Below are 72,089 nucleotides of genomic sequence, written 5' to 3' on the forward strand. Positions count from 1 at the left end.
ATCTTTCCAAAGAACTTTGCAAGAAAAACTGAGACAGAGATGCTTGACCCTGAAGGTGAAGGGATTTCCTTGGAGAGAGGTGTGAAGTTTCACACAGACCCAGAGGAAAAAGAACACTGAATTGCAGAACAGTCATGAAGTCCGAAGAGAAAGCAAACATGAGAAGGATGCTAGAGATAAGGAGCGGCAGAGTCACTCAGAGGAGGAGGTAGAGTTCTTAGCTATGCTTTTCGGGTTGCCTCCATTTTCAGGAAGAGTCAAAAGAGGATGGGGAATGGAACATTGGAGTACCAGCCAAACAAGTCACAGTTGGATTGCCAATACTAATATTCGGTGCTCCTCACAAACAATCTCTCAACACGGAGTGCAAAGGACTCCCCAGTCCTGCAATTGAAGGCAACATTTATCTGTATGCAAAAATTACCCAAGAGTTATTTGAAAAGTTCTGCAATATTATTTAGAGGAATTGCGACCACTGGAAACATCCAACTTCCAAGACTAGCATCCAGCCCATGCAAAAGCCTCAACATTGAAATTGCGGCATAGTGAATTTTTATAGTTATGTAAAAATCCTTCAACCTTTATACATACACATACATGTGTGTACACGTTCAAGTATCTTACCATACGACCATATTATATTTTCAATTGAAACTCCTGATCAATGCTGATTATTCTGTATTTTCTCCACAATTATCATAGAAATTCCAAATTCCTTCTTGGCGGCATTCCATGATTGATAAGCAAAGGGAAATAGACACGAGAGACAGTGTGTCATGCACATAACTTGTAGCCTTCCAAGATATCATCGAGGACTTATGCATGTCGAATGCCCCTTTCATCCCTAAGGTGATGACAAATTCCTCTCACAATCTTAAAAAAGAATGCAACATATAATAGATGAAAGCACCAAAGTGCAAAAGAAACATAATGAAACATTAATTTCAGGAATGTGAGGTTTGCGCCAATATCTTAGTCTTCTATCCATTTTGATTACAATATCAGCATTTCTCAAAACAGCATCAAGGATGATAAACTTTTGGTCCCCATCCAGTAGGAGATATTTTACATACTCATAAGTGTAGTGCCAGGCAAATAGATAGATGAGTCCTTGATATTTCCATACTTAATACGAGATTGCCTGTCCATGGTATTTCTGGAAAGAGCTTTTCGAGATTCCAAACTGATTGCTGCCACTGATTGGTTGGTCCATTCAAGAAGAAAAAGCCATAAGGCAAGCAATCCTCATTGCCATTGCTAAACCTTTTCCCCTGAATTTAAAGCATGAAGAGATTCACAAGAACATGAAACTTTTAAGAAACTCTCTTTCACTTCCAAAGTTTGTCCACGAACCCAAGTATTCAAGAAAACAGAACCAATCAAGCCAAAAGGGGCAGAGCAAACAATCTTGGACATTCCAGTGACCATTTCATCTACCATCTTTCTTGCCTGCTACCCCATGATAACCCTCGCATTTCTGGATCCTGACGTTTTGTAGTCTGTTACGAGCCTGGTGTGATTGTTGACTGTGGAATGACAAGCGGGCTAGATCATCAAGATCCAACAATGGTGTTAAGCCCTTCACCACATCATCCATTGAAGGCCGAGATTTGGGATCCCTGCTTAGGCAATAGTATGCTAACTGTGCAACCCTTTGCACTCCTTTGATTGAGTAATTCAGTTCCAAACGAGGGTCTACTAGTTGGCGAAGCTTCCTCTTGTCTGCCAAACGGGGGCGGGCCCAAGCTACCAAATTTTGCTCCCCACCAGGACGATTCTTATCTATGGATCGTCGACCTGTTAGAATCTCTAGTAACACAACACCGAAGCTATACACATCACTTTTAGAGGTCAGGTGCCCTATAAAAGAACAAATTCAGAAAAGGATAGATCAGCTTTGATCAATGATAGATAAAGTTACTCAAAATTTCAACAAGATGTTCTTTTCCCATTCATAAGTAATATTCTATTTTAGTGAGCATATGAAATGTGAGAGTTACCCAGAAACAATAGAATGACTTCATTCATCCCCACTATTTTTAATACAGTCATAATTGGTGGGGTGTATTTCTCACTAAGAAAGCAAAAAGACAGAAGCATGCTCTTACAGAAAAAAAAAAAAGGAAAACAAAGAGACATCAGCATGAACTGGGTTCACTCTCAACCTTCTCCAAATAAAGCAAATCAAGGAACCAAAACTACAATAATAAATAATCAGTAAAGAATAAGGGCCCAGATGATGCAATTCCGACACATTCATTACATAAAATACTTGTAATGAAAGCATAGAATGAGTATTAAAGGGTGTGGAACTTTAACAAGTGTTAATGGCTATATTGAGCATGGATCATGATACAAATAAAGTATAGTGATGTAGCCCAGAATACTGCTCTCGAGTATCCAGGTAAGAGAGACAAGCTTAAAGTTTACAAGAGGAACCGCAGAGGGGCAAAATAATCATTGAATATATCTTTTTATGTCTTTTTCTTATTTCTTGAGTCATTTTATTTACTTAGGGGCATAAGTAGTAATTTTTAGAGTCTTTTATGTCTTTTATTCACTTTAGAGTCTTTTATAACAAATGGCTATGATTAGATTAGATGGATGACCAAGATTAAGTCCTGCTTAGGGCTTTCTTATATAAAAGGTGTACTAAAGCATAATGAAGCAGCTAGTGCTCTTTCTTTTATCTCTGTTTTTTGCATCTTTCTCTAATTTTGGATCTTCCCTGTCATCTTGTTTACTAAAACTAGCTCCAAGCTACTTGGTCAGTGCCAGGTTGGTATAAGAGCCCCACGATCTCTACGGTACACTAGCACTGTATGATAAATAGTATAGCACAGTACATCATTGTAGCACATACTGTAGCACGGTACAGTATCACTGTACGAACGGTAATATGGCATCTACTTTTATGCCCTGGATTAACAACCATGCCTCCACATAGAGAAAAATGAGGAAAAGCAACAATTGTAGATGCCTTTGATACTTAGTTCATGAGATGGGATTGCAGATTTTACGGAGATTAGTCGAAATCGTAGCTCTACATTTGGAGGAAATGGATGCCCCATCTCAGGAGGATGAGATCAAGGCAGATGAGTTGGTGACCGAGTTGGTGTCAGACGAGTCAGTTCATGGTGTGATCATAGTCGGTGCACAGTGTCATCGATCTAGGCACGAAATCAATTATGATTTGAACAGGTGTTATGGAAACTCTATCAAGGACAAGAATGGAGAAAATTTGTTCTCACCAAATGGTTCTCAAGATCAGCACGTTATGGACTAGGACTATCGGTCTTTGAAAAGTACCTGGATGAAGATTTGGCTGTTGAGAAACAAGTGGGTGTTCATAGCCTTGATAGTCATCCAATCCTTAAAGAGGACCAACAAGAAGATCCTACCATTGGAGAATTTTGTGGACGCTCCTATTCTTGATGAAGAACATGGTGGATGTCAAGGAGTTGTTTCCAAATATTGGAGGAAACTGGTTTCTTGGTCTCCAGAGAAAGTAGTGAGGAGAAGGATGTTGACGGAGGTAATGATGATGATGTTGTTCTTCTTCGAGTTTTACCTAGGTTATCACATAAGGCTCACAACAAAGAGTTAAAGCTACTTTCTCCTGAATTCTCAGCTGGTGAGTTTGACATAAGAGATTCTCTCCAAAGGGTTGCTAAAGTCATTCTCTATGAAAGAACTCAGGAGGGTTGCTGCTCTACTTTGATGGAAGAACCAAATCTAGTCCTTATCATCTTCCCCCGAAACCTAAACCTAAGGAACCTAATATTTGCATCACGACCTCACAAAAATCAGCAAACAAGCCTCAAAGTTCAAAGTTTTTCTTACATCCTAAGAGAAGATTTTTCCTTAGGTATGTTTATGATTCATAGTGTTGCACACTTACATGGCAGGAGTGTTAGTTTTCAATTTGCACAAAACATGAAGAATAAGATGCATATGAGATGCGCACAACGTTGATCTCTAGTTATTTTGTACTTCTTTAACGTTGAGTTAGAATATTTCCAAGAGATGAAAAGTTCTGGGTTTTGGTCTTCTCAATATACCCTTGCTGGTGTTGTTAAATCAAAATGGAGTAGTGGACGATTGGAGAGTATGGAAGAAGTTAAGAAAGCCTATGCTAAAGCAGAGAAACGTGGGTTTGGCTATAATCTTTGCACCAGCATTGCACTCTCATCAATTCATTGCAAGAATGGCATTCCCCTTTTGGCGGATTCAATGCTCAATCTTACAAGTCATAAAGGTGAGATTCCCTACAAAGTTATTTTGAATGGATATCTCCGAGGACGTATGATTAGAAGTGATTCAAGACTCTTCCCTCCTATGCTTGTTCATGGTTCTAGACCAAGTTGTTCTGAATATCATAAGTTGAGCAAGAACAAGATTGGACCGTGCGAAGTGGTGCAGAAGATTAATGATAATGCCTGTAAATCGAAGCTTCCCAGCCATATTTGCACTTCCGATGTTTTATTGTCAAGCATCTCATTCCATATTGTGGTGAAACTTCTAAGGACAAGTCATCGAATTCGAGGGCAAATTCTTTCGAGAAAGGGGGGGACTGATGCAGCCCAGGATACTGCTCTCAAGTATCTAGGTACGAGAGACAAACTTAAAGTTTACAAGAGGAACCTTGAACGGCAAAATAGTCATTGAATCTATCCTTTTATGTATTTTATTTCTTGAGTCATTTTATTTACTTCGGGGCATAAGTAGTAATTCTTAGAGTATTTTGTCTTTTCTTCACCTAAAAATCTTTTATAATAAATGACCATGATTATATTAGATGGATGGTCAGGAATAAGTCACGTTTAGGGCTTTCCTATATAAGAGGTGCTTTATTCACTCAAGCATAATGAAGCATTTTGTTATGGATGTTAGTCAAACCCTTAGAGCAGTTAATGTGCCTTCTTCTATATCTGGCTTTTGCATCTTTCTTTAATTTTGGATCTTCCCTATCTTCTTTTTTGCTAAACCCTAGCTCCAAGCTACTAGGTTTGCACCATATGGTGTCCCACAAGCTGGGCACTGTATTTTCCATACTCCAAAAATCTCTTATGAAAACATTATAACAATACGAGGCTCAAAAGGGTGCCCAAAAAGTCCTGGTCACAATTCCTAAGATTTCTCCATTTTTGGTCCAAAAATCAGATTCAAAGCTCACCTCATGCCACATGCTGAAAGAAGATGTGCATAGACCTGCATAAGTCAAAAATATCGTCGAAAATGTGATTTACTCTCCATGGTCACAGTGAAGTTTTTTAAGCATAAGAGATGACACTCTTGGAATCCCCCTCTATGACAAAAAAAGGGCTCCAATCAGGATTAAAACTTTTGATGCCCTCTAGGAGGGCGATGGCCTCAGCTATAGTGGAGTCAACATGATTAATAGATTTCAAGAATGAAAATAGGGTATTTCTGTCTTTGTCTAAAAAATTCCACCTATACCTACCGGGCAGCGATTATAGAGGGAGCAACCACAAAGATTGTATTCAACATGACCTTGTTCCATTGGTCGCCAAAGCGACGAGCAAAGAATTTGTGAGGGCTTTAAGTTTAACAAAGCTTGCCAGTTTTGAAGGAAATCTGTGGTGGCTTGATGTTTGGACAGTTTGCAGTTCTTTTTCCAAAAAATAACCAGTGATTTGATACAGTCCTTTAAGGTATTGTGGTGCATCACTTTCCATTGAATATTCTATGTTCTTTTTTTCTTTTTTTTTGGGAAAATGATTAACTTTGCTATAGATACATAAATATACTACCGTGGAGCTCTCCAATCAATTCTCTGATCAAGACATGGGGAGAAAATGAAACAGTTTTCTGACGAGAAACTTTTGACATTCTGGTGTTATAGAAAGTCTTTCCATTCCCGCTTCCAGCTATTGCGAAAGTGCTTCATGCCCACTCCTATCTACCCTATGCTAACTGGGGGCACTTTAGTTGAACTCCCAGGTCTTGTTTTTTTGCAATGCTTCAATTGATTCCTACATTGCCTCCTGCCAACACTTTTTAGTTTATGCTTCTGCGGTTCTTTGATAGACAAAAGAGAAGTGACACGATGATTTCTGGAAAAAGACTCATAAGAGACAAAACGCTCTATTGGAACTTTGGTACGAGATGAACAAAAAATTAAGAGAGAAGGATTTGATACCTGTTTAGACTGATCGGCTGATGTAGAGAGATGAGGAGGCTCTGTGCTGCTGGAGAGGTTGCAGCCCTCTTCCTTTTGGTAAGCTGTGTAATATGCTGTAATCGTGGATGTCGGGGTTCTCATTTGATGCTGTTTCGTTTGCTGTTGTTGCTCCTGTTCATTGTGACTGTCTAAGGCCCGTCGCAATTCACAGCTTGTTGCTCTACTTGATTGATGGTGGCTCATGCAGTGGTCGGCCTTCTTACCAGAGTGCCTCCTACTCCTAGAAGCGAGCACAAAAGCGACGAGTAGTCGCTACCCAGCCCAGGAAGGAGGCATTCGAAAGGCCGACCACTATATAGGCATTCTAGGGAATGCCAACTACAAGACTACGATTGATTGATTATTATTTGTTTAGTTGTTTCATATTTCATATGGCGAAGGCATAGTCTTCTTTTTCTACCAAATATAGATAATATAAAGAAAAACTCATTGGCGCCAAGCGTGAAGGACTGCTAGACATCCCTTTTATTTCCTCCAAACAACCAGCGGAGGCCCTTGTTTTTTTATTCCGCCTAGCATCCATCACGGTAACAGTCCTCGAAAAGTCAGTGTCTTCCCTAATCTCTCTCTCATATGGGAAGAGCCAATTAAGAACTCCTCAGTATTGAGCTAGTTCCTAAAGGCAAATGATAAGAGGAATTGGGGCTCTATCCATCTTCTTGGGCTGTGGATTCACCTACTCTATCTTGCATAGATTCCCCAATCTAGCTCAATTATCCAATATAGGAACAATCATTTACTAAGCAAAAACTACTTGTGCAGTGTCATAGTATGGATAGAATACTTAGACTAAGGCTGGGCTGCCTCAGCCTTTTAGGCATTAGGCGTGAGCAGGGGTATTGTTCCCGGCCGATGGCATTGGCGTTGGTTGAGTTCTTTTCTTAGACCATATATATTGGTATAATATATCATTCTTCTTCTCTTTCTCTCATTCTCCTTTCCGAACTCAACTAGATGGGGGGAGTTGACTGTACTATTCAACTGATCAATCAATCTTTGTTTGAGAAGGGACAAGGTAGGGGGGGGCGAGGACGGCATGCACAACATTGACCAGGCGGGCTAGCTTGAATAGTGGAGGGATGGGGCAAGTCGCGGGGCAAGTCGCCGTCCGGTAGAACGAGCTTGGCCCCGATATCTACCTTTTTGCTCGAGAAGTTGCGAAACTACACCGCAAGGGTGGTTTTCTGTTTCTCGCTCTCTATCTTAAGCAGTGCTTCTATTCTTCAGACTGTTTATGGTGGTGAGTGAGACTAGAGGACCACTCTTCCTGTGTCAGTTTCCTTCACATGAAGGGGCCTACCACGAATCATCCCTTCTTTTCATAGACGTATGAGACTATTGCAGGATAATAAGGAAGACTATAAGTAACTTTCATATAATATAAGTATAAGGCTTGTGCTTGAATTTAAGTAGCGCTTTTTTAATATGAGTAAGTGTTCGCTGACATGGTTCAATCTTCCCAAATGCCGACCAATCGAATTTCCCCTCTCAGTTCTCTTATGCTCGTATAGTTCTGGTAGTCATTCTTGCACTATAAACTAGCGGTGAACAACGGAGCGCTCTGCCAACGAGTTCAGTCGTTAAGCATAACAAGTCTAAAGGTTCCTTCGACCCCTGAACCTCACCTCTTGAAAAAAAAAGGCGGAATGAAAACTTGGACCAAGCGGAGATAGAACCAAAATCACCCACTGGCCATTCCTCCCTTACAGAAAGGAGGTCGCCTAACTGTCTGGTCTAGTGACGACAGTGTAGGCAACGAGCAAAGCCATTGGCTTGTGTAGCTTGGCTACACATCAAAGCACTCGCTCCTATGGCCACCTATAGGTGGTAGGGTAGGTGGGTGGTGTCGCTCACATTGCGGCCAATCTTCCTAAAAAAGAGCCCCGTAGGAACCCATAAGAGACGACAAAAAAGAGCCCCGTAGGAACCCATAAGAGGCGATAAAAAAGAGCCCCGTAGGAACCCATAAGAGACGATGCTTTATTACAAAATTGGGTTACGAAAAGAAAAAATAAAAATAAAATTAATTCTATAAGAAATAGACCATTACAAAATCAATACGAAAAGACAAGTCCGAGAGAGACAAAAGCATTGTAATTTAGTAGAGAAGAGATAGCGAGACACAAGATGAGAGGTGGTGAGATGAAGAGAGAGAATGAGAGAGAGAGAGAGAGAAAGAGGGAGAGAATGAGAGAGATGAGGATGATGATAGGAAGAGAGGGGAGAAATTTTTAGGTTGTTGCTGCTGTTGTTGGCAATGGTGGTGCGCTCCGTAATATTCTATGGGTCTTTTCTTTCCAAATCACCCACAGGTTGGCTGGCATTGCCGCACGCCAACAAAAGAGACCTGACCTAGGCAATGGTGGGGATTTGAAAGATTAGAATAGGTGAGGGACAGATTTGGATGTCACCCATGTCCATTTGAAAAGTTGTAGTAATTCTGCGCACAAGCCCCAAGCCACGGCACAATGGAGGAAGAGATGTTCATTAGTTTCTTCTGCAATTTTGCTCATGGCGGAGCTGTTTGGGTTTGGGATACCTCTCTTTTGCAACTGATCCACTGTGAGGGCCCTCACGGAAATAGCGATCAAGCTGGAAACTTGGATTTTTGAAGGACTGAAGCAATCCCAAGATCTATTAGCAAGGGAGGGAGGACATACATGGGTACATACATTATACTCATAGTGGGCTAACTCATGAATTGAATAAAATGGGCCCTTTTAACTCAGTGGTAGAGTAATGCCATGGTAAGGTGTAAGTCATCGTTTCAAGTCTGATGAAGGGCTTCGCACGAAGCTCCAGTCTTCAACTTGTTAGTAGAGGATCAAGCGAGGTTAGTTGATATTTGTGATAAGAAAGGGGAACCAACTGAACTGTCATAACATAAACAAAGAAGGTGTAGGTCGGTGGCTATTACAGCTTGCAATAGAATGAAGAAACTGTGCATCTACCTGAGGGGAGGGCATCCAAAGGAATTTGTCATTGCGCACAACAGGAAGAAAGATTTATTGCAGAAGGGAAGAGAGGGATTCAAAGTCAGAAAGTTCATGGTCTAGTAGTGTCCTTCTGAAGTTCGGGCACCAAATTCTCAATGGCCCAAGAGTTCGAACTGGTCAGTCATTGTTGCCTCTTGCCCAGAGCCAAGAGGGGCATGTAGTAGAAGTGATATTGTAAAGTGGAAGTACCAATCCATGGGTCAGTCCAGAATTTGACTCTGTTGCCTGCCCTGGCCATGAAGCAAATGTTTGCCCAGAATTGGTGGGAGTTAGTAAGCATAGAGTGTCCTACCCAGAGGACTGACCATTTGAGGTTCCACTCAGCCAGGCCAGTGCTTCACAGTGGTATTTTTGTTGAATTACTTCTTGCCATAGGAGGTTTTCTTAAATAGCAAAACACCACCACCATTTTCCGATGAGGGCCAAGTTACATCTTCTAATACTTCGAAGGTCCAGACCTCCCTCACTCTGGACCATAGAAAATTCCTTTCTGACCTCTCAAGTTGAGCCACAATAAAAGTGGGCATCTCAAAAGGCAACATCTGGTGAACTAGGACATTTGTGAGGGCTGCCTTAATTAGAGTATGTCGACCAGCCAGTGAAAGGAATCTGCCTTTCCACACAGCTACTCAATCAAAATTTTTTGATAATGGATCCAAGAGCTTCTTCTTCGGTTTGCCAATGCAGAAGGGCAAACAGAGGTATTTGGTGGGCAGCTGCTCTACCCCACACCCGAAACAATTTGCATGGTCAAGGACCAGCAGGGGATCAGTTGCTACACACATCATTTTGGGTTTGACCATGCCAATCTTAAGCACAAAGGCTAATTACACATTTTAAGTAAGGATACAATGTGTCAGCTTGTTGTTCAGTAGCATCACAAAAGACCAAGGTGACGTCAATTAATTGGAGGTGCGAGATCATTGGGCCTTGGTTGCTAATTCTAAAGCCTTTCCAAGAGCCCTTGCTGGTCAATCGAGATCTACTGAAGACTTTGGTCACTACAGAAAATAGAAAAGGTGAGAGGGGATCGCTTTGCTGTAAGCCTCTTGAAGAGAGGAAGTAGCCTTTGGGGGAGCCATAATGAGGATGGAGAAATGGGTTAAAGATGCAACCTCACATCCGAGTTCTATGTTTGGCTTCAAAGCCCATTTTTAGAAGGGTCCCGTCTAGAAGAGCCAAATCAACATGGTTTTAGGCTTTTTCATAGTTGAGTTTGATGACAACCCCAGGGCTCAGCGAGTGTCCCATTATGTATCCACCTATCTTTGACAAAGGCTCCTTGCTTCAGTGAGACAACCCAACAGAGGACCTCTTTGAGGTGAGAGGCTAGAACTTTAAACTTTAAAGAGGATCTTATAGGAGCTATTAAACAGGAAGGTCCTTAGCATATTCAACATTTGGAACAAGAGCAATGAAAGCTGTGTTCATGGCCTTATGGATTATTCCTCTATGGTAGAATTCATGGAAGAACCAGAGGGTGTATGGGCTCATTGAGTCCAAGAAAAGATTAAACAGGGTCGCAAGGTAACCACCAGGCCAAGGTCCTTGATGGTCCAAATGATCTCATCTTCTGAGAAAGGGGTTTTCAACCACACAACCTTGTCATTTGGGATGAAGACAAAGAGTCGTCATTCTTAGCCAGGGCCCTTAGTAGGTTGAGAATAGGTTCTGAAAAGAGAAAAAAAAACTATGATAGCATTTTCCACATCTTGTGGCTGGTCATGTGGCCCCCACCTTGATTTGGGTAATGGTGTTATCTCGCCTTATACATTTTGCAAATTTGAGGAAAAAGCTAGTTTTTGATCCCCTGGTTTCAAGCATTTGACTCTAGATCATTGGCAATGAAATATCTCTTCTTTTTTAAGAAGAAACCAGTACTCATGTTTAGCTTAGATTATGTGTTTCCTTCTGGTTCAGGTTTCTAGTTTCCTTAATGGAGTCCCAAACTTCTATGGTTTCAAGAAGGATTTCTTTTGTGCTTTAAAAGTTTCCAAGAAGTCACTTACTCTATCATTTCAAAGAAATTTTGAGCACATGTAGCTTTCCTTATAGCCGGTAGCCAGCCCAGCCCTGAACTGACAGAGGTTTGGTTATTCCACCACTCCGAGACACACAGACAGAGGTTTGGTTATTCATGCCAAAAAAAAACCCAAATCTGAAAAGTCTCTCACTTACCACGGTAGATTGTGTGTCTAGAAGGATGGGTCTATGGTCAGAAGTGGGTTTTGGGAGGACTAGGGAAAATGGCATCTCCATTTGTATTTGTGAGAAATCTATCCAGTTTGGAGAGGGAGGGGATTGTGGAGTAATTGCCTAAAATAAATGAGGGGATTGTGGAGTACTTCGACAAGGGGTAGTCAGAACCATTTAGAGGGACATCTACAAGGCTATTTTTGAAAATAAACTCCTAGAAGTTAGACATGCTAGCAGTAATATTCTAATTTCGTTTCTCTCAAAAGACCATTTATTGACATTTATGTAATTGCCCACACACCACAAGGAAGGTGGCAGAGACGCAATGGTACCAAGTACATCCCAAAATTGGTCTCTAAAAGCAGGGGAATTGGGCCATAAAACACAGAACTTCCAGACAAGACCAATTGAGATTCTTGTAAAAAAGATGGAGATCGCGAAAGAGGCTATGTGTGAACTGCTGTTTGCATGGAAGGGAAGAAAGGAGAGGGGGGGGGAGACATCCCATATGACCCAGATCCCTCGTAAAGCGCCTTGGGATTCTAAAGCCTCCCATTGACAGGGCCTCCATCCCCAGATTTGTCAGATCATGGGCAAAGGGGGTGGGTTTGTTTTGTTTCAATAACTGCTAGGGCCTCAGGGTTATGTTTCTCAAGAGGGCCCGAATGGCCAGAGCGTCCAGGATTCTAGCTGGATAGGCCGACAGAGGGACTGAGCGAGGAAAGAGACAAGGAAGGGCCCCGATCTTCCTTATCATATCTGTCCACAAAAGAGAGATTGATAATCTCTCTCTTGCCTTTTTTATTTACTTTGGGGCTTGTTGATGCAACGGCTTTGAGGAAGTTTCTAATCCCCAACTAAGACCCATCATACTGAAAGCCCATCATCTTTAGGACCTTTGTTGATGGCTCCCTGGGCACTTTCTATCCTCTCAATGTCACCCAAATCCACCAAGTGAAAAGACTCTGCCTCTGACTCTTCTGAGGAACCAAAGTCTGTGCAGGATGAAATGGGTGAGCATCAGGGTCATCTCCAAATCTCGGGTTGGAAGCCAGCACGATTGGGCTTGGGTGAGCATTGTTTGGGAGATTGAGCCTTGGTTTGGCATGGGGATGGGTTGGGCAGGGGCTAAAAGCAAGTGCCACAAGGATTTGGTGGGATTGGGGACCTCCAGAGTCTGTGTTGGGAGTGGCACTATTGGTGTTGCAGGTGGGGGTTATTGGTTCCAAAATGACAGGGAGGGGGAAGACAAGACCCAACATCGTCAATATGCAGTTGGAGTAGGAGTACACGAGTGACGCAAGGGGATGAGCCCGAGGTGTGTTATTGTTGTGGCGTCTTGGGGCATAAGAAAGGTGGTGGAGGACGGGGGTTTAGAGGCAGTATGGGAATAGGATGGGGTTTCCTCATTGGCCAAGGGGATCCTAGGAGGCTCTGAAGTGGCAGCTGTGGCTGGGGATGTGGGAACTCACCCATTACGGTAATATGTGGTGGGAAAGACCACAGTTGTGGAGGGCCAAATATTGGGGGTTGGGGTTGGTTGGGGTTGTGAGTGGTTGTCCCGAGGCTATGAGGTTTTTTGTTAGGGTAATGGTGGAGGATTGTGTAGGCAGATGTAGGTGAGATGGGTTGAGTACCCAGCGGCAAAAAAGTGAAGAGGATACGAGGGGTGGATTTTACCAGAAGTGGCGAGAGGCTGGGCAGGGGTGAGAGAGGAGGATTAGGGTTGGGGTGTGGTTGCATTGGAATAATGGGGACAGTAAGGGATAAGGGGGTTTTGGTTAATGGAATTAGGGTTGCTCAAGTGATTCAGGGGTATTCATGGGGATTGGTAGGCGCATAGTTAAGAGAGTAGCTGTCTCTAAGTCGGTGATGGAGGACTGACATGGAAGTGAGAGGTACGTGTGGAGTGATGTAGCTATAGTCATTGTTGTTATGCACGTGTGGGACAAGGTGCATGTGTGGGATGGTTGGGCTGAGGCCAGTGCTGGTAGGCATGTGTGCAGCGAAGGGCATTTGTGGTGGTGGCATGTCATCGATGATGAGGGAGGCGCCAACCAACTGGGCCTCTTTTTCTGCAATTGGGTCCAGGTGGCTAGGGACAGCGGTTTGTGACAATCGATGGCGTTCGAATATGTGGGAAGTGGGGACTTGGTGTGAGGGCAGGCGGGCGCAAGGCTCTTTGGATGGGAAGTTGGGCAGTCGTGATTGAGGCTCAAGATTGAGGCAGCCAGCTGTGGTTGAATTCATATTTGGGGAAGGCTAGCATATCACGTGGTTCAAATATGAAAATGCGGAAGTCTTACAAGTCAAGTGGGGTGGGGAACCAATTGCTGATCTCATGTGGAGGCTACAGTTGTGGAGGTGGTTGCCGGGGGTGGGAAATTTTGGGTCCGGATAGATTTAGCAGCTTCTTGAGAGAAGGGAAGGGTTGAGATGCATTTTTACACACTGTATCGTTTTTATTTCCCCATGCTTGTTACACAATCAAGCCCCCTCGTTCGTCCACTCTATCGTAGAGATGTTCCTTCCCTTTGAGCCTAGGGACTGCTATGATTCATCCCTCTTGCGAAACATGTTTCCTGGTCTGGTTCATAGTTATGGGGAATGGAAGCAATAAGGGCTCCGGGATCGGGAGCGAGTGCGTGAAGCGAGGTAGGCTTGAAGATCCGTGGTCAGAGGAACAAGGTCCATACTTGGTTAGGTACAGGGATCAAGATCCCTAACTGTTAGGGAGCGCGTTCCATATATGCAAAAGAGCGAATTTCTTACTGGACGGGATTGCACACTGCAGTGTTTAAGATTGAGTTTCTTGAAGTTCACTTATCCACTGTATTGCAATTTGGGAATTCTATTGAACAACAAGAAAAAAGGGAAAGAGATTGCCCTATATAATTTCCAATAGCTCTCCTCAATCGAGAATTGCTAGGGGCTCAATGACATATACACAAGAGAGACCTCATATTTTCAAGTATACACGATATCCATCACCCACAAGGCAACCCCATGATTGGCTTGATTTGGTTGACCAATACTCAAGCAATAGAAGTCCTTCTGGAGGTGAACAAGACCTAATGAACTATACCCAACGAAGCTAAACGTATTGATCATGACCTCATTCCTCACTAGAACCGCAATGCGACTAACTTTTATATCTCCTTCTAACTACTTCCTCCTCTCTCCTTGCTCACTCTTCTTGCCTTTCTTTGAAACTAGATACAAGTAACAATTCACAAGGCGTGTGAAGTTGTGATTGCAAAATAAATAAGAAATTATAATATTTATAAAGTTTATAGGTCATAAGAAATTAAAGATCCACACTCCTTTACGAGCCAAAAAATGTGCTAGTGAAACTCGATCCCAAAGTTGAGGATACTCAATTCCAAGTTGGTGGAAATGCGGCTCCGCTTAATCATAGAACCTTGATTTTGGGCATAGGGATCTGGATCCCATTACATGAGATCGAGTTCCCTAATTTCCCGAATCAAGATCCCAAATATCGAGTAATTGGCTGGGATCGAGATCCCGTGTTTCGGAGCACAGGATCGAGCTTTGGGAGCGGAAGCACCCCCTCCAAGGAAGATCATAGTAACTAAGGTCTGGTCTCTATAATCCAAACCATGCTCCCTCTCATGGGCTCCAGTGAATGGTGATGAAGAGTTCCAGGAAAGATGAGTGCATAGAAGACATTACATTTGATCGAAAGCCATAATCTAGGAGAGATTAGGCTGTGATACAAGGTTTCAACTAGAATTTGGATTGCGCCCAAAGGGAGGCGTTCAATGGATTTCCAATGGACTGTTTGGACTTACCCATAGGAGTCACCTATTTGGTTGAAGGTTTCATATGCCAAGTGTTGAGAGGGATATTTGTAGCCATGAGCCAGACTTTCTACTTGTTGATGGACCTCATATTTTGCCTCCATGGGAGAAGATTTAAAGAAGCCCCTTTGAAGTGCAGGTTCTTGGATAGGACTCTTGGTGTTCCCCTCCATTGGAAAGAAGAAGAGGAAAGCACCTCTTGACAGTCTACGGCAACATAGATCGATCGGGCTCCTTCCAAAGTTCCTGTCCCCGTTTCTCAATTCCTCTTAGGTCACCTCTCTGGGGTTTGAAGTGGCCAACTAGTGACTCTGCAATTGGCATACCTGTGTTTCTATGTAATGGCCTTCCAATCTAAGTAGGTTAGGGTTAAGCACCTTGTGTGTATTGAGGGTTGGTGGCGTTGCTTTAGGGTTATTGGCAGCTTGGACAAATGGGAACCAGACTTGGTGCTTTTAGTTGGTATAGGGGATCATTCGTTGGTGGTCATATCAGATGACTGTAGGTTCAATAGAGAGGGGGGAAGGAAGTAGTGGGACTTGCCTATGGGTTCGAGAAAAGGGGTATTGGAGGACATAGGTCATCTTTTTTATGGGTGCTTATTTTGTTTGATTCTTTCCTATGCTACTCAATAGCTTCACCTAGGATATTCATCATCTGTCTAGGGAAGCAAATAGAGTAGTTGCTAACTCATTGGTTAACTTGGAAGTAGAAGGTTCAGAGTTAGGTTTTTGATGCCCGAATGTAACTGAGCTATACCACATATGAGGATTGAGGCCTTCACTTTAGCTCACTTAACAGGTCTATCCTTTCATTGATAATGTGATAAGGAGAGGAGTAAGGAGATTCTTGCATAGGGATGGATGTGATTTTGTCTTATACCCATTTCCTTTTTCTTGTTATAATTTTACATAAACAATTGAATTTCCTGTCTTTTTCATAAGCACATAAACAGTTCAACTGTTTAATTCAATGGTCAAATTAACACTAAAATTTCAAGATCGCAGAATTAGCTGACTCACCACATTTCAGAAGTTGGGTATATCATACATGATTAAAGACGAACTCCTATATTGTCAGGCATATTAAAAAAAAAAGAGCAACTATTTGACACAACCACATACACACACACGCGTACACACCCACGCATGCATACCCTCGCACACACACACACACATGCACACACAAACAAGCATGTGTGCATGCATCTGCATATATCAAACTTAGGGACCCTTTGCATCTTCGATCAGTAAGTTTGGAAGGGATGATATGAATAGGCAAACAGGTGAAGAATAACCATGCTGAAGGTGGTAGTGGAGGAGCATGGCCTATCACTCAAATGATTATTGGTGTTAGTTAAGGCAAGAGGCCAGCAGGTAGGATAAAGGACTAATAGCTTAGGATTCAAGGAAACAAAGAGGACTTGCATGTCACATATTTGGAGCAAGACATTGATATAGGGATCAGTGTTGGAATCGGGTACAGAATTTCAGATTTCACAAGCCCTATGACCAGGATTCAGTGACACGCATGTGTGTGATAATCAGCTGTGGAAAAAGCATGGAAGCATTGAGCTATATTTCAAATGGATCAATTCATAATCACCTTTGCTCACAAAGTGAAGTTGGACAAGTTGATCTAGAATGGTGTATATAGTTTTTAGTTTTTACTTTTCTCACTGACTAGAACACTTACAAATGTCCAAGTACAATAAAACTTACTTGAAATAAACAAATAGATAACCAAATTTCTAAATACATTGAAGGTGAAAAGAGTAAAACAATTTCAAAACAAAAGGACATAACAGAATTAAAGACAGGGGTCCTTGTTTCTTATAATACTATTGACACTGAATAGAGGATGAAGCGGGGGAAGAAGAGGTAGCTATGGTTGCTACTCAGAGCTCTAAGACCAAGAGAGTTTTTGGGCCTAAGAAGCCTTGTATGAGAGGGCCTATATATAGTTTTTTATACCTAGCCCTGAGACAGTAATTGAAAAAGGCAAGGGAGGAAAGGGAAAAAAACAAGTGATAATTGAAAATAGATTTAAGAAGGAAGATAGAAGCAGGGTGATTCAGTATATTGTTGGATAGTTTTACCATGCGGGCATTTCTTTCAACACCACTCGCTTGAATAGCTTCCATACAATGTTGGAAGCAATTGGGCAATTTGAGCCAAATTTGAAAGGTTCAATTCCTTATGAGATTGGAGAGCCACTACTGAAAAAAGAAGTTGAGTATACTAACGAATATCTCAAGACCGATAAGGAGGGCTGGGCTAAATTTGGGCTAAGGAGGGCTGGGCTAAATTTGAGGTTTCTTTAATGATAGATATGTGTAATGATAGGAGGAGGAGTAACATGAATTTGTTGGTAAATTCTCCCTTGGGTACAGTTTTTTTGCGATCAATTGATGCTTCCAATGATATTCATGATGCTCATTATATATTTTATTTCATTGATAAGGGCCATGAAGAGGTTGGGAGGAACTTCTAATTCAAGTGGTCACAGATAATGCTGCTCCCAATCTAGCTATAGGTCATTTGCTTCGACAGAAGAGGCCTCGCATATTTTGGACTCCTTGTGCTGCACATTGAGTAGATCTTATGCTTGAGGCTATTGGTGATTTACCTACTATTAAAGGAATTTTTTAAGGCTAAAGAGATTACAATCTTCATATACAGTCACATACTTACCCTTAGCATGATGTGCAAGTTACAAAGAAGAGAGAGCTATGGAGGCTTGGAGTCATTAGATTTGCCACTGTCTACCTTAATCTACAGAGCATGTATAGGAGGGAGATCGCATTAAGGTATATATTTGCTTCAGAGGAGTGGAGTATGGGTAAGTAGTCTAGAGATGTCAAGGGAAAAAAAGCACGAGCTATTGTTCTTTCGAAATATTTTTGGCGTGGAGTGAAGCATGCAATATTAGTATTTCTTCCCTTGGTGAAGGTCTTGCGCTTGGTTAATGCTGATAAGCCCTCCATGGGCTTTATATGTGATGCAATTGAAAGGGCTAAGAATGAGATTGCAGAGAATTTGGGTAATGATGCAGCCAAGTACAGCCCAATTTGGGAGATTATAAATGACAAATGGGATAGGCAGCTCCATAGGCCATTGCATTCAACAGGGTACAAGTTGAACCCCAAATTATTTTATGCAGATGCGCATATTGAGTCAAAAGGGATAATTATGGAAGGTTTTAATGAGTGCCTTGAGCAATTAGTTCCCGAACCACATATCCAATATAAGATATCAACTGAAGAGCTTATTTTGTACAAGTGTTCTTTGATGCCATTTGGGAAAGATATGGCATTAAGACAGAAACAAAGATGAGCCAGGTAATATACTTTTTACTTTTGTTTTATAAATTATAATTTTCTTTCAAGTTTCAAGTTCCTAAAATTATGTGTGATAATATTAAATACCTAAATTAATTATAAAGGTCGCCCACATATTGCAGCCTAATGGTGGAGATAACATGGGAGTAGCACTCTAAACCCCAAAAGATGGCTATACGGATCTTGAGTTTGATAACTACCTCTTCTGGTTGTGAGCACAATTGGAGTTCGTTTGAGATGGTATTTTACTATTTTATAATTTTATATGCTTTTCTTGTTCACAAGTTTATTTTTCTAATATAGATTCATAAAAGGTAAGAAGATCATAGACTCATAGTAGTTATGCATTTTTCCTTATAGGTGCATACAAAGAGAAGAAATAGGCTTGAGCAAAAGAAGCTCAATGACTTGGTTTTTGTTAGAGTGAATCAAAGGCTCAACGAGAAGAAACACCAACCAAAGAAGGATTCCATCTCTTCGAAAAACATAGAGAGTGCTTCAGATTGCCCAGTTGGTGACCCTGGTACTGAGGAGGTCTTCCCTGGGGAGGGTTTGACGTGGGAAATGGTCGAAGAGGCTTCGGGACAAGCTTCTGATCCTAGGAGGGCCACTCGAGCAACGACTTCTGCTGCTACTTCACACTCACAGAGGGAAATAGAAGAAGAGGAGGCAAATTCATAAGAATCTTTGGAAGAAGAGGAATATGTTGAAGAAGGTGATGATTCTGATGATGACGGCCTCAATTCTGATGTAGATGGAAGCAATGAAGATGATGATTCTGATTCTTATTGATGTTTTCTCTTCTTTTGTATTAACTTTATTGCATCATCTTGGTTTGGGCTTTAGACATTTGGACTATGCAGTTTATACTTTTTTTGCCTTTTTGGACTATTTTGTTGCGTGGTTTAATGGTTTTTTATAGTTTTAGTATTGGAAGTCAATTTGTTGAAGACTTGGAGACTTGGATGTAATTATGGTTTATTTTATGGATATGGAATATGGGGAATATCAGAGTTGGAGACCTTAAAATAGACTATTAGATTTGTAAATGTTTTGTTACTTTTGTATGGTTTGAAATTTTGAACAAGTTTATTCTCAACCTGAGATATGTGATATGTTTGTATATAAAAACTTATCTTGCGAACTTGCGAATTTTCAAATGAAATAAATTACAAATTTGACACAAATATATGCATATATGTGCATTTGGATAGCAAATATATGAAAAAATGCTAAGAATTTGCACTACAAGGAGCCCGCCTAAGCGCTGGGCGCTAAGCAAGCCGCCTAGTGTTTTTTGAAACCTTGAGTGGTTCTCACTTGCAACCACTAATTACAAATTCTTTTATTCAATGAATAAAACCAACACAATGTTTATGTGAATAAGAAAAGCATAAGAAATAAAATATTGAAAACCACAAAGCAAGATGTCTGAAGATTACCTCAATCGGACTTAATACACCCCATTATCAGATCTCCTCCTCCAATGGCACACGGGATCAATGGTCTATCTTAGGTCTTTGAAGCATGGGAAAGCCTTAGCTACCACCCTTAATCCATATGAGAGCAGCATGGAACATCACATAAACCACAAGGCCTTAATACCTAGTATGTGTGGGGTGTGCCCCCTCTTTACTCCTAGCTTAGGGTGGGCCCCTGTTTCTAACTCAAGAAATATTTTTCTAAGGGAGAGAGAGCACATAGAGAGAAGAGAGAGAAATGAGAGGTGTAGAAATTTATGGGAGAGAAGGCCCTTATTTATAGAGTTTCCAAGGTTTAGAGTTAGCCATCCTTATGGAGATTAGAACCAGATTATTGATCATAGAAGACATGTTGGGTAAGATATCTGAGTCATTTAATCTTTAGATCAGTCATCATGTTTCGAAGGATGATGTAGAACTTTATCCTTCAGCCTCCTAAACCTTTATCCGATCAAATATTAAATGTGAGAAACAACAGATAATATTTATTTTTGCATAAATCTCTTTTTTTATACATATCCTTTTTAGATATCCTATTTTCTTATATATCTATAGATTCCATAATACATATTTTATTTAATTATCTTGGTCGACAAGATATGATCACTAAAGAATATATCCAATAGGGGTAGCGTGATCATCTAGAGGCTCCAAGTGGGCCCCACACGCACATCCCATAAGGATCTATGGTGGGCTCCCATATTAAATATGATTTTTAAAATTATAAAATTGATCTTTAGAATGTGAGAAATAAACTTTATTTTCCCCTGAATATTTAAATACGAATGTCTTTTAATTTATAAATTCGTTTTGTAAAAATAAAACATCCAGAGACTCATAAAAATTCAAATAATCAATCGAAAAATCATATAACATTAAAATAATTAAAACAAATAGTTTTGATGGGAATCGGATCCGTCTAAGTCTAAGAATTTATAATATCGTTGAAGCACTCCATCTTCTACTATGGACTAATCCATACTTGCTTTTTCAAACTAGCCCAGCAGTTCCCATGACCCCCAAACCACTAATGGTGCTAAATCTTGCCATGACTAACTCCTACTTTTCCAAGTAACTAGCACACCAGCCAAGACACCAGGATACTTTTATAAGCTCAATGTACAGGGGTTGACAAGATACCACACCATTACCAATACTGGATACTCCTATGATATTTACAAATATAGAAAGATAGAAGTATCAAAATACAATTTGAATGAAATATAAATTTGTGCATTATGATTTGATTTAGCTAAATGTATGACGCCTAGTACAATATGTAATGTATGACAAACCTAGGGGATTGTACCTGCATGTAAGCTACATGTATTCTCAATGTTTTTTGCCAACTACATAAGGTTATGAACCACTCCTCTGGTCAAGTCCGTTAAAGTGGAGGAGCCAGTCAACTATACTTCTGTAGGTGACAATCAGTTGCAAAAATGTGTAGCTTACTGTTTGTATGCGACATGCATTATTTGTGCACTTTCCCTTAAATACACATTAAAAAAAACAATATGACATATGTAATATGATCATCCTATTGATATGACAATTACACATGCCATATCACTACACCTTGTACTTAATAATTTATATCCTACATAAGTTATACTATGCATCAATGACATACAAATTCAAATCCATGTCCTATATAATGAGAATTGTTGAGTCTTTGTGAAATATAAGTGAATATTTTTTTATATTTTGAATAATCAAGGGAACGTTTTTTGGCGTATATCAAAAGAGGAAAACATGTCATGAATTCTAGTATACAGTCGTGTATAAACCCTTCAAGGTTTACATATAAATCTAATAAGAAGCTTCCCAACATTCTCCTTTCAGCCACTCACTTTAATGAGATGGTATTAGAGCCAACCAAAACACTAGTCGCTTAACTGAAGATCAGGGACTATAAGGGTGCAACCAATGCTGAGGTTTTAACAAACATAATAGATCAAGAAACGTAGTTCAGTGACCCATCAGGATCATTATTTCAGAATCTAACCAGAGCTGCACCGTCACATGGGTGGGAGATACACTCACATATGTGAGCTCGGCAAGATTTTACCACGTCCAAAGCCTCCCTGGCCCCAAACAGAGACAGAATGGTTCCTTTTAGTATATCCAGGTCACCTTTTGGCTGAGGCACCATTTGCTTCAAGATAACACAATCTTGGTGATCCACAGAAGGCCCATCAATTCCCATTTTGTGGAGCTTCAATCAGGCTATAACTTAACATCATGTTGCTTTTCTGTAATCAACACCTGGAAGAAGTGAGGTTGAGGACCAACCAGAGTTTGGTAGCAAACAAATTTTTGTGTTGGCGGATATAAACTTTTGGCATAATCCTCCGAATGTTTATGTATATTAGTGATTTCTCAAGGAGACCTATGCAGGGTTGGGTCAATCCGACGGCTTGAGAGAAAACTGCTGCATAGTGAGACATACCAAGTAACTGCATCAAGATAAGGATCCTTAATTCTCTTGAAGAAGGGATTGGAGCAAATTTCAATCAGTTTTCTATTATATTTGGAATTACTTCAAAGTGCATATATCCTAGGTTTAAGAAGATGAACTCCATCGAGGATTCAAGAAATTACAATGCTCTCTATCATCTAGAATGAATTGTCTATAATTAATAGAACTCAAATTCCAAAACGTAGATAAGATCTATAGCAAGGTAAGAGATAAAACTAGACTATTCATTTTCTGATGAATCGACAATCAGAATTTGATGCTATTTGCATAACCATCTTGTATGGCACTTCCTCTTCCATCCTTAGATGAGGTCATATATCGGTTTCAGTCAAGGAAAAATTAATTTATGACATAGATGTCTTCGATCGACCCCTGGTGTCGTAGAGGAGCCAGTTCTGGCAGTGATACCTAAGACAAGGACATTCAGTTGCAGTGTGATATCTTCAAGTTTAAGGGACAACTATTTCTAGGTCCAGGAACATGGCAGTTTGAAACTACAACAAGATGCCAGGACAAACCAATAATATTTGCCGATAACAACCTCAGGCTAGAGGCCTTTAACCTATGTGAACATCAGTCACTTGGCAGTTTTCATTCATAATGATGAGATACATATTAACAATCATGATTGTGAGACTCCTTCCTCCTCCTCCTTCATAACGACAATCTCCTCCATTCCTAGTCGATCTCACATGTCTCACTGAGACCCTTCAACACTAGCTGAAGTCTTGGCGACAGTGGTTCATCAAGTAACAATACATCTTCTCATCCTACTTGCAGATTAACCTTGGTCCTTACTGTTTATAACTAAAATGCTGTACACTGTCAAATGTCCACTTTCACAACCTAATCAAGGTAATATCTATTTTTTTACTGTTGATGATTTATCCTTAGTTGTTGCACATACTAATAAGACAGCTGCCCATCCAAGTTAAAGATCATGCTCCATATCTTCTAGGTCTTAAATTCAACCAGATCAGTTCTTCCTCTTGCTTGTCCTTTGCCTTTCTTGATCAAAACCTACTTCATCTTCCCAAGCCTCTTCCCAAGAACATCAGCAATAAGTATTGGATGAGGAGATAGCTGAACTTGACATGAATTGTGTTGGGTTTTTGTGGCCATTTAAAGGCCTTACGACAGCATGTAATGAATTATATGATAGTGGAACAATGAACTCCAGTGGGAGTATGGGTCCAGAGGGACCAAAGTTGGCAATTTTGATGTCGGGACTTGAACACGTCTTGACGAGCTAGGCCGAGTTGAGTTGTAAAACCTACTTCATCCCTAGGGGAACCTGCAGTCCATAGACTAGAATTGTGTTCTCATCACCTATTGGCTGGCTTTGGAAATCCAATCATGAACCGCTGTGATGGATTGTGGGTCATGAGAACTGCTGAGTCATTTTGAGAAAATGAGTGTGGGACATGGTCACTAGTAGAGATGGAGTGCTTCAGTATTTTTGTATTTTCCTTAATGAAGTTGGATTCGATTCCCATCAAATTAATTTGATTATAAATGATTTTTAGAATATTAAAATTATTTTTTTAGAAGTCTCTGGACATTTTGTTTTACAAAAAATGATTTTTAAACAAGATTAAACTGTATTTTCAGGTATTTGATTATTCAAAGACAAAATAAAAATATTTATTGTTTTCTAAAGATCACTTTATAGATTTTAAAATTACTAAAACATATGGGGGCCCATTAAAATTCATGGGCCCCACCAATCTAATCCATCTTGTTGAGGATGTGAGGCCCACTAGTGCCCATAAAGTGGAACGCCCCACTTTTCTCCCTCTCTTTACTATTATGTTGGCTTGTGTGATAAGCCACTTAATTGATTGAAATGAAATAGGAAGGCTTTGGAATAAAGGCTAGTTTTGTTTTGAAAGACGAATGTGTAGAGATTGATTTGAAAATAAAAGGCAAGTATAACATAATTTCTTTACACTTAATATTTTATAGGATTAGATTAAAGAAGCTGAGGAATAAGGTTCGTATACCTTCCATTAGATCATGATGGCTGATCTATGGATTGTATGGCTAAGATCTCTTACCCCATAGGTCACCTTTCATCAATGTTCTAGATCAAAGCTCCACAAAGGATGGCTAAAACCTAGAAACCCTAGTCACAAGTCTATAATATCTCTCATTGGGGGTCTTATTTGCACCCATGACCTAAAGCTCTCTCTCTCCTCAAGGTGGCATGCCACCCTCTCTCACATCGTCTTTTTCTCTCCCAAACTCTCATACTCTCTCTAAACCCTAGAAAGGGGCATGCCCCTACACTTGATATATTGTTAGACAGAGGCATGCCCCACTTAGAGATAAGAAGAGAAAAGGCATATGCTTGTTCCACTTGCTCTCATATTTCTTGAAGGGTTTCTAGCCAAAGCTTCCCATCTTTGTGAGATATAAGAAAGACCTTGATCCCGTGGACCATCGACAGAGGAGACCCAATGTGTGGTGTATCAAGTCCAATTGAGGTAATTTTTTGTCATCTCACTCATTTTACTGCTAATTATGTTTCTTGTTCGCAAGTTCCAGTTGATATAATTTTTTATTATAAAATAAAGAGTTGTTAAAGTGACAGCAATTGAGAAACCATTTTTGAAGTTTTATTTGTTTATTTGAGTTATTATCGTAATCTTTGGACTTATATAAGTATCCCAGCCAGTTTGCAAAAAGAAAAATCTTAAATTACATAAATGTGCTAGTTCACATTATCCACTTTCAAATCGCACATAGTAACTAGCGCATCAACCCTCAAGTAAGCAGTGTTACCCGAGTACTTCACTTCTCTATTCTGTCTTGTTATGACATGTGTTGAAACCTTGACATCTATTGACACTTCTAGACATGGCCTGAACACCTTGGCCATACATGTCGAGTGATTTCATTTTAAGTACGTGTGGACACTTCTATAAGAAGTGTCTTGCATATTGTTAGCCGCAAAGGCCATTGGCTAACCTAGATATACTTTAACCCGGTGAAATGTTGGGGTCAAATCTCGCAGTGAGCAGATCTTTTTGTAGGGCTTAATTTTTAAATATAAATTCAGGTTTTTAAAAGTAAATACGTCATAGTGAGCCCCAAAAGTTTAGAACCCATGGATTCTTGAAAGAGGTGGTGAGGTCTACCACTGCACAAGTGGCATCAATGTGAACAAGATTTGTGAACATTTTATTATATCGTACATAAAAGCATTATTTAACATCATCATCGTCATTAGAGTCTTTCCTAAGTATTTCGGGTCTATTAGACGAATCTAGTTCGCCATTCTACTCTATCAAGGGCCATACCCTCAGTGAGGCCATAAGTCCCCATATCTTTTCTCATTACTTCCAACCATATCTTTTTTGAGCCGATTCCTTACCCTTTTTTAGCCTTCCACTTAACCAACTCACATCTCCTAACAAGTGTTTTACTGGGTTTGTGCTGCACATAGCCAGCCCACCTAAGTCTACTTTCTCTCATCTTATTGCCTATTGGAGCCACACCTAAGTTCTTCCGAATGTATTCATTTCGAATTATATCCCTTCTTGTCTAGCCACTCATCCATCTCAACACCCTTTTGTTGATCTACACTATTTTTGAAGCTTTAAACTTTATAAATAAAGATGAAAATATATTTTAAGGCTATCACAAAGATTTCCAGTATTGAAACCATATTTCTCGACACTATTTGAAGGTAGGCTCTAATTTGATTATTTAGAGCCTAGGCTCTATACAAACCGCACCCTTATATTATTTCATCAAAGATTATGTACCCTCAAGTTCAAGGGGACTCGAGCAAGGCAACCTACCCAACTCAAGTTGTAAAACATTGGCTTGAAAAATATCTCAATTTTATTAAAAAAACCTAAGTTCTACTTCTAGTATATTATTATATGGACATGTCTTGCCACATCAGGTTTTTCAAATTAGAAACCCGTAGTACGTCTAGACACCAAAACGAGTATCGGTGTCCACATAATACCGCAGGTAAGCATGCTATTAGGCACCAAACAAGTAGGTATATAAGAAGTTGAGGTCAATGGAACCTCAGACCAGTAGAGCATAATCAAGAATATGAGACTTATCTTATGGAGAAGTTAACTCCAATAGCCAAAATGATAACAGTGAGAACCCTTGTCATTATAGTTGCTATTCAGTGGTGAGGTGTTTTACAGATGGCTATGGAAATGTGTTCATTAAAAGAACTCTGTAGAAAAATATATATATATGAAGCAGAACCCTGATTATCAATTAAAAAGTTCATCTTTTATTTGTAAGCTCAAGAAGGCCTTACCACATCGGTAATTTTTAGTCTATTGTGCTAGACACTGACATCCGCTGAGACTCATTGAAAGGCCTAGAAAAAAACTGAATAAAAAACCAACTGCCAAGTAATGACAGATCAAATATATATTCATAACAGAACACAAGAAGCTACCCCTAACCTGATCAGCTATAAGCATTTTTAAGATACAATTCTGCATCAATCACAAAATTACAATGATTATTTCAGTGACCATGAGGATTTTATAAAATATGCACAAACAAGCTTTATAGACATTCCAGATTAAATGTAGCATATGAGTGGTAGCATCTCACAATATAAATTAAAGACTACAATACAAATCAATATGAGCCTGCAAAGTGAATTGCAACATGTCAGAGTATCGAACACAGATATATTCTTGCTATCCATTGTAATCATGAGCTATTGAATTGAACCCAATTTGTCATCAGTAGGCACTGAAACTTGACTTGCCATATCGCACAGCTGAAGCATCATACATCATGTTCACATGTAATCATGATAATTTTGGCACTAGGATAAAAAGGAAAACATTGGTTAAAAGAATATCTTATTCATAAGAGAAAAATGTTTCCGTAAAAGTATCCGTCATAGTGAAATTTCATCTTTAGACAGGGTTTGACAATTCCAGACAAATATTTTTCATTCCCTTGGTCAAGCACATGAACCTCCAAAAAACAATCACAATAATTTAGTAGAAGATGGTCATTATAATGCGCATAACCTTCATAGTTGTCAAGATTTAAATTTCGAAATGAGTTCGGACAGGCTCGATTGTAATTCCAATGATATAGGAAATCTGGAAAGATGATTCAGAACGCTATATGAAAAAGGACATGCCCTAAATCCTAAATAGTAGTGCCAAGATTATGACAATTACATGTGAACATAATGCATATGATCTCAAGTATTACCATTGGGCTCCTAGATGATAATCTTGCTACCTATAGAAGGCCCATCGTAGAGAAACTGCCTACCAGTCATCACATACTCTGGTGCTGCATAACCATAGGTTCCAACAACCCTAGTAGAAACATGAGTGTTGTCGCCTTGGGGTCCTGCTTTTGCCAAACCAAAGTCTGACAGTTTTGCATTGTATTCCTGCATAGGATATACATTGATAGAAATTAAAATATGCACACATGTGCCACATACATAAATGAAATAAATACAGACATGCATACACATACATAAACCAAAATTACATATGGTTGTTGTTATAGATAGACAGAAGCACGCACATGCACATTCAACCTCAAGAGCATGCATTTGCAAACTTGCATGCACACTCATACACTCGTAGATGCTTACACATACATACCACATCTCCACTTGCATGATGAGGTTCACATACAAAACTGCAAATTACGTGAGGTTGTATTACCAACCGAGTCTAGCAGGATGTTTGATGTCTTAAAATCTCGATAGATGACCGGCTCAGCACTTCCATGAAGAAAAGCCAAACCTTTAGCTGCTCCAAGAGCAACCTTTAACCTGTCAGTCCACGGAAGAGGGAGAGTTCCTACCAGACAAACAGGAAAATATAGATGTGTCATCAGATGAAATAATCATCCATGTAGCACACCTTTTTCAGAACCTATAAGTCATGTAAAAGGATAAAAATTACATGCACTAACCATCATAAAGGTCAGGAAGCCAAACATCACTAAAAAACACATATACTTACAATGTTCAGTTGAGGACATCAGAAAAGAACTGTTATATAACTTCATGTAATTATAAATATCTAACGAATAAAATGTGAAACTAAAGGAATACTTGGGTCTAACAATTATGTAGGCACAACACTTATTGGTTATCTATGCCAAGCTCTGAATAAGATAAATTACTCGAGTGAGTAATGAGTTCTGTTGCAGTAAACCACATATTGTCTTCTACAATGGATGAAATGGCAACAATAAAACAGGGGTAACATGCCTTCTTATCAAATCAACTTTTGTTACATTCCATGCAACGTTTGGAATAATTGGACAAGATGTCAGCTTTTGAACTCATGATGCACATTAAAATCTCTATTGGCCATTTACAGCTGATGGTCTAAACAAATGAAGTAATTGTAAGAGCATCACACAGAATATTACATTGATGGGCAATAAATGATGAGCCCCAAGTTTTTCCTCGGAAATCCTTCATTTTAAAATGAAGCAAAGAAGAATATCTCACCCAACAAATGCAAACTAGCCATTACAACCAATACAAGACACACTACCACAATCAACTAGTCCCGCATGTCGCTGGCCTTCCCACAAACACAATGGACCCCCACAGATACAACTGTAGCATATATTGTTCATTTCAATGAGCACATTTGTTAGACACCATTGCTTTTCTGGTAGCTTGTTAAATTCTTCCATTTCTCCCAAAAACAAAGAAAAACTGATATTAAAAAAATCACCAATATAAACCCTACCGATGCCAGTTCGAGTTCTTCTGACTACACACTACATCCCATTTCTCTATGCTTTAGGTATGCACACCCCAATTGAAGCTAATGAGAACACTCTTATCTATGTACAGGCAAGTGTAAGGCAGGACTATTAACCAAGGCAATCATTAAGCCCTCAAAAATCTCTCTCTAAAAACTCTGCAATCATCCATATTTCCAATTCCTAACTCCAGCCCAGGCCCCAACAGCTATGATTTGGAGAAGCTTTAACGTGAAGTTTAACCCAAACCATTTAACTGTCATCCCATTTTCCACGAAATTTCCTTTTCATCTACTTTTATGAACATTTCGAAGTAATGCAAAGAATTCCATTTGACATCAAGAAAATCTTCCAAAGAGGGATCTGCATTCCAAGGTTTACAAAAAGGAGAACTTCGTTGGAAGATGGCAATATCAACATACAACGAAGCACAACAAACTGGATGAATGTGGGGTCAAAAGAAATAATCAAATGAATTGGATATGCATCACTACCGCAATTATATCCAGATATGCAAAATCAGAAAATTGAAAACACCGAAGTTTATCATTGAATGAAGTAACTATTTGTATTCCATTTTAAGACATTTTTCAAATTTCAGTGTCCACCTATATTAATGTGTCCCACTAGTAGTCTACCACATGAAAACTAAGAAAAAAAAATATGGACAAAAAAAACCAATAATAGTAAATATGTGGAAGTTCACATGTAAAGAATGGTAGAAAGGCAAACAAAATTGACCCTTTTATTCGCGACACTAATGACCCTGGAGCCTTTCTTTGATAAATGGTACTTTGGGTGGAAATACATTACGCATTTTTGTCACTTTGAGGAAGATTATGCGGGCTTCATAAACCAGGCAACTTAGTTCTTCACGAGAGAGAGAGAGAGCGAGAGAGAGCGAGAGAGGTGAAAAAAGTTCATGGCGTGTATGAAAAGATTTCTTTTCTAGTGTCAAATTGCAGGTCAACAAAATTATGGGTACAGCATCATAAATGGAGAACTGGGTGGAAGATATAAGAAAACAAAGAATCAATTACTCACTTCTGAAGAGATGGTTCTCAAGGCTTCCTCGAGTCATGAATTCATACACGAGCAACCTCTGATCATCTTCGATACAGTACCCGATAAGCTTAACAAGATTGAGGTGATGTAGTTGTCCAAGGAAATTGACCTCTGCCTGCAAATTCAAGAAATCGAACGCATTTCACATCATCACCAACACCACCATCATCAACACATCTCTCTCTCTCTCTCTCTCTCTCTCTCTCTCTCTCTCTCTCTCTCTCTCTCTCTCTCTCTCTCTCTCTCTCTCTCTCTCTCTCTCTCTCTCTCTCTCTCTCTCTCTCTCTCTCTCTCTCTCTCTCTCTCTCTCTCTCTCTCTCTCTCTCTCGATACCCACCACCCATTCTCGGTGGCCTTGAAGACCATCGGGCTTGAGGCTTTTAACAGCCACAGTGACACCAGTGCCTGGTTTTGCAGGTGCGGTGCCGTTCTCTTCAATCCATCCTTTGAAAACATATCCAAACCCACCTTCCCCAAGAATACTATCAGGCCTAAAGTTACCAGTGGCTAATTTCAGCTCCTGAAAAGTGAATTGAAGCATTTGATGTTTCCCGTCTCTAGGTTGAGCAGGAGGAGGAGCAGGTACTGCATCAGTCGATGATTGAGGCTCATCGGGTGCACACATTTCTCGATTGCTCGCATTCAAGTATCTTGTCTCTGTCGCTGAAATTTTCAACCCATGTCAAGTACTCATATTTTACAGTAAATGGTTGATGAGAGGATCATCAAAAGATTAAAGAAGAAGAAGAAGAAGAAGTGGTGGTGGTGGTGAGCGAGAAGGAGGTGATTAATTTATTACCTGCATCATAAACCAGACTGGTTTTGGGGATTGCGTGGGCTGGATCCTTTGAAGGAGAGGATTTGCAGGCCCCTTTGAGCCCATACTTGAACACAGCCCAACAACCACACCTGTTTTTCTCCATAGCTCCCTCTCTCTCTCTCTCTAACGTCCACTCTCTCTCTCTAAACAAAACACCCACAACTCTTCTCTTCCATTAATCTCTCTCTCTACAAAACCCATCTCTGACAATTCTTCTTTTCTCTCTCTTTCTCAACTGATTCATTTCCAGACCCGTTTGACCAGCCCAAAGCAGAAGCCTGCTCCAATACGAAACCCAAAAGAAGCCAAATTCCGATGCTTTCGGTTTTGGAAAGTTGGTAAGGGGAAAAGGCAAGTGGTCTGATTGGAGAGATGGCAAAGGCGTGGGGGACTCCCCTTTTGGTGTAGAGAGAGAAATGCATGATCATAATCATCAGAGAGGTGTGGCCAAAAAGAATGCAAGAGAACTTTACCCATCTTGTCTACCCCTGGGTTTGTGTGCTACTCCACTTTTCTGCCTGGTTTTTAGTTTTTTCGGTTGTCCCTCTCTAACTCTCTTTTTCTCTCTAGGTAGAGCTCTTTCTCTCTGTAGAGAGAGATACAGAGAGATAGAGAGCCGGATGGGGGAATCTCTCTCTGGTTTCCTTCTCAATCTCTCTAGTCCCTGCCCAATTGGGAAGGAGTTTGGTGTTAGGTAAAAACTCGAAACTGTTCTCTCTCTCTCTAATGGTGGTCTTGGGTCAAAAGAAAGGGACACCGATAAAGGGGGTCAGCGCATATTTGAGTGCATTTCCCATCATGGTTGGTGCGTGCCTGGTGTGTCATCAACTACCAAATCTCTCTATCATGTGCTTTCCGGAAAAAGAGTGGCCATGCCCCTCCTTTCACTATCTTAATTTTAATTTTGAAGCACTATATATATATATATATATATATATATACACACTGCCTGCCGCCCATACCATCAGGAGATGACAAGCATTCCCCACCCACAAAAGCCAAGCGCCCTCTCTTCCAATTGGCCCACTTGCACCACAAATTCATTCTTACCATTGTTGCTATTGTTATATCCACTAATAATTGGTTCAGGTTTATATAAGTAAGGCATACTTAATTACTCCCTAAAAAAAAAAAAAAATACTAATGAAGATATGATTCTGGTATCCAAAACCTTTATAATCTATTTGTAATCCTAATTATGAAATTTAAAATTTCAAAAACTATTTAAATCGAATTCACTTTACAATCTTGAAAATAGACGGTTGAAATAACTTATTTCAGGCTGCACTATTTTTCAGACTCATAATCCTTTTATTTTTAATACTCATACATTCGGAAATCAATGATTAATGCTAAGATTTTCGAACTTTTGAATACTCTTTTTAATATATTTTTGAGGTGCGCATTATTTCTACAGTATAAAGTTGCAACTTTATATAAACTTTTTTCTTAATAATCTAATATCATTACAAGTATCTCAATGTTGTGTTGTGATATGAGACCAACCTTTGGCCCAATATCAAAATATTTTGTGCCCATCATCTCATCTACAGAGAAGAATTGAAGTCTGACCGCCTCGTTCTCTATATGTGGACACTGTTCTTGGTGCTTCTCACACTTATGCACATGCATATCAACCAAGAAGGGATCCAATGCATTTTCACCAACATGATCATAACCATAACCAGACTAACCCTATAGATATTATTAGATGTCCAAATATTCCATGCTCCACATGATCATGGGGTCCATAGCTCAGTGGTAGAGCATTTGACTGCAGATCAAGACGTCACCGGTTGGGCCCTTTATTTTTTAACTGAGGTTCATTGTAGAAAAAAAAAAAAAGAAATTCTATGCTCCCGCATTAATAGATGTCAAAATATTTTGTGCTGCCTTGTGGGAGATAGACTCGGTTCACTCCCTTGGATAAATACCATGTTTTGCAAATGTATTATTGCTCCAATTTTTAAATATGCTACCTCCACGTGCTACATACCAGTGGCAAACCTCTAAAGAAAAAAAAAAGGGTTTCTAAACCGATTCTGTATGTGGTTAAAAAAAAAGAAAATTGTCATGCTTAAAACAACAATATCCTAATATTGTACAGTCCAATTTTTGGGCTGTCAAATTTAAGTGTTTAAGAACAAAAAAATCTGTATATATTTTTTTAAAATATTCATCTTAGTGATTCTAAAGTGATTTCCAGAACACCATATTCCATAATATTCCTCTGAAGTTGCTCTTTTGCCGAGGGAAGAAATGTATAATATGCTTTCATAATATTCCTCTAAAGTTGCTCTTTTGCCGAGGGAAGAAGTGTATAATAAGCTTCCTGGAGAATGTTATATACTCTCTTGTTAGATGATGTGAAGTGTGGGTGGCTTTAGGGCCCAATACCAACATGGATATAGTATGCCCCAAGCATTATAAAAAGTAAGGTGAGCACCTCATGCATGCACACAAAACAAACACTTCAAAGTTCAAACACTTGGTGAGGAGTTGATAATTTGACACAATGTTTTAAAAACTGAATCGGTGGACCAAACTGGTCATAGCCGAATCAATCCAACTCAGTTAACTGGTTGGTTCAGATGCAATTTACCAAAGAAAATTTGTATACAAAGTTAAAATAAATAAATAAATGATGAGGTGGAACTAGGGGCTTTTTGACGGGGATAGGGACTAGTACCTCATGAGTTATGGTTCGAACTAGGCGACCTGAACCACTTTATAGAACACTGATTTGATATATCGAAGACAAAAATAAGATGGAATGCTTGAGTCCTGTCAAATAAAAAAAAATGTTGTCTAGATGTCAAAATAACAAATGTATAGCAGCGGTTGTGATATACAAAGATATTTGCGAAGGGGATATAGACATGTTTGTATGGATAAACACGAATTTTCTCTTTTTGATACGGTGTCATAACACCAATCTCGTTTTGTGGCAAAGGGCACATATTTGAAGTAAATGGATCGCTCGGGCTTGTTTGATAATTGGAACTTTTTGCTCGAGAAGCAAGAAGTTCTAGTTTATTGTAGCACTTCTTACAAGAGCTTGACTTTAGGATTGTTTGATAACTGGAAGCAGGTTAATGAACTGTAAGTTGGAAGTTCCTGAAGAACTGCAAATTATAAGTTACTTAAAAAGTTTATGGTTTCTGTGTTTGATAACCTCCTTGGGAAGTTAAGAAGTTCATAGTTTCTATGTTTGATAACTCCTGAGATATATGGTAAATATTTTATATTCATATTTACATTGATAATAATTTAAATTTAAATATATAATATTTATAACATACTATAATATATGATATATTGTATTATATATATATATGAAAATATCTTATATTACATAAATATATAATATATAAATATATATTTTATATAATATATATAACATAGTATAATATATAATATAGTGTATTTTATATTTATTTTATTATATAATATATATTATATAATAAAATATATTATATTGCATAAATTTATAATATATAACATAATAATGTATTTTTTATTTATTTTATTATTATATATTTACATAAAATAATATAGTATATTGTTACATTATATTTTATTTTTATTTTATGAATATATATTTTTATTATATAATATTATAAATATCTATTATATTTTATGATAGTTATAACATACTATAATATATAATACAATGTATTTTATATTTATTTTTAATATATATATATATATATATATATTATATAATGAAATATATTATATTGCATTTAATACATAATGAAATATATTATATTCCATAAATGTATAATATATAACATAATAATGTATTTTTTATTTATTTTATTATATAATATATATTTATATAAAATGATATTGTATATTATACATTGTATTTTATATTTATTCTATTAATATATATTTTTATTATATAATATTATAAATATCTATTACATAAATAAAATATGATATATAATAAAATATATTATATATTATACAGAAAAGTATATTATATATTATATAATAAAATAGATACATATATCATATATAACATAATATAAAATTTAAGATAGTGTATTTTATATTTATTTTATTGATATATATTTGTATTATATAAGATATATTATATAGTGAATTATTTTATTAATATTTATTTTTATTATATAATATACATAAAATAATATTATATATATATATGTATAACATAACATTGTACTTTTTATTTATTTTATTATATATATATTATAAATATTTATTATATAAATAAATATAATATATAATAAAATATATTATATATTATGCAATAAAATATATACATTATATATATGGGGGGATTCATAAAAAAAAAGTCCCAAGTTTAAATTCCAACCTTTGGGTTTGGAACTTTTTTTTTAAAGCAAGATTGGAACTTGAACCGTTCTTTGAAGTTCAAGTTTTGTTTGAAGTTCAATTTTTTTGTCAAACACGAAACTTGAACAGTATTAAGAAGTTCTAAACTTCCAAGAAGACACTTCCTGTTTTCAAACACGCTCTATAAGAACTTTCAAAGTTATCAAAAAATGAGAACCTTGACCTCAATGTAGCCAAAGTCCAGCTACCAAGGCCGCTCATAGAGCTATTTTGGTAATTCAAAAATAGGGTGAGTTTGGTATTTTAATTTTGGTTAATCAAATTAGGGCCAAAATATGAAAAAAACAAAAAAAAACCACCCAACATCTCTCTCTCGAATGGTATGTAATTTATATTGACCAGTACAATTTATATTGACTAAAGCAGTACACAAAGTATAAATTTTAACGAAAATTAATTGTTTCATGTTTATGGTATTGAAGCAAGGTTGAGCAACCAATAACAATGAAGAAAATAATTCTATCAGGATAACTCATTTCTGTGTATCAACCAAGAACAATGAAGAAAATAATTCTATTAGGATAACTCATATCTGTGTATTATTGTAGGAGACATCAAGAACATCAAACCAAATGGCTTTCATTAAGAAATTTCATGTCATGGCAAAAAGGACCTTTAAGCAGAGAGGTGGTCAAAGTCATGCAACATGACATTTAGAGTTTCATTCTCATCGCGTGAAGTTAACATTAAAAAATAAATAAAAATTTTTATAAATGATAAAAGTTTATAAATTAAAAAATGTGGAAAAGATCAAGATTGCAAATCACAGTGAAATAAACAACACGAGCTTAGAACTATATTGCAATCAACAGGAAGTGTTGTTGATGAAATTCTTGTACATCCAAACTTGATGTTGACTATTAATTGTTGGGCAATTAAGTACCATTTCATACATAACATTGGAATCTGATATATAATATTTGTTGGAAACTATTCTACCATTATTGTGATTAACACTAATGGGGAGCTACTTTTGTGATGTAAAATATGACAAACAATTCTTGATTTTGTTAGTCCTAATAATAATAATAATAAATAAATAAAATTGAAATCAACTTACTCTAATATGTCCTTAAATCGCACGAAGGACTTACGGTTCAATACCAAAACCTATAGACCAAGCCATCAGGTGACAGGCTACATTGGGAGTCCTCTTGATGAATCTCCTTCACCTTCTATGTAAGGGCCACGATTCAATTAAGCCTAACCTCTCGCAATAGTGAAGAGAAAGGAGCCTTAAGAGGTAGAAATGCATGCCCGGCAAATCTCTTTTAAGGGGGGGATGATGTAAGGGCCATGATTCAATTGCTCTGGCAATAGTGAATAGAAGGGAGCCTTAAAAGGTAGAAGTGCATGCCTGGCAGTGAGGACCAAAGGTGAGCATCGGCCGTATGGCAGTAGAGATGCCACGCATGCAAGAAGGAGCATTGTCGCGGAAAAAAAGGGCTAATGCCACGTGCAAAGTGGAATACCGCCGTGCACGAAAGAGGGGTATAGCTGGCAGGGCAACTAAACTTTTCGCCACCTGGATTAAGGACGCGACAGAGAGGAGAAAGAGAGAGGTGAAAGGCTATCGCCGTGTGGAAGGCAGAAGGCTATCGCCGTGCGGAAGGTGAAAGGTTATCGCCTCGGGGAAGGCGAAAGGCTATCGCAGCACGGGGAAGGCGGAAGGCTATCGCTGTGTGCGTTAAGCATTGAACGAAGGTCGACAGGGTCGGCACCACGCCGCTTTTGTCAAAGATGCGTTGCGCGGCTGATGTTTGCTACAGTTTTTTTCCCCACCTACCGCGACGTCAGCCATAGTGGGCTTCACCAACTCCCACCAACCCTCACATTCCACCGCGTCTTTAAATTGCACCTTCGACCCATCAACCGCTCGCTTTCCCTTTCCTTCTCCGTTTTCCCCCTTGCCCTTACACCCTATGCGAGCACTATGCCATCGCCCTGGGAGGCCTTTGGAGCAAAGGCAACTACGTGAAGCTGCCGTGGGGAACGTTGAGGGCGGCAAACGAGCTGTATATAGGGGTGGGAGCGTTGTGAACTAGGTAAGTGGGTTTAGTGCTATGTTTTTAGGCCTAATTGGAATTTAATGGAATGCTGTCAAGGGAAAGAATGAATGGAGAATAAATTGTAAATTTTAAGAGAAATCATAGAGCTTTTTTTTTTTATGTCACACTTGCTAGCTTATTCAATGAGATTTGAGTCAATTCATGAGCATGTAGCACGACGATGACACCTAGAAGTTCCAGCAACATTGAGGCGGTTGCCCGACACTTTTCACTAGTCAAACGGCGCCCGTTGGGGCCCAAATCCGCCTCAAACAAATGATATGCATGTCTAGTTAAAGCTTGTTTCTTGCACCATGTTATAATATCATGAAAATTAAGAGATATGACCCCTGATGCGAGATATGTCATTACCACGGTTGCTATGAATTTTCAGCAACTGTGACCCTGTTTGGGCTGCATTTTTGGCAAGGTAAATGACACCTAAATGCCCCAAATTGCCACCATGTAAAGCCTTGTGAATGAATGAAAGGTTGCGTATTTTAGGATTTTTGAATTTCCTATGAATCTTGATTTATGTTTGAAAACGTAAGATCGCACCTCAATCTCAGGTGTCAGAATTGGCCTTCTTGAGAAATGAAGCATCTAACTCTCTCATTTAGCTATTTATTGAAGCATTAAGGCTTAATGAATGAATAATGAATATGAATGCTATATGATAATTGTCATGTGCATACTACGAGATGATGAGAGTCATGCTACTTAACATTATGCTATGTGAAAAGTAGATGGTGTAATAATGACACACGATGAAAGCTTTAGGATGATTGTCAAAACACTAGGAACGATGTTGATGTGTGAATATTATACTATGAATCATGAGATGAATGGCTAGTTATGACTTCCATACTGTTATGATATTGTTTAATGAGTATGCTAACCACTATGCATTGGGACCCGAGCCCATTGGTAGTGGATACTGTACTGTTATGCTAACCACTACGCATTGGGACCCAAGTCCATTTGTACTGGATACTGTGTTGTTATGCTGATCACTACGCATTGGGACTCGAGCCTTTCGGTAGTGGATACTGGACTTAATGATGAGAAACTGGCCGCTAAGTGGTGAGACCCGAGCTTATCGGTAGTGGAGCTAGGTTCAACGAGATAGTGATGTCTACGTATTCCCTAGCCTGCACAATGACAGAAGCATGTTAGGGGAGCAAAGAGGGTCGCTCCCTATGATTCATGATCTGAGATATGAGATCTGATGTGATGCCTTGAAAGGTGACGGCATGTCGAACCCCCAATGCGCGTTGGGGACCGGGTGCATGAGTTGAGGTCTTACGATGCGAATTGCCCTGCATGTCATCACCCTCCCTCCTGTGGGATGGTAGGAGCCCTAAGAAATGGAATTGGCATAGCCTGATAGATAGGGCTTCTATTAGCAGGAGTAGATGAGTTAGGGAGTGAGTATGAGATGCGTATATTGAAATTATGATTTCTTTTGTACTGCCTGCCTAGTGTTGCTCATATTGGATGTACTTTTATATTAGATATCATGTTATATCGGCTTCATTGATTTGATAACCAATATGCTCGATTACTGCACTATTATAAATAATGATTCATGACACTATTCCTTGCACCTGAGTATCCATGCATAATACTAGATCTGCTTACTGCGCTTCAAAGCTTATTCCACTATATTTTTCTCCCTGTAGATTGAAAGCAACAGGTTACCAGTTGGAGGTGTGGGCTGCAACTGAAGACTGAAGCGACTACTCTTCAAAGAAGCTCGAGAATCTAGTAGGTTCTGGGCCCTCTGCCCTACTTAGATTGTTTCTTAGGAATTTTGTAATTATGGGCCTTGGTGCCTTGAACTTGATTGTAGATGCCAGTTCAGTCCACCCCTACCCCGGAGTAGGGCGATAGTATCTTGATTGAGAGGAGCCCTCAACCTTTATGGGGCAAGGAGGAGTAGAGAAGGCTGAAAGATGGAAGAGGCAGATAGAGAAGATTTTGGAAGTGGTGCACTGCTTGGATGAGCAAAAAGTTAGACCTGAGACATTCATGCTAGAAGGACAAGCCGAACATTGGTGGAATTTGGTAAAACAAACCTGGAGGGAGTTAGGAACCGAACCCACTTGGGAGAACTTTCTGGCAGCCTTTGATGAGAAATAATTTCCAAACTAAATCAAGGAAAGGAAATAAGTAGAATTTATAGAACTCCAACAGGGGAACATGATTGTGGAGCAATATGCTGCCAGGTTCGCAGAGCTCTCTAGGTACGTGCCCCATATTGTAAACACCGAGGCATGGAAGGCAGCCAAGTTTGTAAGGGGCCTATGGCTAGATATAAGGGATAGAATGATGTCGGCCAACCTAAAGTCATATGCCCCGATGGTAGACTTCGACCTAAAAATTGAAAGAGACTGTGAGGACCACCGATCAATGAAGGAGGGAAGAATGAAGGCTGCGTTGTCGGGGAGGCTTGGGAAAACACCCCGGCAAGTTCCGAGAAGAGAAGTGAGAAAGAGGCCATATCAACTAAACCCTAGAACCCAGAAGAATTCCCCGGGTGGCACGAGCAATGATCAACGCTCGGTTTGTACTCACTGTGGGAAAGACAACCGCACTGCCGAAGATTGTTACCGGAAGAAGAATGTGTGCCTAAGATACGGCAAGCTGAGTCACTCGGCTAGGAACTGCTCAATGATGAAGACTGAGGATCGCTTACAGAATCAAGGACGAGTGTTCGCCCTCACAGAGCAAGAGGCCAAGGTATCCACCTCAATCATCCGAGGTACACTCTCAATTTGTGATGTTAAAGCTAGAGCCTTAATTGACCCTGGATCTTCTCACTCGTTTCCCATTTTGCGTGCCATTTGAATGTTATACCTGCACACCTTAACTACACCCTAGTAGTATGCACACTAATGGGAGGCTCTATGGAGTCAGATAGAGCGTATAAGTAGTGTACGGTTTCAATTGATGGTTGTGATCTGCCAGTAGATCTAATTCACCTAGATATTCAAGACTTTGATATCATCATGGGCATGGATTGGTTGTTTACGTATCGTGCCACCATCGACTTTCATGAAAGGTTAGTGACCTTTAAACATCCAAATCAAATAGAATTACAGGGCATTAAAGATACTTCCCCTTTGCATGTTATCTCTGCCTTCCGAGCCTCTCACCTCTTGGCTAAGAGATGCGTAGGGTATTTGGCCTATGTTGTAGAGAATAGGGGTGTTCTGTACAAGCTAGAAGGAATATCAATGGTAAAAGAGTACTCTGAGGTATTCCCCGAAGAGTTGTCATCCCTGCCTCCAGTAAGAGAAATTGACTTTGAGATATATGTATCCCCAGGTACTGCACCCATCTCCAAAGTCCCGTATAGAATGGCTCCAGTAGAGTTGAGGGAATTAAAAGACCTGCTGCAGGAATTGTTGAATAAGGCGCTCATTCGACCCAGCGTATCACCCTTGGGTCAACCAGCCTTGTTTGTGAAAAAGAAGGATGGGTCCCTGAGTCTGTTTATTGACTATAGACAGTTGAACCAAGTGGCGGTGAAGAATAATTACCCTCTACCAAGAATTGATGACTTCTTTGATCAACTCCAGGGAGCTTTTCTAAGATCGATCTCCACTCAGGATATCACCAACTAAGGGTGAGGGAAGGGAACGTCCCAAAGACTGCCTTCAGAACTCGATACGGTCATTACGAATTCCTTGTGATGCCGTTTGGGTTAACCAATGCCCCTGCTGCATTCATGGATCTTATGAATAGGGTGTTTCGACCTTTTCTGGATGACTTTGTGGTGGTCTTTATTGATGATATTCTGGTATACTCAAAAAGCTGAGAGTTACATGAGCAACATCTAAGATTTGTTTAGCAAACTTTAAAGTCAGAAAAGTTGTATGCCAAATTTAGTAAAAGTGAGTTTTGGCTTCCCAACGTAACCGTCCTGGGTCACATTATTTCCCAGGATGGGATCAAGGTCGACCCCTCCAAGGTTGAAGCCCTACTTAGATGGGAGAGGCTAGCCAATTTGATTGAAGTTCATATTTTCCTGGGGTTAGCTGGATACTCCAGGCGCTTTGTAGAGGGATTTTCAAAGAGGATGCTTCCCTTAACTTGGCTGACCCAGAAGAACGTAAAATTCATATGGTCAGAAGATTGTGAGAGAAGTTTTCAAGAACTTAAAAAGAGACTGACCACTGCCCCAATCTTGACATTGCCTGATGGAAATGAAGACTTCGTGATTTATACTGATGCATCTCATAAAGGGCTTGAGAGTGTACTAATGCAGAGAGGCAAGGTTATTGCTTATGCCTCCAGGCAATTAAAGCTGCACGAGTAGAACTATCCCACTCATGATTTAGAACTCGTGACTGTAGTATTTGCACTAAAAATCTGGAGTCACTACCTCTACGGAGCCCAGTTTAAGGTGTTCACAGACCACAAGAGCCTCAAGTACTTGTTTTTCCAAAAAGAGTTGAACATTAGGCAAAGGAGATGGATGGACCTACTAAATGACTATGACTGCACAATCGAATACCATCCATGTAAGACTGATATAGTAGCCGATGCCTTAAGTTGGAAAACCATGGTCTCCGTGGCATGATTGATGATGCGAGAAATGAAATTGTTGGAGGATGTAGTGAAATGACACCCATCTCAACCTCTCAGTGAAGGGAGGGAAGTACTGTCATGTCTAAGGGTGGTGCCCCAACTCTTCCAACAAGTCTGAGAGGCTCAAAAAGAAGATCCCCACCTGATGAAAATCCTCGAAGAACTAAAGATAAAAGTGAAAGAGGATTTTTCTGCAGGCAGTGATGGACTGTTAAGGTTTAAGGGCCAAGTATGTATTCCCAATGATGAAAGTGTAAAAAGGACCATTCTGAAGGAAGCACACCACTCTCGCTACATGATACATCCTAGGGGTACGAAGATGTATTAGGATTTGAAAAGAGCATTATAGTGGAACAACATGAAGAGAGACGTGATAGAGTTTGTGGTAAATGTCTAACGTGCTAACAAGTAAAGGCCAAACATCAGAAACCTGCTAGATTATTACAGTCTTTACCCATACCAGAGTGGAAATGGGAATGCATTGTAATGGATTTTTTCTCTAGGTTACCAAGATCTAGTGCAGGGCATGATAGTATCTGGGTTGTGGTGGACTGACTGACTAAGGCTGCTCTCTTCTTACAGGTTCGCACGACCTATGCATTCGACAAGGTAGCCCAACTATACATCATAGAAATTGTGAAACTTCATGAGATTCCTATTAGCATTGTATCAGACAGAGACCCCAGGTTTATCTCTAGATTTTGGGCAAGTTTGCAATCAGCCATGGGGACTGAGCTTACTTTTAGTATCGCCTTCCACCCCCAAACGGATGGGCAATTAGAGAGGACCATTCAAACCTTAGAAGACATGTTAAGGGCTTGTGTGTTAGATTTTAAATGAAGCTGGGAAGACCACCTGCCCCTAATAGAGTTTTCCTACAACAACAGCTTCCAAGCTAGTATTCAAATGGCTCCTTATGAGGCCTTATATGGAAGGAAGTGTAGATCACCCATCTGTTGGGATGAAGTGGGCGAAAGAAAATTGTTGGGGCCTGAAATTGTTCAAATAACCTCTGAGAAGATTGCTTTAATTAGAGAGCAGCTCAAGACATCCCAAAGTCGGTAAAAGAGTAATGTCAATAATCGCAGGAGACCTCAAATTTGAGGTGGGAGACTGAGTCTTCCTAAAGGTATCGTCGACCAAAGTTGTTACAAGATTTGGTAGGAAAGGGAAATTAAGCCCACGATTCATTGGGCCATTTGAAATTTTGGAAAGGATTGGAAGTGTGGCGTACCAACTCGCCTTGCCACCAGAATTGACCGACGTTCATGGTGTCTTTCATGTGTCCCTACTAAGGAAATATCAGCCGGTCCCTTCCCATATTTTGGAGTACGAACCGATCCCACTCTGAAAAGACTTGACTTACATCGAGCAACCGATTGGAATATTAGACCGAAAGATACAAGTATTGCAAAATAAATAAATTCCACTGGTACGAGTGCAATGGCAATACCACAAGAGGGAAGAGTCAACTTCGGAGCGGGAAGATGAAACTAGGGAGAAATACCCCCACCTCTTTGAGTGATGATTTTTGGGACAAAATCCCTTTTAAGGGGGGGATGATTTTAGGGCCACCATTCAATTGAGCCTGACCTCTCGCAATAGTGAAGAGAAGGGAGCCTTAAGAGGTAAAAGTGCACGCCCGGCAGTGAGGACAAAAGGTAAGCATCGACCGTATAGCAGTAGAGACGATGCGCATGCAAGAAGGAGCATTGCCACGGAAAGAAAGGGCTAATGCCACATGCAAAGTGGAATAACGCCATGCGAGAAAGAGGGGTATAGCCGGCTGAGCACCTAGACTTTTCGCCGCCTGGATTAAGGACGCGACAGAGAGGAGAAAGAGAGAGGCGAAAAGCTATCGCCTCGCGGAAAAGGTGAAAGGCTATCGCTGCGTGCATTAAGCATTGAACGAAGGCCGACAGCGTCAGCGCCGCGTCGCTTTTGGAAAAGATGCGCCACGCGGCTGATGCCCGCTACAATTTTCTTCCCCACGTACCGCGACATCAGCCACTGTGGGCTTCGCCAACTCCCACCAACCCTCACGTTCCACCGTGTCTTTAAATTGCACCTTCAACCCATCGACCACCCGCTTTCCCTTTCCTTGTCAGTTTTTCCCCTCGCCCTTACACCCTATGCGAGCACTGCAACATCGCCGTGGGAGGCTTCAAGAGCAAAGGAAACTGCGTAAAGTTGTTGTGAGGTACGCTGAGGGCGGCGGACGAGTTGTATGCAGGGGTGGAAACGCCGTGAACTAGGTAAGTGGGTTTAGTGCTATATTTTTAGGCCTAATTGGAACTTAATGGAATGTTGTCAAGGGAAAGAATGAATGGAGAATAAATTGTAAATTTTAAGAGAAATCGTAGAGCTTTTTCTTTTGTGCCAAACTTGCTAGCTTATTCAATGAGATTTGAGTCAATTCATGAGCATGTAACACGACGATGACACCCAGAATTTCCAACAACATTGAGGCGGTTGCCCGATACTTTTCACTAGTCCAACGGAGTCCGTTTGAGCCCAAATCAGCCTCAAACAAATGATATGCATGTCTAGTTAAAGCCTGTTTCTTGCTCCATGTTATAATATCATGAAAATTAAGAGATATGCTGATGCGAGATATGGCATTACCACGGTTGCAGTGAATTTCCAAAAACTGTGACCCTCTTTGAGCTGCATTTTTATAAAGCCTTGTGAATGAATGAAAGATTGCATGTTTTAGGATTTTTGAAATTTTCTATGAATCTTGATATATGTTTGAAAACGTATGACCATATCATTACTCATCATTATTGTTTGTTTAAGATCACGCCTCAATCTCAGGTGTCAGGATTGGCATTCTTGAGAAGTGAAGCATCTAATTCTCTCATTTAGCTATTTATTGAAGCATTAAGGCTTAATGAATGAATAATGAATATGAATGCTATATGATAATTGTCATGTGCATACTACGAGATGATGAGAGTCATGCTACTTAACATTATGCTATGTGAAAAGTAGATGGCGCAATAATGACACACGATGAAAGCTTCATGATGACTGTCAAAACACCAGGAACGATGGTCATGTGTGAATATCATACTATGAATCACGAGATGAATGCCTAGTGATGACTTCCATATTGTTATGATACTGTTTAATGAGTATGCTAACCACTATGCATTCGGACTCGAGCCCATTAGTAGTGGATACTATACTGTTATGCTAACCACTATGCAATGGGACCCAAGCCCATTGGTAGTGGATGATATGTTGATCACTTTGCATTACGACTTGAGCCCTTTGGTAGTGGATACTAGACTTAATGATGAGAACATTGGCCGCTACGCGGTAGGACCCGAGCCTATCGGTAGTGGAGCTAGGTTCACCGAGATAGTGATGTCAGCGTATTCCCTAGCCTGCACAATGACAAGAGCATGTTAGGGGAGAAAAGTGGGTCGCTCACTATGATTCATGATATGAGATATGAGATCTGATTTGACGCCTTTCAAGGTGACAGCCCGTCAAACCCCGAATGCGCACTGGGGAAAGGTGCGTGAGTTGAGGGTATTACGAAGCGGATTGCCCCGCTTATCATCACCCTCCCTCCTGTGGGAGGGTAGAACCCGAGCCTATCGGTAGTGGAGCTAGGTTCACCGAGATAGTGATGTCAGCGTATTCCCTAGCCTGCACAATGACAGGAGCATGTTAGGGGAGAAACGTGGGTCGCTCACTATGGTTCATGATATGAGATATGAGATCTGATTTGACGCCTTTCAAGGTGACAGCCCGTCAAACCTCGAATGCGCACTGGGGAAAGGTGCGTGAGTTGAGGGTATTACGAAGCGGATTGCCCCGCTTATCATCACCGTCCCTCCTGTGGGAGGGTAGAAGCCCTAAGCAATGGGATTGGCTTAGCCTGATGGATAGGGCTTCTACTAGCAGGAGTAGGTGAGTTACAGAGTGAGCATGAGATGCATATATTGAAACTATGATTTCTTTTGTACTACCTGCCTCGTGTTGCTTATATTGGATGCACTTTTATATTAGATATATTGTTATATCGGCTGCATTGATTTGATAACCAATATGCTCGACTCCTGCACTATTATAAATGATGATTAATGACAATATTCCTTGCACCTAAGTATGCTTAATATCCAAGCATAACGCTATATCTGCTTACTGAGCTTCAAAGCTCATTCCACTATATTCTTCTCCCTGTAGATTGAAAGCAACAGGTTACCAGTTGGAAGTGTGGGCTGTAGCTGAAGACTGAAGCGACTACTCTTCGAAGAAGCTCGAGAATCTTGTAGGTTTTGCGCCCTCAGCCCTACTTAGATTGTTTCTTAGGAATTTTGTTATTATGGGCCTTGGAGCCTTGAACTTGATTGTATCACCTTTTGAACTATAATACAAGGTAATATCCTTCTCAGGAATGGGCTTTGTTAAGTTTTAATTTATATCAGTGTTTACTTCCTTGGTTTGTTGATTACCATATTGAGGCGTTAAATTACCCCCACCTGAGTGATAAATGCTACATTGGGATCACGAACCAGCGCCCCGCCGCCTTTTGATTTAGAAGGTTAGGTGGACGGGAGCGGGGTCATGACATTCCATCTCTGTTTTTCTATCATTTTTTTTATGTTTTTTAGAGGGGTTAACCTCCTTTTATTTTATAACTCTCACATTCATGGTCTAGAGGAGTTGAGATCGAAGTGTAACTCCTACCATATTTCCCTTAAGCGCAACTAATTAAGATTAACAAGTTGTCACCAAACTGTTAATCCTATGTAATGAGCTAAACCTTTCATTAGTCCACTAATGACTCACATAATCGGATGTCATCCAAGTATTCTCATAATTTTGTAAAAGATATTTAGAAATTAAATCAACTTTGTATTTCTATAATATAAAAAAAAAAATTCTTACATGGAATCAAAATACACCACTGGGTTTTCCCTCCAGAGATACTAGGTTTTTACCTCCAGTGATACATCCTATTAAAGCTAAAAAATGAATCCATGTATATGACATTCCCTCATGTTAACCACATGGGATTTCACATATACTTCAATATGGCTTGGGTACCCTTTTTGAAAAAATAAATTTTTGAGAGAAAAATGGCCTAATAGGCCACATTTCCAACAACCTACTTGGCCTGAATGCCCTTTAACAAGTTGTACATGGTATTGCCTCATACTTTCCACATGGGATTTTCATATACCCAGTGAGTATAGTCACACACCACTTTTAGATCTCCTGACCTCAAAAACCTTATATATGGCATTACTTCATGCTACTTGCATGGGATTTTACATATATCCTACCAATGTGGTCATACACCATACTCAGATTTCTTGACCTCAACAACCTTGTACATGACATTGCCTCATGTTTTCCACATGGCATTTCACATATCCTCTACCAATGTGGTCATACACCACACTCAGATTTCATAGCGCCAACAACCTTCTATATGGCATTGTCTCATGCTACTTGCATAGGATTTCACATATACCTTACAAAAGTGGTCATACACTACGCTTAAATTTTCTGGCCTCAATAACCTCATATATGGCATTGCCTCATACTACTTATATAGGATTTCACATATACCTGGTTAGGTGCCTCGATCTCGCCCTCCGGATCTGAATGATCGAGTGACATGCATCTCGGGTTTTGAAGGAAGACCCGAGACGTTTTTGAGATCGCTCTCTTAGGAACCTTGTTCGAGAACGGGGGCAGGTGTTACCAACCTATGAGAGAGAAATTTAAGGTGGGTTCAGGACTTACTCAGGCTGACTCGCTTGGGCGCCCTCTTAGATCACGAAGAAAGTCCCCCAGTAATAAAACTAGTTCAAAATCGCCTCCATTGGCTTGTATTATTTTGTTTTCTGCAATCACACACATATATGGCAAAGGTTATAAGACAAGTGGATCAGACCTCACCCTTTTTCCTCTTTGATGAACGTATACAAGCATGGGCATTCCAAAAGAAGAGGAGAAGAAAGACAGGGGAGAGAAGAGTTCGATTGAGCGAGAGGATCAAAGCGGTGGCTAAGCTGGTGAATAATTAGCCTGACGTGGTAGCAAAACGGGCTCAGTAGCTAAGACCAGCTCACAGGATCATGACTAGACATCATTACGAATACGGACTAGCTAAGCACGATGATCAGTCTGTCATGACAATAAAGCGGGCCAAGTAATCCTGACACAACAACATTATGGTCAGACAACAAGACTATCATGAGAGGCTAACCTCAATCCCTCTTAGTCGAATGAAAGAGTAGCAGAGTGATGGTTATGAGGAAAGAATGAAGTAAGAGAAGAAAGGAATAGACAGAAGGAGGGAGAAGAAAAGAATAGAAAAGATGAGAGAATAAAAGAGAGAAAGTTACCTATCCGAAGGGTACCGTCCCTTTTCTTCTCTCTCCTCTCTCTCTTCAAGACGTACTCACAAGCTCAAGTAAAAAATCATAATTTTATTGATTGATCCAAGAAGAATGAATCCGTTCTTTGTACAATGAGGCGTTGCTTGTTTATATAGAATTGGGCTAAAACGTGGGTGTAAGCCAAAAAACTAGCTAGAATTGAAGATAATTACAATTTAATTGAATTTAAAGAAATTCTAAAAATGGGTACAAAAGGACTGTTTTGCCCCTGCCTAACAATGTGTGGAATTCTAGAACAGTCCCTACTGCTGCACGAGAACTTGCGTGATCTTTTGTGGCTGACGCGGAGTCATTCTGATGCCCATTTGATCGAAAGATTATTGTTTTCTTGTAGGGTTCGGCATGACGATCATTTTGATACCAACTTCGATCCATGAATCATGTTTTTGAGCCATGATCATGAGACTTGAATTTTGGATGAATCTTGAAAACTTCAGATCGATTGTGTACTCATTCCTTGATGTTTCTTCGTGACTTCTTCGCTAAAGCACATTGAGCACGCCATAACGATCACGTTGCAACAAACATAGCTCGATTTTGTGTCCGGATGAAGATTTTGTTGTCTTGAGTTTTTGACCGGAATCTTGAAATCCGGTAGCCGATATTTGCAGCAGCTCTGACCCCTTTATGTGTGAAATCCAATCATTCATCGTACGTGAGGTTCAAACCAGAGATGGCCTCAAACCTCATGCACATAATACAATTGGTTTCGTGCCGATCGGGTGTGCGAGCCTTGTGATCTGGCTGCTCGAACGAGGCGTGCTACTGCTGAATTTTCTGCAATTTCCTTCACAGATCAGCGACTTTCATTTAGTTTTTTCTCTCTGCTCGGGCGTTGTCACGGGGCGTACCACATATCGAATTGGTCGTCTTGATGAGACGAACACGTTCACCAAATTTGGGAGCGATTTGACTTGGAACGAGTGAGTTATAGGCCTCAAAAGTGGCTGACTATAAAAACAACCATCTTTAATGGTGTTTTGATGGAGTGAGGCCACACGGGAATAGTGTGCGGCTTACCCCTTTTCAGTATTTTATTCATAACTTTGTCTTAGAGTGCTCGATTAAGTTGAAAGTTGATCCATAGGGGTTTTCGACCGTGCCAGATCTAATGACAGTGGTCCCACATCTGTTTGACGCACCAAAAATATGGATCTAGTATGGGGTCCATTTCAGGGTGTTAGATAACGATTTTGCTGAAATTGTTTCTTTGTGTTCACTGCCCTAAACATGTCTGATCACGATGAAACTTGGCAAGTGGTCTTTTGAAGTGCTGACGAAGATCTTGACCAATTCTGGGGCCATTTTGATATTGTCGAGGATTTCCATTGTTTTGTAGACTTTATTGACTGCTTCCTAATCAGGGATCAAGGTGCTGAAAAATACGTTCAAACAATACCCTACCAATGTGGTCAAATACCATACTTGGATTTCTTGGCCTCAATGGTTTTGTATATAGCATTGCCTCATGCTACCTGCATGGGATTTCTTATAGACCTTACCAGAGTGGTCATACACCATACTTAGATTTTCTTGCCTCAATAACCTTGTATATGACATTGCCTCATGCTACTTGCATGGGATTTCACATATACCCTGCCAATGTGGTCAAACACCAAACTTGGACTTCTTGGCCTCAATGGTCTTGTATATGGCATTTTCACATTCTACCTGCATGAGATTTATCATATACCTTACCAATTATTCACTAACACATTGAATTTATTTACATCTATCTGTTAGCCAAGAGAAAAAGGCCTATTGCTTCCGCATGTTTCTTAAACATGCCATCCACCACTGATTTTTAAGTCCAAAGCTCAGTTTCGGATCATAGGTCAAAATAATAAAATAATAATAATTTAACAAATTTGTTGGTATTATTATATACATAAAGAAATATTTAAGTGGTCTCAACCTTAACAATAATAAAAGAAAGAAATATAATATCATTTCTAGTTGACATGCTCAAATAAGTTTCAAATCGATGATGTTATCAAACTATTCAATAATGGCTTCCACTATTCTTAGTATGTGGTTGTCATCATAATAACAAAAATTAATCTAATATTGTCTAGCATGTTAGATCAGTAATTGCTCTCACTTTGTTAATGTGAATTGATAATTATAGAGTTAACAAATTCAATTCTAACTTGGTAAATGATGATGTACTCCCACTATCTAATGAACAGCTATCACCAATATGATAATTCAATCTAACATGATGCATCATTAAATATTTTTAATGTCATTTGGACATACACAAAACATGATAAGATGTCAATGATAATTACATTTCATTGAAAAATAATAGTAGCATCACATCCTCATGGGTACAAATTTAGTTTTCTAAATAAACAAAAGAATAGTAAGCAAAACAAAATACCGAAAAGTAAGTCATAACTTGGTTAAAAATAATAAACAACAATATCAAACTAAACAAAATATTCGTAATGCTCTTAGAAAGGAAAGGGAATAAAAATCTTAGCACAAATATACATATATTGTTGAACTTGAAATATTCATAATCATTGATCACTATGAAAAGTTTCAAATCAAGTATCTCTTTAAATAAAATTGATGACCAATATTTGTCTCATAATAATATGTATAATTGCTAGAGGGCCATAGTAGAAATAAATAGGAATATCTTCCAACCTTTTTCTATAAGTTTATTTATTTATTTTTAAATAATGAAGCGTGAGAGATAGAGACTTGCGTATCCTTGGGTAGAGAGAGAGAGTGTGTGTAACTTAAAATTCAAAATAGGATTGCACATTGATTTACATTCATTTCATGCTACTAAGATAAAATATAATGTTAACAAATTTCTAATTTAAGGCAATAAAGAACTTACCACAAAAGCTTTGTAATTGAAACCTACCAAATTCTAATTTAAGGCAAAAAAGAACTTATCACATAATCTTTGTAATTGAAACCTACGAAATTCTAAAATAAAGAACTTACCACAAAAGCTTTGTAATTTAAACTTACCAAATTCTAATTTAATGCAATAAAGAACTGTCCACAAAGGCTTTATAATCGAAACCTATTTCATATTCAATGTTGCCACAACAAAATTTTTGTATTTGGAGCTTACCAATTATTTTGAAATACTTCCTAATATTGGCCATGGTCCATAGAGGACAAAACTTTTTGCAAATGAAGATTGTGGTGCAGTTAGAAGAAAGTCTACCAAGAAACTCAAGGAAGATCTTTTTATTTTTGATGATGCAGCCACGGATAGCTCCTATTCTCATACCCAAAACTCAATAAAAAGAAGAAAAACCTATCAATTGTTATGTATTTTCTCTCGTTAAAGTTTCAGACTGAAGAACCAAACCGTTTATAGAGGATTGTGCCCTAGGGTAATAGTATAATGCATTCTTTGCCATAATATATACCTAAATGAGACAAGTTTTGTCCAAAATATTTCATAAAAAAAAAACAATTGTAACTTAACCACAATTGGCCAAGATGCGTTGTGCAATGAAGTGTTAAAATTTCTTCCTTACCTCTTTCTCTACAGTGGAGAGCTAAGTCAAGTAAGGGACACGCTGATGGCTCCAACAACCCTTTGGTGTGCGGTCTCGGCCCTCACGCAAGCCTCACGCTATTCCTTCTAGGCAAAAAGATACCATCGCACATTCCTTCTAGACATGGGATACCATTGCATATACCTGGTAGGCAATACCTTCGCTTAACTTCAATGGGTTTTGCCAAGCCTTAACATCTCACAACCCATGCTCTGATACCATTGTTAGTCCCAATAAAAATAATAATAAATAAATGAAATTGAAATCAACTTACTTGGATATGTCCTTAAATCACATGAGAGGCTTAAGGTTCCATACCAAAACCTATAGACCAAGCCATCCGGTGATAGACTACCTTGAGAGTCCTCTTGGTGAATCTCCTTCACCTTCTATCTCTATTTTTCTATCATTTTCTCTATGTTTTTTAGAGGGGTTAACCTCATTTTATAAAGAACACATTTATTTTATAACTCTCACATTCATGGTCTATAGGAGTTGAGATCCAATTGGAACTCCTTCCTTATTTCTCGTAAGTGCAGCTAATTATAATTAACAAGTTGTCACCAAACTGTTAATCCTATGTAATGAGCTAAACTTGTCATTAGTTTACTAATGACTCACAGAATAGGATGTCATCCAAGCAATCCCACAATTTGGTAAAATATATTTAGAAATTAAATAAACTTTATATATCTATAATATAAAAAAAAAAATTCTTACAAGGAATCCAAACACACCACTGGGTTTTCCCTCCAGTGATACTGGGTTTTCCCTCCAGTGATACTGGGTTTTTTCCTCCAGTGATATATCATATTAAAGCTTAAAAATGAATCCATGTATATGGCATTGTCTCATGTTAACTATATGAGATTTCACAAATACTTCAATATGGCTTTTGTACCATTATTGAAAAAATAAATTTTCGAGAGATAAAGGGCCGAGAGGCCACATTTCCAACATATTTTACTGCTATATGACTCAAGAGTATAACATGCTTATTCATTATGAATGAATTGAAGAAATGCTGAAAGAGAATATCCCAATACTAACCCTAAATTGACCCAAACCTCATGCACTTCCATATATTTGAAAACTTATATTTTAAGAGGCTTCTTTTTTCTTTTTTTTTGGGTAAATGTAATTAACAGGCTTCTCCCTTTAAATTGTCTTTTATTGAAAACTTCACATCATTGAAATCGTTCAGCATACATGCAAAATCAGTACGCACACAAAAACATGTCAAAAGTGTGTATGAAATCAAAATATTCATGCTAAAATTTTAAATATAATTTATAAAATAAAATTTGTTTAAAAGCGTCGTTTTATCATTATTGCATATAATGATCTTTGAGACTAATCTGCTAATAATTTTTTTATAGAAAGATAAAGCACCTAAATTTCCAGAATGAGCAATTGAATAACATTACAAAAGGTCAATCTATCTCGCTACAAAATAGATAGTCAATTTGACTTACTTCTCTCGTTTTACTTTTTTTTTTTTTTTTACTAGTGTCGGTATTTTTGCTTTGGAAAAATAGCACGTGCAATTTTAAAATAGTATCCTTTTAAACTGTATCTAAAAAGTGTATTATTGTACAGAGAGAAGTTGAGGAATGGAGAAGAGAAAGTTGTGCTTAAATACAGGAATACCCTATCTTATTATGTCCGCAGAATCAAGGAGAGAGAAAGCTCATATGGAGCACGTGAAGCATGAGAGCGCGTCATAGCTTAGAAATGTCGGCAGGTGAATCACGCATTAGGCCACACAATCATGCAACTAAAGATATGCATATGCTTGATGGTTCACTTTAAACCCAGTTACATGCAATTGTAAGTGATGAACAATTAATTATTATTAATTATTAGAATTGCATGATGTTTCTAACGCCCAAAATGAATAGTCACAAGGTAGCAAAAGATTACGACACATGACTTGAAAAGTTACTTCCACTCTTTTTCTCTCTCTCACATGCACACACACACTATCTTACCTATTATCTCATTTTTTTCAAACATATTTTCTCCCCAAATGAAAGGCCACTCTGATGCTTGAGGATCTTCTTGTATGCATTGAACATGCAAAATAAGTGTTTCATCTTCTATTTTTCAGGTATCATGAGGACAAATTGCTCATTGAAACTTATGCATACTTATTCTTGTCAATTGGGAGCAAATATTATTGTAAGATAATGATTCTTGAAAACATGAAGACTTCTAAGATTTTGTAAAATCATCAATAAAATTGACTTTCATTGCTCCCATTTCACCAACATCAAATATCCTCCAACACATGGATCTTTTGCTCCCCCTCATCTCTCTGTCTCTCTCTCAAATGGAATAGGGAAATAGAAAGGAGTTTTTCTCCCTTTTTAGGTAGTTCAAAGTTAGGAATTAGACTGAGAACGTAAAATTGCTATGATCAACAACTAACCAATCAAGCACAATCGCGATTCTTAGGAAGGATGAGTGAACCTAAATCTATATTAAACTGGATATTTACATCCAAATCTCTCTCTCTCTCTCAAAATAAAAAGGAGTTATTCTTTCTTTTTAATAGCTCAAAATTAAGAATTAGGCTATAACATAATGTTACTATCATGAACAAGTAATCAATCAAGCACAATCTAGATTCCTAGAAGGAGGAATGAACCTAAATGTGTACTAAACTGGAAATTTACTGAAGAGCAAACCAAATCACATTGATTCATTTGATAAAAGCTAAAAACTCATTTTCTCATAACTAAAGTTTTTTTCTCCTAAGTCAACCCTCGCATATAATTAAATCATAATCACAATCTGAGTGTTTTCTCAACTACTTAAATTTTGTGAGATCTAAGTTTTTAAAGAATTATTTGTCATTTAAACATGTGTGAAGGCTTTTGTCGATTTGGATAGTGCAAGATCAATACATGGTACTCCGGTAGCAAGTATTGCCTTGCTGAAATGGGTTTGGCCTAAAAAGAGGATGTAAAGAATTCTAGGGAGAGTTATTGGACAAGTTCCATATACGTCTTCCGAGGAATATTATCTCTAAGTATTAGAAGAGCTTGAAATTCATACTTGTTTGAAGATTTGGAGCATAACTAAAAGTGAATGCATGAAACTCCATTCAACAGATTAACTAATTCTTAGGGCCTACCTAAAAGTTGTGATTTATGTGATACTGTCCTGAATTATATTTACATCTACTCTTTTATTTTTATTTTTTTTGATAAATATCTATTAGTTTATTATTTAACTTCTTTGATGATTAATCTTACAGTGAATTTAATTGTTAACAAGTAGTTCATACAAGGAACGAACATCTCAATATTCACATATTAATGCAAAAAAATGAAAGTTAATAATGTATTACTCCCATTTCTTATTGGAATCATATAAAACAACATTTATAATGGTTTTTAATAAATTTTTTGGATTTTATTTTAAGGCCAAATCCGACTGATTCGAACGATTCTACATCCGAATCGTCTATTCACCAATCCGGATCAATTTTTGGGGTGCTGATCTGGAGCACCCGTCCGTTTTTTAAACCCTTGGCCTCAATCATCTCATTTCTTTCACCAAACTCGTATCTCCATGTACCCATTCATATCATCTCTCCCTTAACCCCTCTTAACAAGGTCATTTATCCATTTGGTATGTCTTAGACTGATCCATCTATGTCCTCCTAGAATTGTCTCTTAATTCTATCCTCCAATCCTACTAGTGTGCATAAGCATTGATTACGTTAAGTATCTTTTCCCTTAATATAAGTTTAATTAATAGAAGCCTACCATCTACTCTTTTGATATTAACTACTTTATCTTTGAAATATTTGTCTCTATTATTTCTATGTCATTTCTATTATTATCATTTCTTATTTACCAAAGTTTATACCCATCTATTTCCTTAGTTTTTTTGCTATGCTTACTCTCATTTGTCTTATTGTATCCGGTAATTATATACTCTTACCTGTAAGCATTTCTACATTTTATTTAGCTAGACGAATCCTATTATCTTATACTATTTTCCTTATCAGCGCTCATCCAGTGTGTCATGGGACCCTTGCCTATTTTTCACTACAATCGGGCGGTGCTGCTACGCGTCCCTTTTGAGGAACGCCTTAGGTAACCCTTACTCATTTCTCATTGTATATAGGTTCCGATACAACACATATCTTACGAGGAACACCTGAGCATAAGCAAATAACATAGATTCAAGATTCCCAAAATGGTAAAGTTTTATATTAGCTACCTACCTAATACAACCCATCTCCTTTATCCAGGCTTGAGACATGTTAAGGGAAACTTTAATGTCATCACCCTTCTTAGACCTTCTTGTGAAGAGCCTTAGGTTTCTCTGAAGAGACTCAATATATATTAATCAATATGAATATACAAGCTTGTCTTAAATGGATAAATACAGATGACAATAATGGAAATACATCACAGACACCTATACTATACACATGCTTACCATAAAATAGAAGATATTGTACATATTCTTATCATATATACTGATCACAATATACAACTTTTATTTTAACCCGGAAGACAATATATAGTTTCTTTTCATACTCCCCCTCAAACTCAAGATGTTATGAGAAAGAGAAGCTATAGTTTGAACACTAAGTTGTGCAAACAAACACTTGAGGCTTCAGGTGCATAGTATGACTGGTAGACGTAGTGGTTGCTATGCTTAGATTGCTTGATCAACAAGCACAGAGGAGCAATAGAACGTGATAGGCTTAAGCGATGATAGACCAACAAGCTTTAGAAACAGAAGGTTTGAATAGAGTAGGCTTGAGCAACAGACAAAAGATTCAAATCTTCTCTAGAGAGAGAAAAGCAATTGAGTCAGCTGAGAAAACAAATTGGAACTTAGAAGAGCCAACAGAACTCAGTGCATATCCGTGATTGATTCAGCCGCTCGCAAACAAACAAACAGGATCAAGTAACAAAACAACAAAGTTGATCATACATAAAAGAACATGATCGAGTAACAAAGTTGATCATACATAAAAGAACATGATCGAGTAACAAAGTTGATCATACATAAAAGAACATGATAGAGTAATGACTCGATGCCATGTGAAGTATTCAGGTTTCTCTGAAGAAACTCAGTGTCCATTAATTAATATGACTATACAAGCTTGTCTTAAATAGACAAACTACATATGGCAATAATAAAAATAAATCACATACAGATATACTATACCCATACTTACCATAAAATACAAGATATTATACTTATCCTTGGACGCTCCGAAAATGTGATGCTTCATGTTGATTAGGATGTTTAAACAAACCTTGGATTCTAAACAAATGACAAGAGAACATCACACTCAAGGCCAAATTCGTCTATGCATTCCATATCATAGAAACATAGGGTTATATATATATATATATATATATATATATATATATATATATATATATATATATATATATATATATATATATATATATATATATATATCACTAGAAATGGAACAGTTCCAAAGGTCTAATTCTCTGCTACATTTATATTCACCAAATAAAAGAAAATAAGGCCAACTACCCTTGATTCTGACCTTAAGGCCGATACATATATTTCCTAAGAAGAAAACTATATAGAAATGTTAAATGAAATAACATTGAAAGGACATTAGCTAGTATACCTGATCTAAAGGCAATGATGTTACTCCTATGTCTGCTTCCTCTTTTGAGAACGAGCCTCAAGTGGGTGTTGGGAGCACGGAACAAATCTCTATCTCTCCCTCTACCGCAAATGTGCTTAGAAGATATGGGACTGGTTCTTCACACTCTGCGTATTACAATCAATATTCTCTCTATCTAACTCACACTAATAAATAAAATGAAAATACACAAACTCTCTAAAAATGTGTGTATTACAAATTGCAAAACACTCAAAGTGTGCTAACAAGATGTGTGAACACCTCCGTTGATTATCAGCAGGGTTTATATAATCTTCACGAACTGATAAGCTTTAATCTCTAACCAATAACTATGAATTTGTGGTCCTTTAATCTGTATCGTTGATCTCCTTGTAATGTCCATCTTCATCTTGACTTCTGCGCTAATTCCTCACTTTCATCTTTATCTTCATATGAATTTGTATTTGAATCCACAAACTGATCTTCGTACTCATCTTCATCTCCACACGAACTTGAATATGTGAGCTGGTCTTCAAACTTATCTCATCTTCACATGAATTTGAATCTGCAAACTGGTCTTCACACTAATCTGAATTCTTGATACTTATCTTCAGCTCTATGTGAATTCATATTGAATTCCTTGCGCTGGTCGCAAATTTGTGTTTGAATTCACGGTTATCTATTCATGTTGTTTCATGATCATGTTATCTATTGATAAATACGTATTAATCCGTTTGTACCAGTCTTTATTTGATGATAATCATGAAACCAGTCATACTCATCTTCAATTTTGAATTTGAATTTGTAGACTCAAGCTCCAGCAAAGCTATCTTATGAGGAAAACTAGGACTCTCACTCCTTCTCTCGTCCGTTCGTTCAATTCATGTTCCTTAGTCAGACACATCTCCATATATCTTCAACCGCTCTCCGACGACACATCCTTCCATCATAAAATTCGGTGAGATTATAGATTGCTCGAAAATGAAGTCAACAGTTCAAGTCTTGGTGAAAATGGACTTCCGATGAAGGAGATGCAATCCATCAAATTCACTGTATTTCTGTTGGAATGTGCGTCAGCATCATCAGAGAATTGCAGATGCAATTTCTTCCTCCATATATATCAAATAATTCCATACCTTTTAAGAGTGATAAGTCATTGCGTTAGAAATCCAATGGTGTTGGTCCCATGGAAAAATTTCACATATTAAGAGAGAAAACCCAATTTTGGTGACTAGGTGTCTTCCTTATTGTAACGTAAGGGTGTTGTAAGTCATTTTTGACGTACTTACATCCCTGGTACAAATAAGGAGAGAGCTAGTGATGACCTGATACTACCTGTCACCAAGACACCGCTAGTTCAAGAGAACACTACACAATAAGCCTAAGACTAAGTAACCCTGAAAAAAGTACTATCACACCAAAAAGAGACCTTATAAACTACAGCTCAGTGCTAGGGGCTTCAAAACAATACCAGACCAATGTCATTGCATCCATAACGTCGAAGTCGAAAAATCCCCAATGGCTAAATTTAGGCTCAATCGGACCGCACAGGAACATTTTGGGCCAAAATTACCATAAAACAGGTTGGTTGTACACTATTGCGGTGTGGCCTCACCAAACCGGTCCCCAATCATGGAGGTTGTGATTCTTCACATCGGGGGATGACCTACAAATGCCCGCACAACGCTCGTTTGGAGTCAAAACAAGCTCAAATTTGGATACAAGCTAGGTCTCGATGACTCAATCATTTTGACATATGGCATGTGTCGTGACATGAACCAAAATCAAATCTTTTCTAGAAAGAAGATGAGCCTGAAACCATGGAAATCAGAGTTTTTGAAGAAAAGGCATATCGAGCTTCGTGAAGCAATAACTCGAGATCCGTACATCGGATCATCGCACAGTCAGGCCCGATTCGATTTTATCACGAAGGGTTACAAGTTGATATAACTATTACACTCAATCTAAGGCTGGATAGATCACGAATTCCAAGGTTGAAGAAAGCAAGTTCGCTCCGTTGCCGAAATCCCTTTTTCTAACGATCTCTTGAATTCAAAAAGTACTTCAAGCAAGAACCAAAACAGACAAAAATTAGTGTAAAACAACTGTGGAAGTCTCCTAATTGATTTTCAATCAAGATAAAAACTTGGAACACTGTGGATCACATTGCATTAATGGTCAAAGTTCACGAGCTAGCCAGATTTCTACCTTTTGTAAAAACGTCCGTCTCAAGATGATCAAAAGTCATCAAACTCTTCATAATCAAGCAAGCATCAAGGCTACGATGATGGATCATCTGAACCACCGCCATAAGCATCCGAAAAGGCTTTCAAAATCTTGAAATGGCAAAAGGCCCCTCAGAGAGGGATGGTTTTGTAATTAGCATAAAAGGTTTAAGGGGCATTTTGGTCATTATTCTTAAAATCGGGATTTTATCGTAATTTCTTTTAATTGTTATTAGGCTTAGTTTTGAGCATCCACCCCTGTTCGGTGGGTCCTTTATATAAACATGCTTAGGTCAATTGTAAAAAGGCAGGATCATTCATTAACGAAATAGACTCATTAAGCTCGTTTCTACTTGTCTTTTGCTCCAAACCCTTGGATCCAGTGCCAAACAGAGAGAAAAGTTTTTAGAGAGAGAAACTACCCCTAGTCCATCCTAGTCGCATGGATCTGTTCTCTCTCTCTCTTCTTTCCTTCTCTCTCTTCGCTCGTTGCTTGCTCCATGTAGTAACCCATGCCAACGATAAACGCGAGGGCCCATCTCTTTCCCCTTTGCATCGTTAGTGTAAACGCAGCAAACCTGCGTCCCCACGTAGTATCCCGCTATTTGACAAACGCTCGACTCAATACCTTTTAGAGTCAGCTTAAGATTTCCAATCCTCATACCATCGCTCTAGCTTCCTCTCCGTATAGTCAAGTTGAGTTGAGAGAGACACATACGCTCACTCCCTCAGTCACTTGGGAGGAGTCTTCTTGAGCCGATAGTCAAGAGAGTTCTAACCCTTTTGTTACCTTGATCGTCTAAGGCCATAGCGTTTGCGTGCATATAGGGAATCTTGTCACCATTTCTCCCCTCATTCTGTTTCTTGCTAGCCAACCGCTCATTTGAGTGAGCTGTTATAAAGGAGTACCGACAGATCTGCATTGTAGTTTCTAGCGAAAGAGAATGGAGTGACATGTTAAAGCCTGAGGAGAGTTTGTGTCCAAACCATGCTGACAGAAATTTGGAGAGCTTCATAATTATTCTAAGAGGGTGAACTGCCCAGGTGTGTCCCAAACCCCAAACGACGAGGTAAGTGCTTAAAACGCACCCCCGTCGTAAAATCTCTCTTAGTTGGTTCTTATCTGCGCATAGGAGAGCATGCATACGCACACTAACAAATGTGCAGTGCTCGCGGACCCTCTACAGTTATTTGAGAGTTGATTTTCTCTCACCCTACCTACGAGGAAAAATCAGGCCCGACCAACTGGCAACTCCACTAGGGACATGCCACCCTATAGTTGGCTCGGACTGTTCTCAAGAAAACATCTCTCTTCTTTCTCTCTCTAAAAGTGCAATGGAGTCCTATTGCTCCTCTTTCGTCCAAGTTGGGAACTTCATCTTCCCCATATTTGCGACCTCTTTTATGGAGAGTAGAACCATTAATCCTGCTTCTCCCTTGTTCTCCTCAAGTGCCCTGGCTAGCCCTACCATCCTAATTCAGGTTAGGAAGACTAGGGGAAAAGGTGTTCGAACTCCTTCTCCCTCCTCCGATATCAAAGGGATATCCATTGATGTCATCTACACGGGTGGCTCTGAAACTACCTTCTCTCATAAGCACCCTGTTACTGGCAGGTATCCCTCCAGTCGCAAGCTTAAACATGGTCCTCATGCCACTCCTACTCTTTGCTTGGTGGATCCAAATAAGACCATCGTTTCAGCTGGTAACCGAAAGGTAACCCCACCTGCCCTTCACTAAGGGGTCACCAGCACAAGCTCATCGCCGCACACTCCTCACTCTGATGACTCCTACGTCATCTGTGTGGCTCCAAAGCCATCGCACACACATTCACACACGTCGCGGCTGATGGTTTAGCCATCACTGTGACGAGACGGGAAAGGCAACACCTCACCTTGTTCTCCTCACCTGCTTTGGGTCTCTTGTGGGTTGGACTCATCACAAGTGGTCTTCAAGCCACTAATGCACCTCATGATAATCTCGTAGCTCAGGGCCCAAAGTGTAGAACCAAGCGAGCACACGACTTTCGAGGCAATCGAAAGCTTTCCAAAAAAATGCACATGCATGCTGAAGACTCTAAGACCACTCCAACTAAGAAGGCGGGTATTTCAAATACTCAGCCTTCCACTTCACAAGGGGTTGGGCCACAAACCACCCCGGACACTGCTATGGGCCATGCACACACTAGCAGGTCCAGTGACTCTACCAGTGGAAAGAGGAAAGAAGCGTCAAACACGCCCCTCGGGGTAGGGCTCGCGACAAGATACTCTCAAAGGGGACTAGTCAGCACCCCCCTTCTCTAGGCAAGCCTATTCCTCTAAAGTCGACCACGAGCTTCCTTCTTCCTGGATGTGATACGTTGCAGGAGTTTATCAGTTTGCACTCATCTCTGTAGGGCGAGCCAGTTGGGAAGGAAATCGAGATTGGTTCCGATTATGGGAAAAGATCTACTGAAGCTTGAGAACTAAACAAATGAAAGAGATGAGGGTGCTACTTCAAAAAAAAAAAGCAGAGTCTTCAGCCTCAAAAGACTTACTAGAACAAAACTAGTTTTACTTGTTGCAAGCCACGAAAGAACTAGAAATGAGAAACACTGTTCATTGCTATGTCATTGATGTACATGAAGATTGACTCACTCCATCCGATCCGTAGCCCCAAGGCTGCCACGAGCAAGTAAAGGACATATGACCCCAAGGCCGTCTCGAGCTCATTCAGGTTGAACGATGGCCCCAGGGCCTTCAAGCATCAAAATCGATAGTAATCCGTCCCCAGCGCTGCCCAGAGCCAGTGCTTACTCCCATTGCAAGGAAATTTCAAGCTCAATTTGGGCAAGCTCAACCCCTATTGCTTAGATTGCCATATCGAGGTGTGAAGAGGACCAGAATCACCCCTGCTGCTGAATTATCTGACTAGAGCGAACAAGTTGAGGTAATGGTAGTAAGCCATGACGGGGATGAGCTTGAAAATCCAATGGCCCGTTTCGAGGACATGTTGAATAGCATTCTGGACAGGCTCAAAGGACTCGAAGACGCTCGACCTGCAATGTCTTCTCATCAAAAAGAAGAGTCCCCTCTTGAGCGCCAACATGAAGAGGAAGAGAGACCTCAGCCGCCTCCTATGGCCCCAAGGCCTCCAAACCCTCCTGTCTCCTTCGATGACCAGCCCAATGTAGCCTCTCAAGCTATGCCATCGATGTTCACTCAAGAAGACGTCCACAGGATGATCAATAAAAGTATTTAAGGCTTACAAACATCAAAGACACAAGAAAGTGTCTAATACAAGAAGCCATACCCGCCTTTTATCAAACAACTATCCTCCCCATCAAATATCAAAAAGAAAGGCTATCAATCTTCGATGGCACAGGCTCGCCCCAGTAGCATGTGGCTCATTTCGTGTCAGCATGCCAGGAATCGACTTCAGACTCCAAACTTCTTCTTCGACAGTTTGTAGAAACTTTGGTTGGGCTCACCTTCAAGTGGTGAGCACGCTTGCCCCCAGACTCAGTTCATTCATGGCAAGAGATGGAGCAGTTGCTCTACAAGCACTTTTACAAAGCAAAACTAGTTGTTCAAGCAATATAACTCCTCACAATCACTCAGGAGATGGATGAGTCAGTGGGTGTGTACATTCAGAGGTGGAGAGACCTCGCCATGTGCTAGAGCAATCCTATGACTGAGATTGATGCTGTACAAACGTATGTAAGGAACATGAAGAAAGAAATCTCCTTGCATGTTGAAGATTCTAATCTTACCACTTTCTCCAACATAATCACAAAGGCAGCTAAAATCGAAGCTTGCTAAGGCATCATGGAGGAAATCGAGCTCAAACCTTGGGGGGGGGGGAAGGGGGGGGGGGGGGGTTGTCAGACTCATAATTTCGTTAATAACAAAGCTAACCCTCGGGATAGCCAGCAAAGGAATCTAGTTAGCGCGACGGTCACTGTCATGCCTCTTCATCCAGAATCCCCAGCTAATGTTACTCCTCTCTAAACATTAGACACCTCTCGAGGGTTTCCAAGCTGGGATCAAGGAGCCCTAGCAATGACAGCCTCCAAAATAGAATTACCATAGGGTATGTCTGCCACAAAGCTACTCTCAGACCGAACAATTCACCCGATGACTGAACCAGCCATACAACTTCAACAAGGAATGGGTTCCAACTCTATTGACAAGGCTGATTGAACAAGGCATGGTGAACCTTCCTGACATTAGATATCCAGAATAAGCAGGACTCATCAATCATGTCAACTATTGCGCCTATCACCGAATGTTAGGCCACCTTGTGCAAGACTGCCTCCAGCCCAAAGAGCACATCAAAGCCTTACTTTAAAAGGGGAAAATCATATTGGAGAGCCTCAAGAAGGCTTTCAAAACTCTAGAAGCTTCACATATGGTCACAGTCCAGGAACAGTCGACCGACGGTGCCCCTATAGCCGAGCTGTCTCCTCGCATGATTCCCCTTCTCTTTGACATAATGATACAACACAAAATAATCGTGCCTTGTGTACCCAAGAAACAGAAATGGGTGGCAGAAAAAGATTTAGACTTGTGGTGCTGATATCATCAATTGAAAGGGCACGACATGTGTCACTGTTTCGCATTTTGATCTGTTGTGGAGAGGTATATACGAAACGGTGAGATAGCCATCAATAGCGCATCATCTCCACCTCTAAAGGAAGATCATGAGGTCGAAGCCCTGCAACAGGAGAAGTTCGAGCAGGCTCAAAACGCCATCCCTAGTGTTCCGGAAGCACCTGCTCTTCGTAACCCTGCGGGAATGCACAGACCATGGGAAGTATATCGCCGTCGTGGCAATATGAAAAACCATAGGAGGGAGGCTATTCGCCAAGCGAACACAGTACCGGCACCCCGAGCTCAAGAATCCCTTCCGCCCAAAAGAAGAGAGGAAAACAAAAAGGCTGCTTAAGCACAACCCTACAAGTTGAAATCCCCTCGAAACCTAATTGAAACCCCCTCGAAGCCCAATAGAAATGGCTCTCCTTCCCCCTTCTTCCTACTCTGTATGAATTAAACCCAAGGCAAGTTCTTTTTACTGAGGGTAGTCAATACATGACTGTGAGGACGATCCATGATATGTCCTATACAGGGGAGGATACAAAGGAGGCCCCCGCAGCTGTCCGATAAAGGTACCATTCCTGAATACAGGTCAAAGCTACACGACCACTAAACTACTAGCGCATGTCCTAGTTGTACGACACTAAAACTATGCCACCCATGGTCATGGCGGTACGACCTTAAAGCTGCCTCGTCAAAAAAAAAAAAACCCATTGGGCATTCAAGTCCGGCATGGAAGAACTTAGATGCATTTCTGGCAGGCCTTTAAGCTCATCCCTTATTCCTCATCTTGAGGAGATAAAAAGATAGGCGTAAAAGCATAAAACAGAAGAAACAAGACATTAACAAAGGAAACGTGGGAAGCAAAAAGAGAAAAGAGAATCATTCTATACATTTGTTAAAGAATTACAAAAATTTGGATGGGCCTCAAAAATCCACAAAATGGAATGAAAAAGAAAACAGGGGCAGAGCTTAGAAACCCTTAAAAATGGTTGAGAGCTTCGTGCATCTTTTCCTTTAGCACTTTTGCGCACCCCAGCGCAACCTGCCTTCGCTCTTCAAGACGAGAAATGCTTTTGGTAACTTCCTCGGCCAAATCGTGGACTGCCCTCGTCTCATAACTCAGTTGCTCCAGTTGTTGAGACTTCCGGAGTATCACCACCCGGTGATGGCTCCATCGGGTATTCAAATCGGTCGTGCGGACTTGCAGCATTACAATCTCATCCTCTATGGTCAAGATCTTACTAGAGAAACCCGCCTCTTCCTCCACGAGACGAGATTGAAGAGAAGTGAGGAGGTCCTTCCTCTTCTCATGGTCCTTCATTAGAGCCTGCTGTTTGGCAAAGCTCTCCTTTAAAGCTGCCAGGTGCGTCTCATGAGACGCCTGCACTTCAGTCTCACATAGAAGAGCCTCGGCTCCCCAATCTGCAAGACTTCGTAGCAAACCCTTCAGGTAGTCAAAGGTTTCCTCATCATAATACACACCTTCAAACTAGTCACGCAAGCCTCAACAACTTCTATCTCTCCCTGGAGATCAGAAAGAGCACACTGCTTGATCCCTTGGAGGCTTGATCGAAGCATATGCCTCACAGCAAGTGTCTTAAAACTTGGCACAGACGGAGGCGTGGTTGGAGAGCCAATTGTGGAAAGCAGAGGAACATCAAGAGTTGAATCCCTGAACAGGAGAGTCAAAGGTTCATGGAAGGCGGCGTGAGGCTCAGATGAAGGCCCTTTAGCCTGCGTCCCTGAAGCAGGCACCTCCGGGTCCAATGTTGTCGTCGGCTCCGAAGGAGGAATTTCTGAGCAAGATTCTGCCCTCAACTCCACTTCTGGGACAGTCGGAGTAGGCGCCTTTAAAGTTGACACTCCGACGTTCAAACTTCATCCACAGTCTCAATGTTCTCCCCTTTAACAAAACTAGCCAAGAAATCTCCTGGAATCAAGGAAGAACATGCAGGAGACCCAACAGGGCTGCTGGCAGGAGGTATTGCTACCACCTCTACTCCAGAGGGGAGCCCTTCTGACTCATGCCTCAAACTGAATGAGGTTGAGCCTGACCTTTCAAGCCGAACCAAAGCAGTTTCTGACTCTACTCTGGGAGCCAGAATGGATGCCACAAGGGTGGAGTCAAGATTGTACGTACCTCCACTCTCACACGCTTGACAGGTGGAGGCGGAGGTGATGTGCCTGCAATGGACAAGCCATTTTCATTCATGTGGGTCCCTTTCTTCAAAATAGCGGAGACAGACTTGGGACCCTGCGTCTCCTTTCTCTTTATTCTCCCGTGCTTCTCTTCTCTTCCTCTTGGGGGCCCACTTCTTAGTCTTGTACCTGTGGGAGTTCACTTGCCACGTCTAGGCCTAGTAACTAGGCCAGAGTGTGGCTCTCTTCCTATCGGGGCATCTAGGCCTATCTTCCTTCGCGGCCTGAGATCGCATCTCCCTTGTCCATTCAAAAATGGAAATGAGGTCATCAAAAAAGGATTCTTCCTCGCCCTCCAGAGACAAATATTCTAGGCCAGCATTATTCTTGCTCAAAGAATGAGGCTTAGAAAGCTCTCTCCAGTTGGTAGGACACTGACTCAGTTCAAAAATCTGAGAGAAGGAAGGGGGAACGAAGCCTTTCCCAGTCCTACTGTCGTGCATGGTGCGGTTGACAGTCTGCCAGGGTAGTTGGAGTGCCAGTACATGCGGTTGGTAGCATCCCACCACCGCCGATAAATCTCTGTCACGTGACCCACGTGACCATAATGAGGGACCACAAACTTGCTCAGCCTCTAGAGGAGAAGGCAAGTCTCCCACGCCATCCTTATTTCGAGCTCGGTCCACACCTCACACTCGCACTAGGGCCTCATGATCGTGCAGCACCCCCTTTTTTTTCCATACTTCTTATCGAAGAGTACGACATAACAACACCTTGATACATGCCATGTTGGCGCACGAAGCGATAAGGGAAATAACCCTCCAACCTTCTATCTCCCATGCCTCTGTATGGAAGGATGCAGCCCCTCATGCTTACGAGGTACATGGCCTCCTTTGTCTCTGTGGTCAACCCGTTGAGGACCTCACCGAAAGCATCAATGTACACGTTATCAGTAGGGCCAGCTACCGGAAAGGGGCTCCCATTGGTAAAGATAGGGGCATTAACCAAAAGCACACAAGCCTCCCCCGGCTCCTTAAACACCACCTTCATCTCAACAATTTTTAGCATGTAGGGATAGGCAGAATCCGCGAGACTCCCACTATTCTTGTATGTCCCAGGGAAGTATGTCGAAAGCCACCCAAGGACATAGTGGACTGGAAAGCTCTTCGTGAAGTGCCCGAGCCCTTGCCTGCTAGGACCTCATTCCTATTCTCCTTTGAGGGAGCCTTGACAGGTACAATGGACCACAGCCCATGGTAGATACTGTACATAGGAGATTGTGCCAATGCAAAGCCTCCCTCTGGGCCATCATGCAAGCCACATAAAAGCAACCCGGCCGATCGATGTATCCCCTCACCCCTGTCAAAGCAAACTTATACAAGAAAAAGACCAAGTAAGCAGCTAAGTACACACGATACTTCTCCCCTCACTAGGTGGGGTAATTGTTCTCTTTGAGGCCTTAATTGCCTCCGCTCTCAGTACCTCATCCGTCCACAAGGCACTCGAACTAGTGTCTTTGCCATCTTAGGGGTCACCATGGAAATAGTCTCTCCCTGCTTCAAAATGTACCCGTCCAGACTTGAGTTTGGTCTCCAAGTGCAAGAGTTGGTAATCTCAAACAACTCGTGGAGACCAGAAGGGGTTGGCTTGCCGTTAATGAGCTGATTCCCAAAAATAGCCTCGTTGCTGGGTACAAACGCTTCGTACATCTCCCCTAGGATAGGTAAACTGCCCACCAAATACAAGTCCAGGAAGCACCTCACCTCCATCCAAATTCCAAGAATTGGTCCTATAACACTATGTCTTTAACAGAGCTTTGATGGTGTTGGAGCAGCGGTCATAATAACCAGTAGAGCATTGGCACGTTGCGGCTAACCCGCATCCTCTCAGAGTACTAGCATGAGAATTGAGGAGATCAAATTTCAAAGTGTTGTAACTTGACATATATTGGTGTTCTCCTCAAAACGAAGAGCACCAAGGGCCTAGTGAAAGTTTGTCTTGGCGAGCATCCTCTTTCCCAGTGTAAGCTAATCCTCGTTAGAAACGAAATTCATGTGAAGAGAATGATAAAGGGGCACACCATTCCTTTGAATAAGACGTTCCCTGCCAGCATCCTCATACCTATCGAGCTGGGCCTCTTCTCCTACATAGGTGATGCTCACAGGCCACTATCTCTTGAGAAGGTGCGAGGGTCAAGAGAAGTCCCTTTAACAAGAGAGGCACCGATATAAGAATTGGTTCCCAATTCCGCTTCATGGGGCGGTTGGTTCACGTCTAGGATTTATACTGCAAAGAACCAAAAGAGAGAATAAGCAAAATAAATAGATTGTGCAACAGAACGTGTGCAAATTCGACTACGTGCAAGAACAAGTGCGCAAAAGAATACTCACACACAGAGCGAAGCATAGGCAAAAGACCGAGCCTGGCTCAAAGCATACACGCCAAGTCTTGCCAAGGCTTAGCAACACACGAGATGCCTCGTGTAAGCCTTCTCAGCCGAGCGTCACACAAGCGAAAATTCACATGTTTTTGTCTTGCAGAAGCACAAGAGGAATGCAAAAATAAACGTCACACATTTCCGTCACATAGAAGCACAAGTGACGTAGCTGAGCACAAAACACTGCACGGACCCATCACTTGACGCAAAAAAGAAAAAAAAAAAAAAGAGACACACATGGTGTTGTCGCTCCCCGTATATGTCTCTGTTTGTCCAAATGGTGCTCGCACTTCCGGCAAAAACACCACCCATCTTAGGTACACAAATACTCCCTCTCGACCGACACAAACTTCGGGCCTCCCCCAGGGGTTAACACACGCTTGTGCACTTCTATACTGGATATACATGCCAGCTATCTTCCTTACGCTATCCATACATAGGGGACCCTTAGAGGTCAATTGCCCCAAAAAAAAAAAAAAAAAAAAAAAAATGAGGTCCTTGCAAAAACCAGAAATGGCACACACCCTAAAGCCTCAAATGAAAACCCAAGAGGGCATTCGAACCGTTGCAGCCAAACAGTTGGCAGACCCTCAGGACAAGACAAGTCTCCTAACCCATTTCTTGTCCCCGCCATCAAAAGAGGGATAAGAACTAAGCACATAAAGGAAGAAATGGCGAAGCAAACCATCAGAGGAAAAGAAACAAAAGACACAGAGGAGAAGGATTCAAACTAAAAAGGAAGATTTATTTCAGGAACAAAAAAGATTACAAAGCTATTGTTACAATAATTTGTAGCTACAAAAAGACAGATCCGTGCTGAAATGAGTCTCCCAATCAGAGTTACAGCCCTCCAAAATTCACTGTCGACCTATAAAGCAATAGTGTCTTCTAAGACGAGGTGCCATTCTTTTCCAAAAAAAAGGAACTTGAAAAAAATGAAAATAACCTCTTACTCCTTTTCACCCTCGAGTGAAGGTAGGGAACTAGGAGGTAGTTAAGGGAGCAACAACAAGCAAAAATTTGAGAAGAAAATCTCCTGCTCGACATATTGATAGATCACCCAAGTGCTGAACATCCAAGCTGACCAGAACATTCATTTGGCCAACCATCATGAAGAAGATGATGGGCCAACGAAGACCATCACAATCTGTCATCATGTTTGGATGGATGAAATTGGGTTCAAGCCTGAGAACCCTCAGAACCTTATGCACAACCTCGGACCTTGTTCTTAGAATCTCAAGAAACCAATGGAGATCTAAAGGCATAAGCCCATCATCCAACGCAAGTCCAATAGCACTTTCATAGCGCCGAACATCTTTACCCAGGAGGGCAACGTTCGGATGCACTCCAAGACCTGAGGCTCAAACGCCAGCCTCATCAAAAGGCATGGCCTCTCAGAAGAATGCTTCAGAAAAAGAGAGATCTCTTCTCCCCCTTTACAAAGTAGAACCAGAGGTGAGGAAGCTTCTCGAAGAAAGGGAATTTCCCTTCTGCTCTCTATGCTTGGCCTTTTATATATACCACATGCCCATCATAAAAACACTTCGCCTCCCTGGTGACACTTCGTCTGACCACAATCACAGTCACGAACACGTGTCGCTATGATGATGCTACATTTCATCAAGCCTTAGTCTCCCACTGCTTCGCCTTGCAGGCGTCACTTTCTCTGACCACAGGACAATCTCCTGTCCCTTTGCCTCCCAAACAGCACCTCGATCAAACCGCGAATCAAATCTCCTTGTTGTTTTGCTTTCTTGACAATGCCTCATCTGCCCACCTACCGCTGCCTTTATTAAAGAGGCCGCTCCGATTGAAATGATAGTCACATAAGCATCGCGCGTCCTAAGATGATGACGTGTCTTTCGCTTGCCCATCCAAAACGTTTCACCTCCCTGGCGACATTTCCCCTATTCGCAGACTTATCACAGAGACCTTCCACATTCTTGGCGACGTTTCCTATACACGCGGGCCCGTCATCAAAACGACCCGCTTTCCCTGACAACATTTCGCCTCCCCATAGATTCATTCTACCTCACAAGTCCTATTTCGACAATTAGCAGCTCATAAAGAAAAGTGCTCCACGCACTCATACCTGACGCGGCTATGTCACACTTCTATCCCTAGACAGCTCATCCACAGTGTTCACCGCTCTAGTGAGCCCTATCCAAGTAGGACCCCTTCAAGAAGGAGTCCCTGAGAGAAAAAGAAGAAGTTGTGCATGATAAGAATCATCATGAGTAAAAGTAGAAGCTTCAGGCAGACATAACCACGATGCTATGGGTCAAAACTGCAAAAAAAAAAAAAAAAAACAAAAAGAAGGGCTTGGTGAAACCCGCAAATGGTGCCATTAGTAAAAATGATAGGCGGGCATGGCGGGCATGGCTATGAAGCCATGAGTAAAAGTGTCCTGAAAACAAGAAAACTGGGCATGGAAAAAACATGAAAGGGCGCCATTAGTAAAAATGATAGGCGGGCATGGCTATGAAGCCATGAGTAAAAGTGTCTTGAAAACAAGAAAACTGGACATGGAAAAAACCCACAAGGGCGCCATGAGTAAGAATGGAAAATCAAAAAGTGGACGTGACCTTGAAGTAACGAGTAAACATGCCTCAATAAAAAAAAACAAAAAAAGGGGAGTGGCAAAAACCACACTTGTGGCACCATTCCTACCCAGTTCGAGTGAAAACTCGAAAGGGTACTAGAATTAAAATAAAGCAGGTTGATGCAACTCTTGTCCAAAAGAAGACTTCAGCCAATTACAAGCAAGAAAATCGCAAAGGCACCGAGTAAAATCCAGGTCAGCCCTTCACCACCAACTTGAATCAAACGCCCACCAAGGGCACCCACTAGTCGGCTCCAGAGCCAAAACAAAATTCTGGCCCCAGAGCAAAACAAAAATTCCGGCCCCAGTGGCAAAATAAAAATTCCG

At 40.1% G+C, this 72,089-nt stretch overlaps 1 protein-coding gene and 1 pseudogene across 4 annotated transcripts; one reads left to right on the forward strand and one right to left on the reverse strand.

The window, feature by feature from the left end:
• Positions 1-915: 915 nt before the first annotated feature.
• On the reverse strand, positions 916-31,321 carry LOC18444723 (serine/threonine-protein kinase PBL34). Of its 4 annotated transcripts, none has more exons than XM_088866361.1 (6): positions 31,136-31,321; positions 30,674-30,999; positions 30,316-30,451; positions 28,213-28,346; positions 27,802-27,925; positions 916-1,809 (listed from the first exon to the last, which is right to left on the reverse strand). In XM_088866361.1, exons 1-6 carry the CDS (start codon positions 31,257-31,259, stop codon positions 1,430-1,432), a joined length of 1,224 nt encoding a protein of 407 aa, XP_088722487.1. In that variant the 5' UTR covers positions 31,260-31,321; the 3' UTR covers positions 916-1,429. The 4 variants fall into 4 exon arrangements, with proteins under 4 accessions (XP_088722487.1, XP_088722486.1, XP_088722488.1 ...); XM_088866360.1 differs by having other exon boundaries at positions 916-1,860; XM_088866362.1 differs by having other exon boundaries at positions 916-1,860; positions 27,739-27,925.
• Positions 31,322-43,092: 11,771 nt separating this feature from the next.
• LOC148782019 (uncharacterized) lies at positions 43,093-43,711 on the forward strand (annotated as a pseudogene).
• The last annotated feature ends 28,378 nt before the right edge of the window (positions 43,712-72,089 follow it).

This window comes from Amborella trichopoda, chromosome 5 (assembly GCF_054954075.1).
Source record: "Amborella trichopoda isolate Santa Cruz 75 chromosome 5, AtrichopodaSantaCruz75HAP2 v2.0, whole genome shotgun sequence".
Classification (NCBI taxonomy): Eukaryota; Viridiplantae; Streptophyta; class Magnoliopsida; order Amborellales; family Amborellaceae; genus Amborella; species Amborella trichopoda.

Coding starts and splice junctions, on each gene's coding strand:
- LOC18444723 (XM_088866360.1), bottom strand. CDS start 31,259: ATGGAGAAAAACAGGTGTGGTTGTTGGGCTGTGTTCAAGTATGGGCTC. Junction 28,347..30,315: donor TGAGAACCATCTCTTCAGAA/GTGAGTAATTGA, acceptor TTTGTCTGGTAG/GAACTCTCCCTCTTCCGTGG. Junction 27,926..28,212: donor CAAACATCCTGCTAGACTCG/GTTGGTAATACA, acceptor TATCCTATGCAG/GAATACAATGCAAAACTGTC.